The sequence below is a fragment of the Cyphomyrmex costatus genome, unplaced genomic scaffold (genome assembly GCF_001594065.2).
Source record: "Cyphomyrmex costatus isolate MS0001 unplaced genomic scaffold, Ccosl1.0 scaffold119, whole genome shotgun sequence".
In the NCBI taxonomy this organism is placed as follows: Eukaryota; Metazoa; Arthropoda; class Insecta; order Hymenoptera; family Formicidae; genus Cyphomyrmex; species Cyphomyrmex costatus.
Window position 1 is genome coordinate 375,103 of NW_017275163.1, and position 55,764 is coordinate 430,866.

The following is a 55,764-nucleotide window of genomic DNA, read 5'->3' on the forward strand; positions in this document are numbered from 1 at the left end:
CTATTTATTTTTATTGAGATCAAATATATTTTGCATTATAATTATTTTTTTAATCTGATATCTATTATCTGTTTAAAAAAAGGGAACTTAAATTTGATGTTCTTTGGGTTTAAAAAAATTAATTACTTTTAATATATTAAAAATGATAAATATTATTAATATGTTAAATAATATGAATAAATGCTGAATAAAGTATGAAAACGTATGAAGTTCTTATTTTTATCTTTTAAATATTTTTCTTATATTCAATAAACATTAATAAGCTCTATCTTATACTTTGCATGTGTGTTATTTGCGAGAGTGCAGCCTTCAGCACAATAATACATAGAATTAACGGATAATAAAAAGAGTCCAAGAAGAGGGATTAAATATCTATCACAATCCATTATAGTCCATCCATTGCTAGGCAATGAATCTATAAGATATTATAATTATTCATGATATACATTAACATATTTAATACTTTATTCGTGATTACACACATAACGGTAAAGATAGATAGTATATTTAAATATTAAAGAAGTTATAGATAGAAGAGAAGATAGTATTCCAGCCTTTGGAGGTATAATGGATCCTCTTAAAATTTTTGCTATTATATGTAGATAGCGAATTCTATAACAATAATTAATTATGAAATCGTTTGTTTAGTAACCCGCTATTACACAATAGCATTAAATATGTCAATACACAACAGCCAGTATTTATCATAACACACTTTCGAGCATTTCGAAACATTTTGAAGATATATATATTGTTGCATTAATTATACAACACTTCCGTATTCTTTTTAAACTTGAGCTTTTAGTTTATTATCCTATAAATATATGTATACTTGAGCATTTTATTTGTTTTTTAATATTTTATTTTATTTTATTCATTTCGAGTTATGCAAAGTTAAACAATGGCATTTTGCTGTAGCCTTCTAAAACATAACTACATATTCTTATTCATAAATTCATTACCTCACAAATAAAATAGAAGGTAATTAATTACTCACCGGTACGATGCGCAACAGCGGAGCAATATAATACATACAATGTTGATCTGTAACAAATACAAGTATATGTGTATTAAAATGAATACAAATTTAAATTTGTCTAAAATAAATTTATTGTCTAAAATAAATATCTGTTACAACTGGGGGAAGGTTTTGGTCTTCCTGTCAATAATTTTAATTGTGAACATACGTTTATTGAGTTCTTAAAGCATATTGAATGTAATATTGATGGTCGACCCAATAATATTGCTAATTTTGTGAGAAAGAATTCTTTACCAATACTTGAAAAACTCCATAATATAAAAAATGACTCGAATTGTAAACTTTTGTCTCATTGGATTGCCTCGACTAATAAATTCATTAAGATGCATCCAGAAGTGTTCTTTTCTAAGGCTGACAAGGGAAATGTGACTGTAGCTCTTCATAAATCAGATTATGTTAAAAAAATGGAATTGATGCTCTCGGATAGGAACACGTATGAGGTTATTAAAAAAGATTCTACGAAGAAACTCTCTAATGATTTACGGGATATTTTAGTTCGCTGGAAAAATAATAAGTATATCGATGAATACACGTATAGAAACTTATTGATTACTGATGGCAACACTCCTAGAGCTTATGGTTTGACTAAAATTCACAAAATTGACTTTCCTCTTAGAATTATAGTATCTTCCATTAACAGTCCGTTATATAATTTATCTCTATATTTACACCGAATTATTAGTAAATCCATTGGTGAATCTCCAAGTTTTATTAAAAATAGTGTTGATTTAATTAAAAAGTTAAAAGATGTTATAATTGACTCCGAATCTCTATTGGTTTCTTTGGATGTAGTCTCCCTTTTCACTAACATTCCTATAGATTTGGCATCTGATAGTGTTGTTAGGAGATGGGATGCTATATCTAAGACAACCAAAATTCCATTAGATGAATTTATGATTGCCTTTCGCTTTGTTCTTAATTCGACGGTTTTTATTTTTAACAATAAATTTTATAAACAAATTTTTGGAACCCCCATGGGATCACCATTATCTCCAGTTGTCGCTGACATTGTTATGCAAGATTTTGAGGAAGTTGCTATTCATTCATTATCTGTTAAGCCAATCTTTTACTATCGTTACGTAGATGATATTATTCTTGCGGCTTCTTCCGAGAGTATTAATGACATTTTGGAACGTTTTAATTCTTTACATACAAGAATTCAATTTACCATAGAAGTTGGTTATGATAACAAGATAAGTTTTTTAGACACTTTAATTTCAGTTGAAGACAATAGGTTGATTTTTGATAACTATCGTAAAGCCACATTTTCGGGTAGATACCTCAATTTTCATTCCCAACATCCTTTGTGTCATAAGAGGGGAGTAGTGTATGGGGTGGTTGATAAGATAATTCTTTATTGTCATCCTAGATTTCAAAAGAACAATTTGTTTGACGCGATCAATAATTTTTTAAAAAACGGATACCCCTTGGATTTTATTTTTTCGACTGTCAATAATAGACTTAAATTTCATTTGAATAACACAAATTCTGTTAATAATAATGTTGGTCTCAAGAAGTTTTTTACTGTTCCTTTTGTAAGATCAATGTCAGACAAATTTACACCGATTGCGAATTCTGTCAACTGCAAACTCGCGTACACTATTCCTAATACACTTAAAAGTTATATTGGGAGAGGTAAAGACAGACTGGAACATACGCAGAACCGTAATGTTGTATATAAAATTTCGTGTAGTGATTGTGATGCTAGTTATGTTGGGCAGACTAAGAGGCAATTAAAAACTAGACTTAATGAACACATCTTGGATATTAATAAATCAAAGTCTCCATCGGTTGTTACTAGTCATCGAATTGAGAATAATCATAATTTTAATTGGAAGAATGTGGAAGTATTAGATGTGGAACCTTCCTACAAAAAGAGGTTGATATCCGAGATGGTTTTTATTAAAAAACAGACACATGGCATTAATAAACAGAACGACACGGAGTCATTGCCCGATATGTACACAAACATGATACAGTCCTTCTCTACCTCTTAGACTGTTTTCAGTTGGTTTTTGCCTCTCATAAAGTACTTATTTCCTCATTGCGTTTCTTGACATTAATATAATAATTATAAAATGCTGTAAATTGGATTATATCTGAAGTTTTATAATATTCTATCTTTGATGACATTACAATTTCACATTATGGATTTGTACATTTTTGACATTATTTATTACACAATTTTTAGAAGGTAACTATTTAACACTTGTTTAACATGTCTATTTAAGAATTTTATGACAAATTATATAAATTTTATTAGATTTAATTTTTTGGATTAACTTTTACACGATGGACTACGATTTCAATAAGCGAACAATAGCCTGACATTATGATTAGCGATACAGAAATTTATAATTTATTGTTACACTGAAGAAGACCCGATATGGGTTGAAACGTTAACGTTTGTATTAATTTTTAAACTTTATATTATACTTTGTTTTTATATATTTGTTCTTGCGTTTTGTATCTGGCTCATTGCCCTTATTATTATTAATATTGTAAAATAAATTTGTCGATGAATAATTATTGTACACAAAAATATTTCTTAATCATAACTTTAACAAGTATTTTATAGAAGAATTACATATTCTTTAAGTAAAATACCTTTTTAGATAATTAACTTTATAAAATTTGAAAAAGTTTAATTCGTTATTATATAATCCGATAATTTAAACAATTGTAAATTTTAAACTCCGAAATATTTTATATGCATTTATTAATATTGTATTACATATATATTATATTATTTATTGTATTAATATTATATAAATATTAATTATGTCAAAAAAATAAAAAATATGTGAAATGTAATATAATATTTATAATAATATAATATTTATAAAAATCTTATACTCTAAAATATTTTATACTACTACATAATAAATTATGTGCAGTATATTATTATATCACAGAGTTTAAAAAATGCACCACCGCGTAAACGAACAATTAAGTACTTCTATCAACGAATAATGGAATAGATTAGGAAAATCTTACCTAGCAGTTGTTCCGCTGTCACTCGATGCCTTCCTGGGTCTTCTCCTCTCTCATTTCCCCATTGTTGCTTCTTCATAGCACTCACACAACATCTGTGTTCGCGAAAATACGTTAATTACGATTAAGTATGCATTAATCATTACAATACAACGAGCTCAGCACTCTGTGCGAGACTCTCGATATTAATCATACACGATGGGCACTTAATCACATTGCAACAGCAGAAAAATAGAATCGCACGAAATTACGAAACGTTCGATACTCGCGACATTTCGCTAATGAAGCACAAACTAACGTATCTAAGATGACGATTGGATCGCGATCCGTAAATTGCACAGTTAACTTCACGCGGTCAACTTCGTGCGAGAGAGACTATTGCCACGATAATGCGACTTGTTGCTTCTAGTTGACCTTCTATGCATCTTTTGAATTTAGAATAACAAATAATATAAGCTCGTGTTTTATAGCTGATGATTGTATTGTATCACAATACGGATAAATAAATATTTAAATTCAATTGTAAAATAACATTTGAAAATATGACAGTTTCTTTACTTGAGCGAGAAATTTCGATAAAATATAAATTTTAGCAAACTCCCAACATACACAATCTATCTGTGCGCAATGATATTGCATAATATTGAAATACGATTAAAAACGGGATTAATAACGACTGTATTATATTTACTGATCACGTTATGCCTTCGTTCGAATTGAAATCAATCCATTTCTGTATACTCGTGATGCTACATTCATGAGAAAAAATGTAGCAACAATTTCATTTGGTTGACAAATTTTATTCTTACTAGTCGTTAATTTAACATGCGCGATGTCAGCATGTCAACTTATAATGATTAATAAGAACACAATTTATCAACCAAAAATACGCAACCGAATTATCATATACTATATACATTCAGAATTTCACATACATATTATTATTATCATAAATATCATATCAATGTCGGTCGATTTATCATAGCTTGTTAGCTAAATCACTCTGATTCTGTTCATGCATTACTTTCGCGCTTTCGATTGAGAGATAGCAGGTAAATTGCATTTAAATCACTGGAAAATTCAATGTTCGATGAGAAATGAGCTCAAATCCACGCAGCGTTAAACATATGATTATCCATCCACAACTATTGCAATAAGGTATTAATATATTATATAGATAATTCATATTTGACATAATCGCTTAAGATAAAAATAAACTATGAAATTTATATATAAACAACCTATAATGACAAACTGCTTCATTTTAAGAAGAATAAATTTTATTTTCGTTTTTTATGATTAAAAAATGAGGATTTAATAAAAATCTTTCAGTTATTTTTCTCTTTCAAATTTTACTGCATAAATAAGATAAAATCATGTTGACAAAAAAAGAATGAGCAGCAAAATTTTCTAGTATTTAAAATTTCTTTATTTATTATAATTACATAATTTTGTTTTTTAAGCAAAAATTTGACTTGAAATAGTAATAATTTTATAATAATTATATAAATAAATTTTACATTAAATAATTGATAGATTGTATTCTCTTAAAACAACTAAAAATCTGTAATACCTATTCAAATAGCATATAATCCAGTCAAATTAATTAAGAATGTATAAAAGAAAACATAAATAATTTTATTGTATAAAGCGTTAAATATTTCGTAGTATCAACATATTGACTGGCATATGGTTTTGGACATACCTATAGCAAAAAAATCAAGAGACACGGGTATCTCGCGCCAAGTATATGCGCGTACTGAGTATGATAACGTGACGAAAAGCAAATCGCGATAAAATCGATTAACTGTTATAAAAATAAATGTTTTGTTTTAGATAGAATGATGGTCGTGAGAGCAAACATTTAAAAATTATATATAGAAAACTTTTATGCTACTTTTTTTATACGTAAAACAGTCTCGATCAAGCGTTTAACGTTTGACGCATAAAATGATCTGTTAATTCTTTTTCTTGCAAATGACACTGTTGCAATGTCTCTAGGTCTTCGCAAGATGCGTATAAATTAAGAGACGAATCGAAGCTTATCGTTTTCTCGAACATTTCATTCTGTCGGAACGGCAATGTTACGTCTGTGGCGATTCTTTTCCTCGGGCACATGACAGGACATTTCAAGAGACTCTCCTGTGTAACGTTATTCGTCTCAAGGATCCTCGAGCTTTCACAGTTCTACGATAAACGAGACGATGTTACCCATCAGCTATGACCTTCGAATTGCTATTGCTCTTCTACGGTCCATTCGCTCTATTACAGAGATACGCGAATAATTGCGCAACGTCCTCCGGTAGAAAGTCAGCCGAAGTACCAGAGGGCGAAGTCGCAAAAGAGCTCAATTTACCTTTGATGCTGCGGCGTCCCAATCCTTCAAAGGAGGCAAGAAACATTTTTGAGCGATGGCGCGTCTCGACTGTGAACACAAAAAGAATAAGTGCTTGGAGGATGAGTGGGCGAATCGCTTTGATCGGATAAATAGGAAGAAAAGACGGAAGAATCAAATGATATTCACGGTCTGTGATTTTACATTTTGTTCCGCGTCGTCGTCGAACCTTGTGAGTCTTTTCCAGTGAGAACGTTGCAACTTAAACATATTTTATTTTAAAAAGAATATGAATCGATACCACACGAAAAATACAATGCTGAAAAACATTGAATAATAAAATAGAAAATAAAATAAATAATACGAGGGCAAGTCAATAAGTTCTTAGAAAATCTGTCAGAAGGCACTCGCAGTGTCATGTCACATTTTTGACAAGTAGCATCTTTCAGCTGATTACTGTCAAGTTTTGAGCGGAATTCATCGAGAGGTTTCATTTCTGTAGACGATTAAAGCGAACAACTTTGTATTTTTTGCAAAATGGAAAAAAAACGAGTTTCGTGCAGTGATCAAACATCTACATATGAAAGGTTTAACGCCGAAAGAAATCAAAATCGAGTTGGATAATGTTCATAGCACATCTGCACCAGCGTTTGCGACTGTATACAATTGGATGAATGAATTTAAACGTGGTCGTACATCCACATGTGATGCAGCTCGTTCGGGACGTCCAATTGAGGTTGCTACGCCAGAAATCATCGATAAAGTTCACGATATTGTTTTGACTGATCGATGAAAGTGCGCGAGCTTGTTGAGGCCACAGGCATATCACATGGCCCAGTGATTTTAATTTTACACGAATAATTGGGTATGAAAAAGCTATCGGCAAGATGGGTGCCGCGTTTGCTCACTGGACCATAAGCGCGACCGTGTGACGATTTCAAAACAATGTTTGGAGATGTTTCAACGTAATAATCCAGATAAATTTTTGCGTCGATTCATTACTGTGGACGAAACATGGATCCATTATTTCACACCCGGACGAAGGAACAGTCAAAACAATGGATTTCACCGGGTGAACCGGCTCCGAAGAAAGCGAAGACCGTAAAGTCGGCCGGAAAGGTGATGGCCACAGTTTTTTGGGATGCACGCGGTATAATTCATATCGATTATCTTCCGTCGAAGCAAACGATCAATGGCGATTACTACAGCCTTATTGGATCATTTCAACATTTTAAAGAAAAAACGTCTCCATTTAACAAAGAAGAAAGTGCTCTTCCATTAAAATGCACGGGTTCACATGTGCCCGACACTAATGGCCAAATTCAACCAATTCCGCTATGAATTGCTTCCCCATCCAGTATATTCGCCAGATTTAGCCCCCTGCGACTATTTCTTGTTTTCAAACCTGAAGAAATGGTTCGGAAGGAAAAGATTTACCACCAGAGAGCAGCTCATCGCCGAAACAGAGTCTTATTTTTAAGGGTTGGACAAATCATGTTATTCTAATGGCTTGAAAAAGTTGGAGAGTCGTTGGATCAAATGTATCGAAAGTATGATCAAATGTATGAAAGGAGACTACGTTGAAAAATAAAAATAAATCGATAAAAAAAAATGTGTTTTACTATATTTTTTTAAAAAACTTATTGATTTGCCCTCGTATACAAAGTGTCTCAGACCATCCGTCCATATCCTTTTTATCTCCGCAGAATAAGATTCAATCAAAAATATGTTCAGATCAAAGTGGGGTTTAAAGATATTTATTTATTGATCATATCAGTTTGACCTTGGGTGGCTTTGCCAAGGTCAGATCAAGATTACATCGATTTTTTAAATGAAACGTCTTACTTTTTATTCTAGAATCTAATAGCCGATATCCAGAGCTTTCCAAAACCCTACAATAAAGTATCTTTTGATTTAATAAATCTCAAATTATGAAGATTAAGCTTGAAGCTTTGCCTATAAAATCGTTTTTAAAAATGTTTCTACAATTTTTTGTTCTTGAATTATTCGCAATTTAAGTAAAGAACATTTTGATTTTGATTGCTCATAACTTCGTTAAAAATCATCATACCGCAATTTAAAAAAAAACAAATTCTTAAAGCTGAAACTTTGCTCAATCAAATGATACAATTGCAATGAAAATTTCGAAATAAATAGTAGATTGGAGAAAAATCCTTTTACATACAATATATGTAACGGGACTTTTTCCCCAATCCAATAAATATCAGATACGTTAGAGTACATTAACTTTATTCTTGTCTGAAACCAAATAGAATAAAAGAAGATGAAGCATTGTAAATTAAATTGTAAATAAAATCAATAATAATTAATTTTTTTAAATAAATATTAAAAAGGCAAGGCATAACAAAATTGAGCTGCATTCAAAATCAATAATTTATTTTTTTCAAGAATTAAAAAAGACAAATCATAAATTAAATTTCGACAATTAACATCGATGGTTTATTTTAAATTTTTTTCAAAATTAAAATTAAAATGTTAAAATAAAAATTAAACTACAATTAACATCAAAATAGTAGTTTATCTTCTTGAAAATAAAAATTTAAAAAGAAACAAGTCAAAGTATAAATAAAACTGCCGATAAAACAACCGATTGAAATCAATAGAAATTTATTTATTCCAAAATTAAAAGTAAATTAAACTGTAAATTAAATTGAGTAGATTCTAAATACAGCTGCATCTCACGGAAAGATCGGCGTCAACCAAATGAGAGATGCGTACCATGTGTATCATGTACTCGTGTACAGGAAACAGACTACAAATGAAATTTCTGCCGTAGTATGCGAGTCACGAGGCTACTTCTCCTTGTGAGAGACATAGCATAGGTTCATCCGCGTGTGTATAAGAACCGCGTTCTATCCCCCCTTCTTCCGTTCGCTACTCATACCCTCAATTTCTGCCTACACTCATGGTCGTTGTGGTTTGCAGTAGTAGCTTTGTACGTATAATTGAATTTACGTGCGGATAACGGTACTTTAGGCCACTTCTACACGGACTGCTCGTCTGTTAGCTCGACAGCGATCCCGTCTTACATTCCGTATGCGAACCTAATCGTCAGAACACCGGAGATTCGGCGGTGAACGTAGATAGTAGAGAAAATGCAATACATATAATTATCTACAGGCAATAAAATATAATGTATACATTTTTAAATCGTGAAAATCGTATTATAATATAATGTGCTAGATAGCCACGGTAAAATTGTGGAAAAATTTTATATTCAGAAATTTTATATGTAGAAATTTCATATGCTGCAAGTGCTGAATTATTTTTCACCAACACCCTCGCTGATTTATGCTACAATTTTTACTACATTCTGTATAATAATTTGTTGATGTTTACATTTTATGTAAATCGTATGTAAATCGTAAGCTTTTGCCGTAAAGCTGAAAATATAATCTCGAACAATTCAAAATATGTTTTGGAATTGGAATCGGATTAAATTAAATTTTTCGTCTTTTTCGTTAAATATTGTTTTATATTGTTTCTAATTTAGCGCTCGATTCATTAAAACACGAGAAACATTCTCGCCAACAAACGTTGCAGCGTACGTTCGTTAAGGGAGTTTCCAAATGTTAAAACAATATTACGAATTATTTCCGCAACGTTGATCAAGATTCGGTATTTGCATGGGGAAATTGTAGAATTCGTAGTACATAGCACTTACGTCGGCTTCTGTGAATCAATGTACCGTATAATTAGCATTATTTTTATAATATACAAATCTCGAGAATATAGATACCTTAATGTAACAAGCAACGTGATTGCACTGTGTCGTCTATTTGTGAATTAATGCGACGTAAAATTTCTATTGCTTTTATAATTTGCAAAGTTTAAGCATAAATCGACCCTTAATGTAACCGGCGGCATAATACTACATTGCCGTAGTGTACATACAGTAGATTCTTCCTGGCACTGGGTCGGCCAAGTAGAAACAGACGTAACGGCAACGGCAGCACGGCGCGGCGCGGCGCGGCGCGGCGGCGTTCCGCGCGAATAATCGTTAAGCTCGAACCTTTGTAATCTCGCGAGATCAGGTCGTGAGCGCATTCCCGGTTGAAATGGAATAATTGAATACAAGTTGCCAAAGTGCAATTGACTTAGCCGCGGCCGATACGAAACTAAGTTATTCTCTGGAATTGTATCCCGGGAGTGGAGCGTGAATGGAGGGATCTCCCGACCCGGCAGAATTTCATTCTACCGTTATGAATATTTTGTCCCGACGAGACTCTCCGCGGCGCGTTCCCGATATCTTTCATCTTGCGAAATCGCAACGCGTCTTCTAACGTTCCACCCTCGATGCATAATAAATTTCATACATAAGAGTACTGGAATTGGCGCGCGCCGGCGCCGTTGCTGTATGAATTGAAAATATCGAACTATAATATAGATAAAGCTGGCTGACTGGGGGAGGAAAAAATTCTATAAATAAATAAAAATATTGTCAAATATTGATATCTACTTTCCATACTACATTCGAGATCTAATTTGGCTCTTAGACGTTTTATATTTCGAACAAAGCGCATATCTAATTTAATGCGCGAGATCAATAGCGTTGATTAGTATAAATTAAGGTGAAAGGCAAAATTTAATGTGTATTTTTAATCTGTCAATATTATACTATCATTTATTTATCTTGATCCAACTCTGACCTCGCGAATAAATAAAATAATAGTTGTCAATATTTGATCGTTAGAAAACTGTTGCAAAATTAAACGAGAAATTGATGTGACACTGAAAGCAAATGGATAATGACGGGTAGAACAAGATACGCTACCGTAGAAAGACAGAATGAGCAACAAGATAGAAGATAAAAGGGAAAAGAGAAAAAGAGAGAAAGAGAGATCAAGAGAAAAAAAACGCGATCTCGGCATTGTTAACGCGGAGGCGGTACGTACGTAATTAATTTCGTTTATAAATCTTGCGGCCGGTCATTACGAGGCTTGACTTTCACGAGTGCGCCGGGTAAAACGAGCTAGCACCCGTCAGCAATGCCTCTTTTGCGTCCTCTAATTGGCAATTAAATATCGACCGTAACGGGACCGAATGCCATCGATGCTAATTTATCAAGCACGAGTCGCGGCTCGCCCATTATTTTTTTACAGCATTATATTCCAGCGAACCGCCCCAGCAACTCGATCGTGATTAGCGATCCACCGCAACAGAAAACAGACGACACACAGAACCGGGGAAATATAATTACGACTTCTCAGTTATGCACAATGTGTGCCCGGACGATGGCCACTTTCCGGAATTTCGTTCCCAATAATGCTCAGATCCTTCGAGCGGAAATAGAAATACTGCACGATTGGATGTAGGATGCCTTTGCTAATCGGATGTCACACGACTGCGATCGAAGATCTATCCGACATTTTATACGTGAAAGTCTAGTAGGATGTGCTCATTATATAGCTATGTAAAGTCCACTACGCTATTTCCGATATCATCGTTTAGCCTTCTTGAAACTTGCGGACCATTATATTAAATCGATAGTACAATTCAATAATGTAATTTAAAGATGTATGGATCTCATTTCGAAACATTACCAAAAATATAAAGATTTCATAGATTGTTTCATTATTACATCTAACTATTTTTGTAAAATTTAATCACAATTCTGTTATTAATTTAAAAGTCATTTGATTCTTTCTTTGTTTCGATTCTTATGTAAAATCGCATTTTGTAATACTTGTTCTAATACTTATTTGCAAATATGATAAGAAAGTAATATTAAAAATTAAATCAATGTTTATACATATACTATAATCAAATAGTAATAAATATTTAAATACAAAAGTTTATTTGGTAATTATGAGTTTTAAGGGATACCGCTCTGATGACCTTGACATACATTCATGATTCTGATTGTAACTTTATCTTAACTAGGTGTCGGTCCCTTATAATTTCTAAAATTTTAGACTTAAAATCTAATTTGTGTAATAAATCTTTCTATTAGTCTCCGCCCTTTGGCATGGGGGAAAGATATCGTGGGACTCAATTCACATGAAAAATTGTGTGCCCTTTGACAGGAGAGAGGTGGAGTGACTCCCTTCTCTCTTATTTTCTAATAGAAAGATTTATTACACAAATTAAACTTTTAAATCTAAATATCTCAAAAACTATAAGAGACCAACACCTAGTTATAAGGCAAAGTTACTCGGAATAATGACCTTGACAACATATGTGAAAGGTCAAAGTCATCGGCATGGTGTCCCTTAAAACTCATAACTCTCTCTCTCTCTCTCTCTCTCTCTCTCTCTCTCTGCTGTTTATTTGGATTCACTTATTTGTTTAAACATTGTTGATCTAAAACTGCAAGAAAATGTAGTCATATTGCGCATAAAGCCATTAAAAACCAAACTTGGTTTTTTACAATTGGTTTATACATATTCATGAGCTAATAAAATTAAAAATTGCTGAAATAGTGTATTGATATTAGCTTATTTTAGCTGCTTGTTTGACTGATACTTTTAGGTATTTTAGATATTGCATGGCTAAAACATTTTTAATATCCATGAATATTAAATAAATTTTCCCCTAGCTATAGAAAGAGCACAGAAAATAACGTTTTCTTAAAATTGACTTTAATGCACGCATTGCCAAAGGATCTGTATTTCTTTTCGTACAATCATCGTGTGTAATTTATACAATATAGAATTATAGGAGGATGATTTTGAGGGTCCAAACCTTAGAAATTTTTTATTCAGTTTCTTTTTGTTTTCAATTATAAAAAAGTACAACTTTATTTATTATTTTAAATAAATTTTTATCGCAATTTTTCTTCCCATTATTACTATGTAAGTAATTTTTGGAAATTCTGTTAGAGCTCAGAGTGTTCGATACATAAAGAAGATTTTTTAATCAAATTTTTGCAAAATTTTTGAATCAAAAAATACAAAATATTAATACTTGCTGAAATATTAATTACTTCAATTACAATTACATATTTTGGTTTATCTATACATTTTTAGGAAAAAATAAAAGTTTAAATAATTTACAAACTCTAATATTTTTTTCTATTTAAAAATCAAAAGAAGGCACCTTAAGCTCCAAAATATCCAAAAAAGCTATTTCTAAAATTAATTTCTGTTTATGTGATGACATAATTGTTGATGATAAAATCTCCTAGATAAAATCTTTTGGATATACTCAAAGATAAATAAAGATATGAATATGAAAATAGAAAGAAATATCTAAAACAGAAATTCAAAGTATATAAAAATCTTAAAAATTTGTTATTGTCTTTACGTTAAAAAAAGACATAATAATTCACGATCAACCGAGTAAACGTGACATAGATAACGATGTAGTTTGGTGTAGCAACAGCATAACCGTCGAAGCTATCAATTTATCCTCTTATGCCTAAGATAAACCGCGATCGGTAATCCATCCAAACGCTCGGATCGCATCATCGTACCTTGAATCTTCTCGTACGCTGCAATATCTGCTCACGATTGCGCGCGCTAACCGAGTCCCCATACGATCTCCGGCGCATCAGCCATTCTCTCTGCAACAACAAACAACCCCTGAAGCTACTGCTGCTGCTGCTACTACTACTACTACTACTACTACTACTACTACTACTACTAACACAGTTACTACATCTGTACTATTACTAACATCACCAGCCCGGTCTGGTGAAACTTTCAAGCTAAACACGCCGGCGCTACATCTGACTAAAGGCTTTATTTACTTTTTGCGAGAGTTCAACGACAAGAAGGGTAACCCCTTCGACTTGCGCGCATACCTCTGTACTTGTATGCACTCGTGAGTATACCGGCGCCCGCAAATTTGCGGATAGATGTGGTTGTGTAGATTACTGTTTGCCATGAAGAGGCATACGCCGACAAAAGTGCGAGTAAACACAACGTACAGGTAACGTCTCTCGGCATACACATACAACGAAGTTGAGTGTCATACTCTGATATATGTATATTATTTATGCGTTTATATATAAACGTCTTTGCAACAGCTCACATAAGCAGTATATTTCCATTACTGGAAGTAATATATAAGTAATGTATTTATAATGCGAATGATTTACTAATAAATGTTTATAATTATTAATATTAATTAAGTACTATTTAAACTCAGCAAACTAAATGAATAATTAGGCAGACACTATCATGTTTTTAACCCGGAGGAATAATCTCCTGATTCTTTTTACGTAAACGGACACCTTGGATGTTTTTATTCTTGAATTAAAATCATGTGATTTTAATTAAATTAACAATATTGTATATTATTGATTGTTTTTTAATTTATTAGTATTTTAAAACATTATGAATATGAATTTAATTACAATTTTCTGAAAAAATAAGAATATAAACAAATATTAAATGGAATAAACACATTAAATATCTTATTATGACAATATTTTCTAAAAAATAAATCAATTTTAATTAATATGTTTTTTTGTGGAATTGTAGATTTTTAATGAAATTGAATACTTAAAGAATAATTTATAAATATTATAATATAATCGATAATTATTGATAAAATAGGAAAATTGATTAAACAATATCCACATATCACGTTATATATTTTATGACAATTGACACTTTTTTCGTTGGCGGGTAAAAATATTCCAGGTGACTGTTCCCGAGTTAATAAAATATGAGCACAACAAAATTAAAAAATAATAACTTAACAAATTGTATATTCAATACAATTTTACTATAATTTATATAAAATAAACACTAATTACTAAATATTATATCTTATTTTTATACATATATATGTATAGATAAGTGCACAAATATGAAATATTAGCGTACTCTATTAGCACTCGTCTAAGAAAAATTTGCCAAACAGAGGTACATTTAGAGTATCGAAATAATTTCTTTATCAGAAGTACTCCTATATGTATATAAATGTTACAAATTACAAAGATTTCGAAAACCGTAATATACGATATTTTGCTCGAGTAACACAGAAGAAGTATTAATGTGTAACTGAATTACTGAATTCGTTATTAATATCGATATAATATTTACAATTAATAAAAAATGTTTTAGATTTAATAAGTTATATTTAGTACTGAATGTAATATTTAAATGTAATATTTAAATGTTTCTCTTTGGTTACAAACTATTGCACTCAAACTCGGCCTTTGCAAGTACAATAAGATCAATTGATCGAGGTCATACCAAAAATCGCGGGCTACCAACTTGTCTCACTCGGATCTGATACAAAGTAGATTATGCAAATGCTCATCGGGATCAATGACAGAGAAACCTGCAGACAAGTTTGGATGGGACAACGGAAAGAAATATAGAACAGGATGGACCGAATGGTGAACGAGTGAAAAGATAAACGTGACGATCGAGAAGAACAGATAGAAGCGAAAGGGAAAACAAGAAGAAATTGCATCTGGCAGAGGGAATGGATCAGTTACGGCGGATCGAACGGCACCACGTTTAAAAAATGGATAAGTCAAACAAACAACTTTTCGTATTTCATAAAATATGCGATACCGGTACGTTGCATACCGATAAGTGACCACTGAATGATTGAAAAAATAAAATTGATAAAATTTATACTTTATCTGTGTGAGTGTGTTTATAAAAAACAGTATAATTTGAGTATCATCGTATAACGTAGAATAAGATAATACGTTATATACCTATTACTGTTTAGCTGTATATTAAATATGTCATAATAATAAAATTACCTTTTACATATACATATATAAGTTTTAATAATGTAATAACATAATCTGTTGTGTATATATAATTACTAATTAAAATGATTGCTTATTAAAATTAAAGGTCGTTTATAATCGTTTTAATATTCGGCGATATTCCTCGATTCCAGCGGTGACACCTCGATGTTAACGCCGAGGACAATTAATGCCGCGCACAATTACCGGGTGCGATATTAACGCAAAGCTTTCGGGAGTCGCTATAATTATGGACATGCCGGTCTCACGCCTTAGCCGCCGCTGTCATCCGCGGACACCTCGTCCGGCTTTACTCTCGCCGGCGTTTCATTTAAACTATCCTCGACGGCGATGTGGCGGCTTCGTCGGGAACAAATTTGCTCCCGTATATTGCTGTACTTATCTGCTCTCGTACCCGGGCGGGCCCGGTAATCCTGGATAATAGCCTGCGAGTGTACAACGAGCGCTCGCGCTTATAAGAAACACCTGGATAAAAGTCCCGCCTGGTTTTCTTTTTTTCTTTCTCTCTCTCTCTCTCTCTTTCTCTCTCCCTCCCTTTGTCTTCCTCTTTTTTTCCTCTCTTTCTCTTTCTTCACGGCGTTCGCCGTTAGAGCGGAAATTTCTGTTCGCCTGTACTTGGACGTTGTATCGGCGAAGTTCGATTGCGCAATTGAAGCTTTTTACGGCTTTACGTGTCGCGATTCTCTACAGCGTCTAATTGCGGACAACGTATTGGCGTGACGCCGCCCTTTTGTGATACCTTACATAGAGCGCATTCCGTTCTTTCGTCTGATAGGATTCTTTGATCAATTTAAAGTTAATTTTTAATCAGCGACGGTTTAATTGAACTCTCTATCCTTGGTTTTCAATCTTTTTAATTAAAGTACGAATTTAAATTTCATTGAATTAAAGTTTATTTAAGCTACTTCCACTTAATGTTACTCTAATGTTTATCTAACTTGATAAATTATTTATTGTAAATAAACTTGATTGAAATAAAACACTTTTATTTAATAGAATTATCTTGTCTTTTATAGAGTCTCCACTTTTACATTTTAATGTTTTTTTCCGACTAATATATCTTAAAATATATTATATTCGTTTATAATTTTTAAAAATAACTAACTTTTAAAAATACGTGATCAAAAGAGAGTAAAATACTGTTTCTAAATAATTCAGCAAGACATGTTTCTTGTATAATTGATAAAAAATAAAACATTACATATGGATTTTTATAAAGAGGTAACTCAAGATAATTTATATGACGCGTGACATCTTCGTTCCTTCTCGTCCGCAACGGGAAGGCGAAGCACTTCGAAACTTTTTACCGCAGGCTCAGCATCTCCGCTCGTGGCTTCGAAGCGATGCCAGGGAGTCCCTGTGACGCAATAATGAAGCACTTCCGTTTATCCCGAGGCGCGTTTAAAGAGAAAGGGTTTCCGACGTCTCGAGATGGGCGATGGAGCTGGCGCTACCGCGAGGTAGTTTCGTGAAATTTTAATTTCCAATCTGCTAAAATTGTTTCTGCGAAAACAGCACGACAGGGGGTGCACGACGAGCCACACTTGGAATTCCACTTTCTTCCAGATACAGGAGCGAATAAATATATCGATCCGCGTGCAGACGGCAACTGATGTGTGTAAGAAGAATCTTCCAGAGAGAATCAAGTGGAAGAATGGAGCGAATTCATTGTAAATGTGCCATTTTTAGATAATCTTTGATAATAAACGGGATATTTAACTTAACTTTAAACTTCAGATTCCGATTAGATTCCGATTAGTAAACCATGTTTAATACAACTATCAGCACTGAACATCGAAACTGAAATAGATTGGTGGTTCAGCAAAGCTATAACTTATTGCGCGAGTTCAACATCTATAACTAAGACGATTTAACGGTTCAACAAAGAAATTATGTCTGTAAGCAAATATGCTAATTCGGTTAATTTTTTGCTAGAAAGGAAATTGCTAATGTAATAAGGTTTTTTTTTATTACAGCAGCAAAAGTACGCGCCATCTTAGTATGTTTTGTTTGAAATTTTGATTTATATATTGAGTTGATTTCCACAGAAAGTTATCTCTGCTATATAAACAAATTTGTTATGCTATTGCAGGAGAGAGAAAGAGAGAGAGAGATTACAACAAATATAATTATCTATATAATTTCTAATTTTATTCAACTGTACAACTTTGCTACTTTAGCATAAAAAACTGGCTATCTGTATATTATGACTATGTAGATTTGTTAAATCAATGAAGATTAATTTTAGTTGTTTCAACAAATCTTTTTTTTTCCGCGTATATGTATATTTGCGGAAGTAACTTGAAAATGGCAGAACCAATCGGAGTAGAGAATACTATCCGCTCTCCACTCTCCCTTGATTCTCTCTAGAGTCTTTGCTGCAAGCTCGTTTTCCACGCGTCTCGCCGACCGCGTTGGAAGCGTCTTGAAAAATTTACAGAACGCCCGCCCTCCGCGCCAGTCAAGCCGAGCTGAGACGCTCAAAGACCGCGGGAATTTACTGCGCTCCCTCCAACTATGAGGGAGACAGCTATTTTCCTGCGTCGTGCTATGCACCTGCCGTCGCGCGGCGATCCACAACGAGAGGATTCGTGCGCGAAATTCCGCGACGTCGCGTCGCGACTGTCAGACCTAAAGAACGTCAGATGGAATGTCATTTTACGCATCTGCAGATGTCACTGATAAGCAGCATTCCCCGTTTATTTATTGCATATCTAATTTACGAATTTTACATTATCAACTAAGGAGATAGGAACGTAAGAGAAAGACATCCCTTTCTGTAAAATATTAATATCTATATCCGGATATAACTTCGTAGTGCGTAATACTTGCGGTTATTGACGACTTAGAACGGATCCTCTGAGGTCGTATAAAAAGCATATATTATAAAGTAGCGTGTAGGAAAGCTTTGAGTGAGGATAAGAAAGTTGGAAAACGAAAAGTGCACAAAGGCACTGAGGTACTAAGGCACAAATTACTTGTATTTAGAAACATCAGATTCTGTGAAGTTTCTATCTCTCGTATTCCGGCAAAAGGATACACGTGAGCCCAAGGAAAACTCACGTAAGGAATATTTTACAGATCTTGCGAGAAATAATTCAAAAAATTTCGCTACAACAGTTTACCCCAAACAATTCCCCTGCTATACGAGAGACGCGGATGTAACGTACTCTCGGCTTTTACGTCGCGGAGAAACGATTATAGCAATTAGCGGATTAAAGTACTTCGCGAATTGAATTTTTCGCTTCGGCGACAAACTGCGAGGCACTTCTTGCGCGTCCACGCGCGTCTTCCAGAGACGGATGAGGAAGACTCGTCGGCGTGACGCTCATCGTCACGCGCGATTGTCGGAGCTGCAATTTGTCGTACGCAGCCCCTAATTTGATATTGTGTATCTGCACTGAGAGGAAATAGGAAATAGGACGCACGAACGGAAATAGCGCGCTCGATCCCGGAAACTAGTTGCATGCTTATTAGATTGAAGCTACGAAGCGCCGTGTGCGTCACCGACGCAACTCCTTTAAGAAGGAGTGCTGGGTCTTCCAATGCGAAAGGGTTAACTGCACCGTCAGGTTCTCGCAGTACAACTCGGAGTTTCCTTTACTTCGCTTTTCCGGTAAGGGGAGCTTTTCTCGACTGCGGCAACTTATCGACAAGGCCAGCTCGACATGAAATAAAATCACACAGTAAAAATTCCCATTTTGCGAATCGAGCCTTCTCTACTTCGTGCCAAAAAGTTCTGCATGTCCATATTTCCGTATTATTTCGTCGGATCCGATACCGAATTTTCTCTCGCCGTACCGGTATTCGAAATGGTTACTTTATTCTATATTTTACCGTCGAAACTGTTTATTCATGCTGTACTGCGTACGACTGCAAAATGGTACGACTCAGATGACCTACTACGAGCTGCATCAGTTGGCGATAAGCATCGACGATGCTAAAGAATTAATCGAATTACCGCATTAATCGAATCCCAGCGTTACGTTCCTGCGCCGTAACTGTGTAACTTTGTCGGGCCAAGAGAACATTGTTTATTAACGTACGTACTCTCGGTGCGATCCAGTCCGTAACGTAATTACCTCACATCGAGGACACCAACGGAGAAGACGCAGCAATAAACATCTAGCGAGATAAAAGGATAAGGATAAAAGAAACGGGGCAAAGATAAATTCTTGCGATAAAAGCACAAGCGAACTCGGCACGCCAAGTTTTAATGACGTTCCTGAGTAATATAAAATACTTTTATACTCATTATCAAGAGAGAGCAATATAGAAAACGTGAATTTATCGAAGAAAGGAAACTTTCCTTGTCCCAGAAACTTTCATCGAACGTGAGAGCAACGGATAAGTTTTCGGAAATGAGAATTGCGTGCCGCACCTACGAATCTTGCTTCAACAAATTTGATCACAAAATAAACGCGTCGAAACCTATAACTATAAATATACAACAAAACATGCATAAAAATATATGCTTTTTCATTATATGTTCCGTATAGCAATCACAAAAAGCAATGTTTTAACAATACTCTTATATATCACTATAATTGTATTTTTCTATTAAATTATTGTACTTTTTTACTTTCTTCTTTTTCTATCGCTTAAACTAATAGTATCTAATCTCATGTCAGAAAGTGAAAAAAAGGAAAAGATCAGTTTTGCTGAAGTATTTAGATCTGAAATTAATTTCATTGAACTACCAAAATAATTTATATAGAACACCCGAGCATGATAAATAATGCTGCAAAAAGTTTTGATATTCTAGAAACCTGCTTGAGCATCTTAGACTGAATTGTTTCACCTTTCGATGAACTTTAACTCATTTATCTTTAACTCTCTTATTCTCTTATGTTCTTACTCTTTTACTCTTTTGTTCATTAGATAAATTATTACATAGTTTATTCAAAGATATGGAACAACCGGTCCCTTATCCATAATTATTTTAATGGTCCAATAAAATTATTTTCAAATTTGTAAATTTTCAAACTTGCCAAAAAAAAATCCTCTATTAAATTACAAAAAAATATCACAATTTCAAACAATTTGTCTAAAACTATTTCTAATATACGATTAGTGCAGGATTTTTTAGATAGGTATTTTTGTAAAACCATTTTTTGTGCAATCACTGAATAAAACTATACTAAATTTTAATAAATATTCATATAAATAGTACCACTAACATTTACTTACAGTAAATAAACATATTTATAATAAAAATAAATTAAATCAAATTAATAATTTATACCAAATGAATATATCTTTATATTTAGTAAATATTTAGTTGGCACTATTCAAACAAATTATTTATTCAAATTTAGTATATTTTTTCAGTGTGTACATTCAAAATGGCAACTGTTCATTGAACGCTAAATAAGCTCTTTCATTTAAAAAGTTGGTATATTTTATTAGATCCTAAAATATAGATCAATCAGATGAAAGAACTCACTGAGCAGTTATCGTTCTAAATACATCCAGTAATAACGTTAAATTATATTATTATCTATTTATCGCAAAAACGCACCTTTGCCTGCATCTCGTCTTTATCAGGACCCAAAGATCGATCAGGTCTCGGCACCGATAAGCTCCTATACTCTTCGATGGTATACGGACGATATGTCGGTTTCTTCAACTTGCTGTCCGACATGCTACATTCGCATTGCTTTTCCAACGAGACGGTACTTGAAATTATTCCTTGACGTAATATTTCGCAAGATCTTCTAGTACGCGTCACACGAGCGGCGTCTTGATCTTCGACAAAGCGACGATAGAAGCTAAACTCGCTGCTGTCGTCCCTCGAGGTGCCCGGAAGGGACGAGCAACCCTCATCCAGGCTGAGCTTCTCGAGCTGACTGTCGCCACAAATCGACAGGGTGGAACCCTCCGGGGACTGGATACGCGGGTACTTCGGGATGTCTGAGAACAAGGAAAAAAGGAATGTGGCAATCCTAACTTTCCGTTGGCGACGCAAAATTAGCCCTGACGACCGTGACGAAAGACAGAGCGAACAATTGTCGCTTGTCATCGCATAGAAACGGCCGCACGCACCAGATGTGTCTCAATTAGTTTAATCAACTACGACCTATTGGCAAAGTCAAGAGAACGAATTCCTTGCGGAAAGGAAAAGTGACGTGAAAAGTGGAGGACAGCGACGTGAAAAATGACACTGTCGACTTCTCGAGGCAGCGCTGGTTCCTCGTTGAAGAGAATGGCGCTTGAAAAGTTTCGCACGTCGTACTTCTATAAGATGACAGGATTTTTAGAAGTAAGGAGGCGAGATACTATCACATTTTTTACCTATTACCTGGAAAACTCTCCCTCTTTCTTTAAAAAATATGTATTAAATTGACCAATGAGAGTAAAATATTTATTAATATAAATACAAGTTATGTAAATATAAATATGATATATAATTACCATTTTAATTTTGGCTAAAAAAGTATTTAATTATTCTAATTTATTTTGTTTTGTTTGAAAAAGAATTTAGAATAATATAATTGTAATTTTATTATATTTTTCTGAATATGAGATAAAAAATCATAAATGTATCTTTTAGAGAGTAATAAAAGTTATTTAATAAAATAATAAAATATCGAAAAAATATTTTTTATAATTATGGATCCTGTCATCCTTCCTGTGTGCGTAAAATTAGTTTACTTTCACAATTAGGAGACAGACCTGTGCATCGCAGAAAAAAAAACGTAAAGCGGTTACAGTATTTCTGGCGAAAGTTTCAGATATTTTACAGGAAGCTTAATCCCCTTTCGCAAAAATATAACTTTTTTCATCGTGCAACTTTACTGCGCCGTAATATGTAGAAACTGTGGTAGCTATGCCTGCATCGCGCCGCGGTAAAGCTCCTTTCGCGGCGAGCATCTCGCAAAATAAAACTCCATGCCTTACAATAACGTGTTTGAATAAAACTCAAATGTATGACTTAGTGTTCCCAACCCTGCAATCGGACATAGTGTAATGACAGTGTATTAGCGAATAGTCGAGATTCTCATGTGCGCAACGGAGAAAAAATTTCTGACAAATTTACATGAGACCCCTGTGAATTACGCAAATAAAAGCTTCTTTTTCCAAAAGATCAAAAAAGAGATGCAGAGAGAGAGAGAGAGAGAGAGAGAGAGAGAGAGGCAAGCAGAAAAAAAACTCGCACATTCACATTTATAATTCAATGTCAATAGTTTTTCTGAGCGAGAAATTAATTCAGCTAAAAAGCTTACTTCAATTTAAAAGTTCAGAGAAGAGAAACAGACCATTTTTTGCATTGTATTTGAAATGATAATTTTAACTTTTGTATTCATGAAAATTGGACTCTTAAATTGGTACTACATTTGTCGCCATGCTTTCCTCTCATACCGGATCAAAACGGAAAACGTAGGTAACAAGGAGCCTACCATTTCGTTGGCCTCTTACTTTCGTATTTAAAAAATCTCTCTCCGTTTTAGGAAACGGAGCGACAACGTTAGGCTATGTGACAAGATTCGTCCGTCGGATTGGGGAATCTCATTGTTCCCTTCGCCCAATCTCTTTCGCGAACGCACCCGGCTTCTAATCACGAAAGAAAGTAAACGTCCTCGGGGGGAAATTGCATCGCTTTGCCACGCCTTTTTTATCAGGATCTGCCGTCGGCGACGCGAGAAGACGGCAACACGTTGTTCCGCGTATGTTACCGAAGGAGGATCTCGTTAGAGACTAACTGAATCTGCGACGGTAAAGCTCCAAATACGAGGTAGTCTTGGCCGGTTTCCGGATCCATGGTATGAGAATGTTGCCGAGTTTTTTGTCGGCTCTCATACCACCTTCGTTGTCGCGCAGACTGCATTTTGACGAAGAATTTTGCGCCCCCAGGGAACATCGCTCCGTCTCTGTCGTCGTCGTTGTCGCCGTCGTCGTCGTTGCCGTCGTCGTTGCCATCGTCGTCGGTCCTGACGTACGACGACGACGACGACGACGACTTTCGTCGCCTTCTCCTGTACACCGTTCCCCGACGTCGTTCCTCTTTCTTATGCAAAGCCACGGTTCTTCTTGAGTCGCACGGCATTCCTGTCGTCGGGCGAATCCTCTTCCGCTCGTAATTATCGAATTCCTGGCGCCGGTTGTGCCCGTGCACCTGTCTTTACGTACGGTGCAGTTGGCCTCCGTCGTATTGTCTAAAAGATTGTCGACAGAATGCGTGATTAGAATGCGCTCTTTTGCATGGGACAAAGCTGCGTATTTGCTTATAACAATTAAATAAACCCGTATCATCGCGGAACAAATGCTCTTTTCAACATTTTACAATTGACGTAACGCAATTTGTACGCGTCGTGTAATTTTTCCATTTATTAACATCCGCGTTTGCATGCATTGTATTAATATTCTGTTAACTTATACGGCGGCAGCATAAAACGCGCGTCTCTCCTTCTCCTAACACAACTCTTCTCTCTTCAATATTTTACCGTTTATCGTTTCCGATATATTTTCGCCCCAGAATATAATAAAATTCTATTATTCTCTCACCCCTCCCTGCATTTTTCCCGTTAGAATCAATAGCGGATTTCCTTGCCATTCACGTTACTCTCTCTCTCCCTCTCTCTCTCTCTCTCTCTCTCTCTCTCTCGCTCTCTCTAGCACGCGCGCGCTATACTTTATCCCACCTAACTTTGTCCGTCGCTTTAATTATCCCGCAGAGTTTTACATTACCGCGAACGACCAAGAGGGAGGAGGAGAATCAGCCACAGATATTACGTTTTATATTATATAATTGGTACTGTCGTTAACGAGGCGATCGATCGCCTTCGGTTTTGCGCTCGGTCCACGAGCTCTCAGACTGCCATCGAACTTTCAATCGACTTCCCGACGACCATCGCCACCATATTGACGGTACCTTGCGCTGATCATTAATTAATTAGCGGGCGTTATCTGTCCGTCCGTCAACAAAAGCTACGACTTTCCGGATTACGGCGAATCGAATCGCATTACGCGGATCGTCTCTCGTTGCTGCTGTCCTCGTCCTTTTTATTGTTTACGCGCCACGTATACACGTTCCCGCGCGCAATTATCTCCCGTTAACGAGGGAAAAACGAGAGCCGTTTCCAATGTAATACGATAATATAGGATTTTAATCCCGGAGCATTACCTTCGGCAGATCTTGAAGAGATATTCGATTAAATCTCACATTATTTTTGTTATAAGTTCGACATTATACATCATAAATTATTCTTTTGCCTTTTTAATAGTGACTTTCTTTTAATTTGATACATTAGGCAGAATTTAACTTATTGATCTTTTAAAAATATAATATTGATTTGTCCAGAAAAGAAAATATTTGTCAAAAATATTCTAGATATTTTTTTACATTGCAATTATCATTAAATCTTTTTTATAGAGAACTTTATTTTCTAAAATTAAATTTTAAAGTTAGTTCGTTTTTGATACCTTTAATTTGCGATAATGATGTTAATGTAGAATTCAATTGAAACGAAGCAATCTTGCTGGATCTGTTATCGGATTTGATTATTCTTAGGTTATCGTCATTATCACTACTGACCGAGATATGTTTCTTCAAGGAATCATTATCAATACTCTCTAAAGAATCCAAAGAATATTCCGACATTGCTGCGAAATCTTCACCTGGCGCAGAAGTTAATATACACGCCATAAAGCGTGCTTAGGCATCATGATATTCAATCTTGATGGATTTCCACTTTTCGTGCGGCAAACTTCGCGCGATTTTTTTCTATCTATATTAGTTGACCCTAAAAAAGTGCATGCAGTAAATTGTATACAAAATGTGTGTCAATTCCAAGAAAATTTTTACATGACTAGTGTGTTAAAGCCATAATCTTTTGTAAACTTTTTTGTTTTGCTTTGCGCTCGTAATAAACTATTCTCTTTGAAAAAATTTCGAAGAATATACTCATTTAACCCAGGTATTTCAATATTGTACATAAACGAATATAAAATGTGCGGGTTGAATTTAAAACTAAATATGTACAAAAATTTATCTTAAAATTTTATCTACAATATTTACTGCTATCATATTTTTCAACGTTATTAAAAAATTATTCCTATGAAGTTGCGTGTATATATATTCCAATATACATAATTATAGCCTACTTTCTATGATTTATTAAAGATAATTAGAACTTTACTTCATATTTTATTACATAATAATTATAACAATTTTTAAGACATACGAAAGAATAAAAATCAATTACGATTTTTATTATAAAAAATTAATAATTTAATAATATAATTGAATTATAGACTCTTATATGTTTCAAAAACAATACAAAAAATTTAAGCAAATACAAAGGCTATTAAGAGTCAACGCTGTTAGCAGTGCGCAAAAACACAATCTTAAAATCTATAACATAGATACCATGTCGAACGTTTCGATCCTTCGTTTCGGATCATCATCAGCGACAATACAATATAAATTTAAAAATTACTCAGAGTTGCAAACAATGATGTTGTCCCGCAGTATGTAATATACAACCAATCTGAGGCAAGACTATCACTTCTTCACGTGAAAGTATGTACATTAGTACGAATAATTGAGTATGTCTGTGAATTATATAATCAAGAATTATAAATTACATTAAAAATTTTTTTTAAAAAAATATTTTTATTCTTTCGTATGTCTTAATAATTGTTATAAAATTAACCGAATGAGAACTTTAGGGCTGAGCACAGAATTGCCGTAACACATTATTAAGACAGACTTAAGTTGTAGTCGTAACAAGTATTGGCGTATGACGTTGGAATTAATGGGCATTGCTATATCTCTTGATAGCGTGCTACCACGTGCTATATAAGTAATCTAATCGTTTGTAAGCAAGTCAAAAATAATCTTGTTAATCGTCCTGAAAGTCTTAATGTAATTACGGCAATCCTGTGCTCAGACCCTTAAGCTTATGGCTCATCAGATGATAGCATATTTTAAACAACACACTTGATGACATCTCTAGGCTTTATACAGAAGCAAATTATCACTTGATGATAAAGCAGACATTTCGCTTACTTGTTATCATCCTGTCGTTCATAACGAATCTAATTAACTATTCTACATTATTTTGAAAAATAATATCAATATCTGAGCACTAATTGCTAACTGATTTTAATTATTTTTTAATCAATTTTATTTAATTTTTACTTATTAAAGACATATATAATATGGATTTCTATAAATTTTTTGAATAATTTGATATGAAATGATAGTAATAATAAATATATAAAATTTCAAAATTAAGAAATTATATACTTTTGTATTATACCTTTGTTCATATGCAATATAATTTTATAAAAATATTTTACTAAAAAATATTTTGTATTAAGATAACAGTAGGTAGTGCTGTCTTTGCTTTTTTAAATCCAAATTAAGAAACAATTTATATTTTTGTATATATGCAATGTACTTTTATAAAAATATACATTATTTCTTATTTAAAAATAAATCTCGCATTTTAATATCAGAACGAGAATAGAACGTTATATTTGTCTTTCTAGCGTTATGTGCAAAAAAATGCTTATTTAAATAAACAATATGATAACTTGAATGAAAAATACAAACAAGAATAACATTTCGATGCAATATTTCAATAAATTCAACTCTTACTGGAAATATTTAAAAAAGATGTCTTTATAAGCAATTATTTTTTATAGCATTATCTATCACACGTTAATATGTATTTAGTTTTTGTTTAAGTATGAAATAAGGTCTATCCTTAGAACAAAAAATTACATTTTATTTAGATTGATAGCTGATAGTTCCATTAAACTTTGGCCTTGTTCTATTATAGATATACCAGCACTAAAAAAAGTCATAGTTTATATTACGTATATACCATATCTTTTCAGTACTAACAGTGTATCACATATCGAACCATTATCCATTCACAATTCGCGATAGTCTGCATCATGCGATCAATAAAACGCAAACGCACGCATTTATTCTCTGCAAAAGTCTATTACATAATTAAAGATTTCAACATTTTATAGTTATCAGGTCTATAATAGCATGTACCGAGGAATTACAGTAAGACGATTCAAAATAGAACGAGAGATATGTAGTTTTCGTCGTGCTGCTGTAGGAGTATCAAATGCAACTGAACTTTATCGTTCCTAGAGTGAGACATCAAACGTAGCAGGTACCTATTATAAGCTAATGTATTATATGTACTAACGCTCCGTATGTAGGTATGTATGTACAATTGTACAGTAGAAACACACATTAAATGCGTTTCAAGGCGATGTCATCTCACAACAGTACACAGCTTGATCTCGTCACCGTCGGAATTCTTCACTACGTTTAGCATGGGTGAATCTAGTACTTATCATATATCGATCCATAGTGTGTCCGATAAATATATTTTGACAGATATAACAAGTTAAGACGCGTGGTAACATTAAAGAAAGACGGATTTTCGCAATTAAAAGAAAAAATCAAATTAAAAGTTGACTACGTCATTGTAGCTTATCTGTATATTTTATCTTGATGTAATAAAACGATTAACTGTAATATAAGATAAACAATCAAACAGAATATTTATAATAAAATCATCGCTTATGTATATAATTTTCGACATTAACAAAAGAAATACTTAACTTCGCGGACTTTATTCTGAAATTGTTAAGTAATACAATTAATGTATTTATTATGCAGTTTTGCTCATCTCTTTCGTTGAAGTGAAAAAGTGTAAAAATGCTCATTGGAAATTTTTAATGCTATAGTGTGATAAAATGACGATATAACTCACGTTGGTATTTGTAAATTTTTTATCTCGCTTCTTATTGACGAATCGATGTACCCAAAACTCAATTAATTCGGGTTATCAATTTTTTACACAGTTGAAACGAACAGGCTTTATGACTATACCGTTCAAATAAATCCGTTTAATTATGATACGTTTGTTCCGATAATTATAATTGATAATCTAAATTGCAATAAGTAACAAAATGATACGTGTATATGTATATGTTTATATATGTATATATCTATAAAGTCTTAGCAGGCTTCGATTTGTCTCTCCAGTTGGACAACGTGATAACATCAGACACACTGGTAAATATTTTTTTATATTGTAAACATATTTGCTCTAGAGGGGGAAGAAATATACTTAAATCCATATAATCATAATGCGCACATAGTAGTAAAGATCAAGTTTCTTAATATATAACGACATAAGCTGTTCGAATCTTTTCATAATATTATGTTATCGATAAAATTAAAATTTTTTACTTTATTTATCAATCCTTGAAAATTCATTCTCTTCGAAAAAATCATTTTACGTTGATAAATAACACCGGAAATATACCAGATAACATTTATATTGCATAAGATATCTAAAAAGCATCTTTTAGATGTCTTATGCCTAAAACATAAAAGATGTCTTTTAGATATCTTATGCAACATGCATGTTATTTAGAATATAGTATACAAAAAATTCGTAGGCGTTGTAATGAAAATACTTATCACGAAACATTTACTAATTATTTGTAATTAAAAATAAATAGCAATAAATACAAGATATTTTAAAAGTAATTATAACAATATTATAAACAAAATATTATTTAGAAATAATTATCACACTAAATAAGCAGCATGATTTTGCTGAGTTGTCTGTTGCAATTTAACTTTGCCTAGATTTATCGAAGATTAAGGCAAAAGTGTTCAATCGAAATTTTAAACAATTATTAAATGTTTCATATAAGCATTTTCATTCTAACGGTTTTTTATATGCATATTTTTGGTTATATTTATCAATGTATATATAATAATTCTATACTTCTTAGTTATATATACCCACACATTCTGCTTATTTATTAAAAATTATTACATTTGTAAAATTGAAAAAAATTAATTAGTATGAATTTAATCCTTCTAATATAATAAGAAATTTTTTGTCCAAAATCTAACACTTTGTTACTAGATTTTGAAATTTGTAACTACATTTTGCTGTAAATCGATTATAAAAAACAAGATCTACGAGTCGATAGATACAATTACAGATTTTTTTAACAAGGACATATTAAAAATAATTATATAAACAGAGCTGCGAAACAAATACATTTAATAATAATTTTTTAATTTTAAATAAAACAAATGTGTCTACCTCACACGAGGTCATTTTAAATGTTGTTATAACATCGGAGAAAACTAAAATTATAACGCATACTAAAGAAAGAGGTTATTTGTAATTTGATGTATATGTAGTTAATTCTTGTGATATTTCTTCGAGAACAGCAACATAGTATCACGTTCCTCTATTGATGATTGTAGCGCAGTAATCGGTAGAGTGCGGTCAGTATTGTTACATTTTGCTAATTTAAAATTATATACTAGAAGGTTTGCGGGTTATCGCCGTATCTTTCTTCATTATTAATGCCATTTGGTATTAATAATATTGGCATTAATAATGAAGAAAGACACGGCGATAACCTGCAGCAAACCTTCTGGTATAATTGAAGAAAATATCCGTGAAAGCCTCAAAAACGTAATTAAAATTATATTTTTTATATTTAAGGAAATGTATAACCAAAAACTCTTAGCATTATCTAATGTAAATTAAATTATATAATATCTATACACTTTTCAGATTTATATAGTAACAAATCTCTAGCACTCTGTTAATAATTTATTAAATTTTTGATTTTGTAACACAGTAACTTTCAAAGAAATCTATATACATATAACAATCTAAAAGTTTTTAGTTCTTATCCAACATAAATTATATACAATTTTTTTGAATGTATATTGCTAATATTTTGTTATCGAATTTTTAATCTTATTTTTCGTTGATTTAGAACTATCACATGTATAGCAATTCAAAAAGCTATATAAACTCATATATGACAATCCAAAAATTCTTAACATTATCTAAATTATTAGATATTATATATCATAAATTATATATATACACTTTTTGAATTTATATTGTTACATCATTAATTATCAGCTATTTTACATCATATTCTAAATCTAAATGATGCTTACGTTTTATGTACTTTATCATGTATTATCAATAGCGTCAATAACTAACACTTATCCAACATAAATGCTCTAAACGAATCAAGAGTGTTTATCATTCACCCGTCGAGTGAATACCCTATGAAGAATTACGACTAAAGATAAACACTCCATTATTGAATCATGTATGTATGTGTGTGTGTGTGTGTGTGTGTGTGTGTTTGTAGCTTCGGAAAGATACCATTTCCTCTGTATTTCAGATCAATAAATAGTAACAGATAGTAAAAAAATATCACAGATCTTGATATAATAACGAAACACTTGTCGCATTTTGTTTCCGCAACTTTATTAGCCAAAAATATAAAGTACTCCCACAAATTAATATAAATGTTTTATAACTAAAAAAATAAAACAGTTTTATTGAAAAATAAAATAATTTTAATATTTTGTGAACTTTTATTTGCATTTTATTACAGCCCTTTCCATGAAAATGCAATAAATTTAAATTTATATTTATAACCAAGACTGTATTATTTATTTTCATCTTACGCTATATTCTTTACATAAGTAATACATATGAGAAGTAGACTTTTAAAAAGCATTTTATCCAAAATTTATAACTTTCAGAAAATGAGAAAAAATACCACAAAGAAACTACGTCTTATAGAAAGTAACAATTTGCCAATCAATAAGATATAAAATGTTGAACATAATTAATATACTATTTCTAATATACTATTTGTATTATAATAATGTTATAAACAAATGCATTTTATTTGTCTCTAGTTAAAAAACATAATACACTTTAAATGTCTAGATTTTTTTCAGCATAAATTGACGATAAAAATTTTAAAAATAATTCCAAAACATCATAGAGTAGTCAATAAATAAAAGAATAAGCCCTTAGTGAGTCAACTACGTTTAATTATGTATGAATTTAATAATTATAATATACAAATATATATACATATAGCTATCTTAATTATAATTTAAACAATATAAACGTTTCGAATTTTTGAATTCTCTTCAGTATAAAATATTCCGATCTTAAAATTTAATTATATTCAAACTAGAGTTAATATGATCATCCAGATTTTATAAATTCAAAAACTAAATAGAGATGGGTGGTGAATTTTTTGGATATTACCATTATCAAGGATAATAACAATATTATTTTTATTTGTGATACGAGAAACCTACATTTTTAAGAAAGTTTCTCAATTATTATTATTTTAGCTACCCAAAAAAAAACAGAAAATGGATATCATTATTGATAGAGTGTTGCTTCTTTCACACCCTAAATTTCATCAGAACTTTAATAAAATTATAAAGTGGTACTTAATAATGGTTATCTTCTAAAATTAATTTTTGCTACCATAAAAAAAAGATTACATAAAAAATTTGACTTATGGAAACAACAAATAAAGAATAAAGAATGGAACAAACGATGGATTCAAACCTACAGAATAAACAGATTTTTTTCACAATTCCATTTTTGGCCAAAAATATCAGATAAAATAAAAAATTTTTTTAATCAAACAATTAAAATAAACAAATTAATTAAAATAGCTTATAAAGGTATTAATAAACTCAGTAGATTCGTTAGAGTACAAAAAGATAAGCTTTTCCTTTACTGGTTAAAAGTAATATAATTAACTATATATATAAATTAATTGTAAAGATTGATAAGTTCATACGTAGGTCAAACTAGTAGATGTTTAAATACAAGAATTAAAGAACATAAGAACCATATTAATTGGAATACTGATCAACATCAGTGATTACAGAACATAGGTTGAAACATAACCACGAGTTTGATTGGGATAATATAAGAATATTGAATGAAGAAAGAGCAAAGAGATTAATTTCTAAGATGATTCATATTAAAAATAAAAAATCCAGTTTGAATTCAGAATGATATCGCGTTATTAGATCTTATATACAAGCTTTATGTTTATATACAAGTTTTTAAAAAGCCTTAACATTTTCTCTCTCTTATTATATTTATTTCTTTATACCTGTATGTTGACACATTATATAACAATTCATACAGAATTGTCCGGACGACATTATCGTTATAATATTTTAATGTAATTTTGTTTTTGTGTTATTTTATGTGAAGTATGAATAATAGTCATTTTTAATAATTCTTAACATTTATTTAATTGATATTTAATACATAATAATATAGTTCAATTTATATTATAGTAACCCAAGTAACACATAAAGCTTTAAAACGTGATAACGTTGTCTCAGCTTAAATCGCAGCATTTTTGTCTATGACAGTCACTGCTATAACGTCATTATGATATTAGATCCGTTCTTTTTGACTGAACATTTGCACTAGGACTTTCTTTTCTCTCCAGGAGAAGAAAAAAGGGAAAAAGATGAACTGGTGCAAAAGTTTAGCCAAAAAGAACAGGCCTATTGTGACAAAGTTGTATCAGCAAAAATCGAACAACATTTTTAGACTTTGGAAACGATGTTGCGGCCATTCAACTGCACAACCATTTTGTTGTAAAAAGGTTGTCATAGCTATATATATTATAGTAATAATCTGAATAAAATAAATTAATAAGCAGAATGTTTTTCATATATAAATATCCAATGAAAGTTTAATTTTTAATTTTTAAATTACGTAAAAATATTTAATATACAATAAAAACATTTTTTTTCAGCTAAAATTGAACTTGAAACAACCCGAATATCTTTGTCTCACTAGAATTAGATCAAATTTAAGGATTAATTAATTATTACAACATATTACAATTTATAACGTACATATAATTATACTAACGCGGACGCAAATTTATAAATACGCTAATTACAGAACTACACAGATCCTTAAGTAATAATTTTAGAACCACTTAAATGAACGCATGTGTCCGTATAAGTGACATCGCTGATACATATTTTTAACCTAAACTGATAGTTATTTTTGCTGTGACATACAAATTACAGCTATTTTGACTGTAAAATTATCATATATGTTAATATTTGGCTTTTACAGTCAAAATAGCTGTAGCTGCATCTTGACTTTTCTACTAGCGGTCACAGCGACTGTACAGCTATCAACATAGTCAAAATAGCTGTGGCTGTATTTTTACTTTTTTATTAGCTGTCATACTTGCATAGCTATTAATATAGCTAAAATAACTGTGGCTGCTAAATAGTTGTAATTAAAGCTGATAAAACATTATACTAGTTACATTTTTGCTGTTGCAGCGAATGTTATAGATCACGTTACTTGAGAAATTAGTCAACTTAATATAACACTGAAGCCAGGAAATTCAGTCATTAACTTGTTTAAATTCATGTAAATGTTAGAAAAATTATTAGTTTTATTTACATTTTATTAATAGTAAATTGGAACTCAATGAATTTATAATATCTGGATGACCATATTAATTCAATTTTAGAGATAATTAAATTTTAAAATTAGAATATTTTATACTGAAGAAGATATAAAAATTAGAATCGAAACGTTTATATTGTTCAAATTATAGTTTAAGATAGCTATATATATGTATATTATAATTGTTAAATACATACACAATTATAATGTAGTTGGCTCACTCTTTTATTGATTAATTCATAAGAGCTTATTAAGTTAGTATGTATATTATATTCATAGAATAGCTTAAAATATGAGTCTTTCAACATTAAACACTATGCCATTTCTTACTTAAAAAATAAAATTTTGTACAAAAAATGTATTTTGGAAATCTACTTTTCATATTATATAGATCAAAATTAAGACCAAAATTACTTTTTTCTATTTTACTTATATCAATTACATATAATTACAATAACTATTTGCTTCTCAATTTCTTTTGTTATTATTAGACGTTCTATTTCGTTTTTTTTCAGGCATTTATAAATATTGCACGGGGAAAATGGTGTACATTAACGTCGCCGTTTGTCTGTCAGTTCTTCTGTTTGTGATCGGATTATCCGTGGGTCTGAGCATGAACACCTTCAAAGGACGAAATGCTCTCGACTTGGCGCCTCTTATTGATGGGTAATTTAATCGTATAATCAGAGAAGCGTGCCGATGAGAAAACAAATTACTTTGACATATATATATTCGATCGATACCAGCACGGTGACGTTACAGATAATTTTGGGTAATTCCGAAACATTACGAGCTGCGTCATGTAGAAGATACATCAACAATTGAATTAAAATTTATTGTCTTATTCTTTAATTAGCTGTTAATTAAAATATTTATTTTTTTGTGCCTTATATATAATATTTTCCTACGTATTTTATCTTCTGTACTTCTTTGTTTCACAATTTGACGTAATATTTACATAAATACTAATGTAATAAAGATTGATCATAAATCATTTAATATTCATGGACTAGAAAATTTAGTGTATTTTGCAATAGCATAATAATATACATATATTATACATATAAACTTTTTTTTTAAATTGAAAAAGCATTACGAGTATACACGCGTAATTAAAAAAAAATCTATTGCACCAAATAAAAAGTAAAACGTAAATGTACAGTCTTTACTAATTTATATTCTATAATAAAACCTAAGTAATCTGACACGTTTCTTTTGTATTTTCATTGAAGATCTTCCTGTTCCAATTCAAAAGTAATAATTTAACTCTCTTTCAAAAATTATTATATCACAAAATTTACTTAACTCAAGTGATATGCGCCACACTAAATTAAAAAGTAAAATCCAAATGATACTGTTTTTAATAATTTATATATAATAAAAACTAATAATACGTATCGAAAAAACATTGTGCCAAACTAAAAATTAAACTTAAGAATAGTACTATATTTATTAAGTTATATATATATAAATATACTCGTGTATATTAACTATATCGTTAAGCATCAATAAGGAACATTTCAACGGAAACATTTATAAAATCATAATTTAAGAAACATATTTTTTACACATTTGTAGATAAATATAAAGTTTAATTTTTTTATTTAAAATTTTATTGTATACATATACATGGGGCATTATTTGTATCTATAAATTAAGTAATCTATCCAAATTTTGAAAGTTAAATCGTTGCGTCCAATTTCAAACGTGTCAATAAATTTCATAATAAATGACTCCGATTTAAAAAAATAAGAAGTGTTCTTACTAGGCAGTATTTAATCCTATAAAATTAATTTTTAAAAAAATTTAAATGAACTGTATTTATAATTTTTGAAGTCAAACTCCGCCACATCCGTTTAGTGATGATACCGCAAACACTTGCGAGTGATGAAAAGTACCAAAATAATGGAAAGATATCTTTTTTATATTATCTTTTCGATAATATGAAAAGATATCTTTTTGTCGATTTTTTGCCGAAAAGATAATCATATAAAGATGATGAAAAAGTTCTTTTTTTAAATATATTGAATCACTCGTGTTATGTGAAAACAATTAAATGTGAACTAAAGCCAGTGATTGCGAGCATTATAAGTTAAATTCTAATAAATAAAATTAAATAATAATTAATGACTAAAATTAAATACAATATGTTTCGGAACTACCGGTTTTTCTTTAGTTAACATAATTAAAAATTCATAAAAACTGTAAAGCTTATTTTATAATACATAAATTTTTAAAACGTTATCAATCATGAGTCGGTTAAACATTGATAAATTAATGAAAGTATAGAGACAAATAATTATCATAGTATAAAAAGATCATTTCCAAATTTTATAGACATCTTCTCGCTTTGTCGAAAAGACAACTTAAAAGAGACGTATATTTTTTTAGTATTCTTTTTTAACATTTTTTTTTAGTATTTTGTGCTATCTATAGGACTCTCCTTTTACATCAAGCACTTGATACGCGTATTAACTAGTAATTTTCTTTATTAAATTATTTTAATTTTAGCAATATGTGTATTTAAAGAATAATGTACTAAATTTGTACAATATACATCAAAATGATTAATTAAATATACATATCTCGTATATGTTTCATGTATCGCCGAAATTAAGAAAGGTAATTCAATAGAAAGTTACTACCCATATCAAGTGTATACGATGTAAACTAGGAATATAATATTTCTATGCTTACATCGATATACTACTATGTCTTCAGATATTTTTAAAATATTTTTAATAAAATATTTTGAAACAATTTGTAAATTAATATTATGCGTATAATATTGCATCTGCATCCTACGCTTCTCCTTCCTTTTCCTCTAATTAGATAAATTTATCTGCAATCGCCGTTGTATTTGTAGCCACAACGATTTACCGGACAATCTCTATAACAAGTTACACAACGATTTACGGACTTTCCGGTTTGAAGATGATTTAAGCAACGACGATGTTTGGGGAAGAACCGCCTGTCCTACGTGTTTCACCGATTTACCTCGTCTAAGTAAGGGAAAAGTAGGTGGACAGGTGAGTCATGGGCTTTTGTATGAGAAGCTATACAAGATTAATTATTTAAGATTCACGCAACCTATTTGCTCCACAATTAGCAGATTAGTCATTTTATCTCAAGTGTTTCCTTTCTGATAAGTTCTCCTTTCATTATCTTCTCTTTCTCGTGTTTTTGTCCGCTACTTCATTTTTTGCTGCATGTCTACAAGAAGTTCAATTAAAAACCAATCAAAATAATGTAACGTCAATTTCAACAATGTAACAGTTATGTATAACACACGTGTTATTTTATTTTACATTTGTATTATTGAGTATGAAATTGTATAACATGATGTTTTGTTTACTTTCAATTGGTGTTTATTGAGAGGTCAATATCTCAATCTTCGTGAAGAAGCCTTTATCTCGGGATTTCCCACTAAAGAGATAATCCTATTTGCTGTTCGCGCAATAACGTGCGAATCACGCGATTTTTTAGTTCTGGGTGGCGTACGCACCGTGTGAATCGCAATACAAGGATGCCATACAACTAACGTTACGGCAGATCGACGTGATTCGACGACTTATTCAGCGATATCCGAACAATTTGCAATTAGTCACCGCCGCGGGGGACATCGAAACCACATGGAGGAGCGGCAAAATAGCGTCCATGATAGGCGTCGAGGGCGGCCACTCCCTCGACTCGAGCCTAGCAGTTCTGAGGCTCTACTATGACCTCGGAGTTCGTTATGTTACCCTGACTCACGGCTGCAACACACCGTGGTACGTCATACGGATGCGACTTGTATGGATAAAATCCACCTCTATAGCACGAAATATTATAGCAACATTATAGCAATATTTTAATAGTGCGCAATATTACAAAAATTGCAGCAATACAATATTGAAATTTAAATATTATATTGGAAATATTGCATCAATATTATGAAATACTGTAATTTTAGTGTTTTGTAAAACAATGTTGTAATTTACATTCCTGGAACATTACAATTCAAGAGAACCACGAGTTGGTGAAGAAGATTCTCCCGAAGATTCCTAATCTTTTTTGAGTTTTCTAAGCAATCGAATTTTTTAATTAATCAAACTGGATTAATTACTGAAATATTGCTACAATATTGCAGCAATGTTTTATGAAATATTACGATCTTTCGTGCTGTAGGAGCACTATCCTAATCCTGCTTCTACATGCTTAGATACGTTAATACTTCATGCTATTTAAACGCAACATTCTTGAAAATATAAATTATAATACAAAAATAATCACATCCTACACATGAAATTTACGGATTTTTTCCCCCTCCTTAATAATAACCGATAATATCTTTATATAATCTACATATTGCTGTAGATTTTTTATATAATCTACAAGTGCAATTGGCGTCTTTATGTCGGAAACGGAGAGCTTCATCTTTCAGTCTTCATCCTAAATCAATTTTATCTTAAATAAAATTCGATCTTTTTATGGACTTTACCTTTATTTTGACAGGGCTGATGCATCGCCCGTGAATGAGGGAAATGTTTACAATCTGACAGAATTCGGACAGGTATGTATATTAAAATTTTTGAAATTATCGTTGTTATTTATAAGCTTGATGTAACGCTTTGACTCTCATTTTGTATCATCACATGATGAAAATATTACGAGTACGCGGCGTATCTCGATAATTAATGAGATGGACATTGATGTTAATTATTGATATAAACAGCGCCTTCGATAATCGGAAAGCATGAACACATTGCTCAAATCGATGAGATACATTTAAGTTTGATTAGACAAAAACGTCAATCATTGATTAAATAAAAATAAAATGAACATGCGATTGTCTGTAATATTATATAGCTACAGCCTTCGAGATCTAAAGAATTTGTATCTTTTATTAATTGCATATTGTATTAAATGAAATAGTCTAATTATTAAAAATTTCAGTGATCACCAATAATAATGGTATTTTATAAATTATAGACTATTATTTATGAAATGAACCGAATTGGAATGCTGGTTGATCTGTCTCACACCTCTCACAATGTCATGCGGGAAGTGCTTGCAATAACAAAAGCTCCTGTCATGTTCTCGCATTCGTCTGCTTTTAGCATATGCAATAACTACAGGAACGTTCCAGATGATATTCTGCAGTTAGTCGTAAGTGCCACCAACGTTTTACAAAAATTGTTTCACACTCGGAAAAACCGCAAGAATAAAAAATTTTTTACGTGAAGGAACCGGATAAATTACACAAAAGCACATTCTTTCTTTCAGAAAAAGAACAACGGTATTGTTATGGTGAACTTTTACAACAACTTCGTGAACTGCAACGATTCGAAGAACGCGACGATGGAGGATGTCATAAGTATACTATATCTTTAATTACACCCAGTATATGTATATGAATTATTTTAGACAGCATACATATACAGGGATGAGCACGTATTTAAAATACTTTTATTTGAAAACGGTATTTGTGTGTGTGAGACAATTGCATTGTATATTTTATATTTCAGCGGAGTACATGAAAATATTTTGCATTCTATATTTTATGGAAGTATATAAAAGTACTTTATATTTTGTATTTCAGTATTAAAATGAAAGATTGAAAGTATTTTGTATTTTGTATTTTAAATACTAAGATTGACAATTAATGTTATTATTTAAATTACAAAATACATAAAGCCTTCTCAACCTTTTCAATTTTATATATAAACGCGTAATACTTTCATGTACAGATGTTGAAATATAAAAGATAAAATCTACTTTTATTGCAAAAAATTGTGTTTTAAATAAAAGTATTTCAAATACATATCTAGCCTGTATACATACATGTCTAAAATCAGAACATGTTCTAAAGACATCTCATGTTTTGATTTTAATATGCGTGCTGTTTAAGATACAATAAAATTAAAAAAATAAAAATTAATCTAATAAATTTCCCGCTATAATGATTTTTCAAAGTTAAAGATGTAATGACTAAAAAGCGCATGTTTTATGAAATAATATACAAGTAATATATTCTTTTATTCTATTGCAATCCTTATGAATTGTTGTATACAATTTTATAATTGACTCTTATTTGTCTTTATCTTTCTTTGATTTTAAATACTAAGAGTCCTGTATATTTTTCTTTATTCTTTTATTCTATTGCAATCCTTAAATGTTTATTATTTCATTGATCAATCAATTCTACATACGACTAACACACACATTTCAATTTTTTATTCAATCTCTATTATATTTTAATTAATTACATATTGATATATTTTCAGAACATATAAATCACATTCGAAATCTTATCGGACCAGACCATGTCGGTATCGGCGCAGATTATGATGGTATATCTATGTAAGTAATTACATTAATTCTACAACAACACATAACACAAAACAATAAATAAATGCGAATGAAATATACTTGATGAAATTAATCAGAATGCCAGTGGGATTGGAAGATGTTTCCAAGTATCCCGATCTATTCGACCGTTTATATGAGAGTCAAAAGGGAGAGCCAACGTGGACCAAGGAGGATTTGGAAAAATTGGCTGGCAGGAATTTCATTCGAGTTTTGCAAGCTGCAGAAGCGGTAGGTGCAAACATTATAAAAACAATTGCAAATGAATAGCATTATATATTTTCGTTTTATTACGTTTTTACAAAAGGTGCGGGACTCATTATCGTCCGAATCGCCTCGGGAAGATATTATAACGGCAAACGAATTATATGTTGCGCAAAAGAATGAAGGACTTACTCCAGGCTCATGTCAAACCGCACTTGAGTATGTATTATGTTGTATAAATATTTTGTTAATTTAATTTATCGTTGGAAAAATATGGTAGTTTTTTTTTATAATATTCGATATTTAAAGTTCTTTTACCATTTTAGATGGGACCAGTTAAAAACAACAGATGAAGTATCTAACTTAAGTACCACTATGGAAACAATTACTAAACCAGAGGCTTCGTGAAAAAATTTACAAAACGATATGTGATAACTTTATTAACATATAATTAATATTAAAAAGTAAAGTATAAAAGTGTTGAATATTGTTATAACGTTGTTTAGATATTATTCAATTCTCTCCATACTCTCACACACTTAACAATTTTCGAACCAAATTAAGATAATCATGATATTATAAACAATATTATATAAAATTATTTTTCTATAATACAATATACATTTGTTATGCAAATGAAAGATATAAATTATTATTACTCTTTATTATATAATACTTAAAGATATCTCTCCTAGGATTATTTTAAATATGAAGTACTTGTTATCTGATAGTTTTCCATCTCGAGATATGAATAAGATATAATCATTCGATTTGGGAACTTATTAGCAAAGACTAATAAAAGATATTTGTAAACAAATAAGAAGATGCGGATAATCATGAGTTATATAGCTTAAAATTTAAGTAATAAATAGCGTTTTTCTTTAACATTTCATTTTTTATCAAATATTTTATATTTCTTAAAAATAATTTAAAAGTAGTAAACATTACATCATTTGACGTCACGATTATAATTATATACATAAAAAGACGAAGATTGCATAGCTCAACATGCCTAACTTTTGCAAGGTCGCTGGTACGAGTCTCGGTAAATGATATATAATTAAACAAGAATCTGACTTTCATATTACAAATGTAGAATCGTAAAGAATAATTAAACATTTACAATATTAGCCGTTACTATAATTGCATCCATAATTATTATTAAGTATATTTACATCTATATGATGAAAGCGATTAAATAGATATTGAGATAAGTAATAATTATTAAAAAATCAAAGTTAATCGATAAAAAACTTAAATATCTGTTTAAGTTTTATATTAAATTTAATATACTAAGTTTTATATTAACTGTTAATTTATTTGTCAGCGGTTTTCAATGTAATGCTCTCTTTCCACTGACTTGGACCACTCTGTAAATTCCATAGATCTTTGCATCAGTTTGATTTCCGTCATTAAATTGTCCCTGAAAAAATTAATGTTTTATTCAGTCATTAAGTAAAATTAAAGATTAAACAGTGCGGGTGTTGCTTTAGAATAGTTTACAGAGACCTTTAAATATCTTGTTTAAGTAATCTTTATATTAAAAAATGTAAACTAAATAAGATTATGCACGTGTGTAAAAAAGATTTAATAAATTAGTACTAACCACTGAGTCTTCCTAATAAACGGTATGACTTTTGGAATTGGAAATCCATTGAATGTGGTGGACAGACATAAACTGTAAGCACCTGTGTTTTCCCAAACTAACCAATCGCCGATGTGAAGTTCTGGCAATAATATATCTTTAGCAATTATATCAAACGAATCGCAAGTCGGTCCCCATAAAGTCGAAAGAAATTTCTCATCACTCGCCGGCTATATAAATTAATAATAAATTACTTTACATCAACAAACAGATTTATATTGTAATATTTAGTGATAATATTCAATAAATCATATAACATTCATGATTATATATGTACTTTAAAAAGAATTTGTAGAATTTTAGGATTCGGGCAAATTAGTTCATCCAGAAACGAATTATACGTTCCAATATTTACGTAATACATTCTCATAAATTTGCCGTTTTTATGAACGATTCTTTTAGAATGTAAGAACGAGGCTACAATAAATGCTGATTCAACATAGTATCTTCCAGGTTCGCTGATAACTCTTATGCTAGGATCAAGATCTCGAATTGCGTCGTTCACAATATTGGCAAACTGAAGAAATTTAAAAATATAAATTAAAAAATTATTTTGACTGCCAAATAAAAAGAAACTATGGCCCAGTTTCACAACTTACGATTAACTCTTAATCAAGGTTCAACTTATCTCTTTCTAGAATTGGAAAAAATGCGAAATACATATATTGAATCTCGGTTAGGAGTTAACTATGAGTTGTGAAACTGAACCTAAGACGTGCAAGCAAAGCGTGTATACCTTGTCGATATTCGTTCCAATTTGACCGGGAAAACCACCACCGATATCGATCAGCTGTACGTTTTGGCAGCCCATCGATTTGGCGATCGCGATTAATCGTTTGCATATACCGATGCCTCTGCTATATGCATTTAACTCCCCACACGGACTACCGACATGAAAACTAAAGCCGTGCAAAGTGAGACCGAGATCTATCGTAAGTTGTATCAGCCGCACAGCATCCTCGTCCGGTTCGCAGCCAAACTTCAATCCAAGATTGCATTCCGAGTTTTTCGCGTCGCATCGTATGCGTATTACTATTCTATTAAATCACGAAATTATATATAACGATCAGAAGGATGATAGGTAAGAAAGAAAAGCAACCGGATGTTGATTGTAGCTACGATGGCGAATGATAAGCACAACGATTTCACACACTCACTTGGCCTCGGGATAAAGATCCTTTATTTTCAAAAGCTCCAATTCACTGTCGGCGGTTATCTGTTCGACATTCATTTTCTTGGCGTACTTAATGTGAGATGGGCATTTGTATGGATTCGCGAATATGATCCGGTCAGCTTGCACGCCGTATTGCATCACTTGCCTAATTTCTTGCTATTTCGACACATATATTACGTGTTAAAATTAAACCTATTCTGCCCCACGACTTGACAAGCAAAGAAAGATATCATGTAAAAAAATCACAAGAATTTATTTATGATTTTTGGATTTAATTTAAAGAAAATTGATTTAAAAAGAAAAGAATCTGATGCGAAAAGTAACAATGAAGTTATATTTTATTTTAAGGCATTTTTAACGCAAAAATTTTATCATTAAATCAGTATAATTAATATATGTATTAAGAAATAAAAATTTTTAATCTGAATTCACAGTATTTACATTTCATCTTTACCAATAATTGCGCTCATTTAGTATATACTGCAAAACTTTAGAAATAAATACGCGCATTTATCGATAAAAAAAAAGATATAAATACAGGCGTTAACGTTTACGATATTGAAGAATATTATCGTGGCAAAAAGTAAGAAAATTTACCTCGGACGCGCAATCAAAGCCAGTATTTAAAGCTGCCAATATCTTGATTACATTCGGATCGGGATTACATTTAACCGCTGAAATCAATTTAAAAGAAGGTCAAAAACCGGAATTTTTCGGTACAAATTTAAATGACGTTAGGCCCATTCTACAATTGCGTAAATGCAGTTGTAAGTAATTGCTGTAAGAATTCACCACAATCACAGTTAAATATTCTCCTCATATTCAATTGTAATTAGTGAATTTTTTAAATTACATTTACGCTAATACAATTATAGAATAGGCTTAATGCCTGTTCTACAATAGCCGTAAGTGTAGTTGTTAAAGGTAATATATATATAGTTGTAAAAATTCACCAATCACAGTCAAATATTCTCCTCATAGTCAACATATAATTGATCAATTCTTAAAACTACATCTACTTTCAAACTACTTACGCAATTGTAGAATAAACTTTATAGAGAAAGGGTAAAACTGACATACCGTAGTGTGGGGTAACCCTCGGAATTTTGGTAATCCATTCGCGATGTTTGTCAATGATATTACCAATATCCACAATGTAGAAACCGTCTTCCTGATTTCTTCTATCTATTATAGTCTTAATAACGTTCATATTATCCACTACGTCGTCAAAGACATTAATTTCGTTGAAATTGTCAGGAGACATGGTCCGCAATCTTGGATTTCAAGTATTGGAACGAACCGGGAGTAACAAAGTGATGGGAAGTGTCTGTCCAGAGAAGTGTCACCGCTTGATTACTTATAAGCAGCCCGAGATATTATGATAAGCCGCATTGCTTGAATATACGATTACAATCCAACTCTCATTTGTTCAATGATAAGATTTGTTGAAAATAAATGTACGTCCCTCTCTGTTGGTGGGATTCCTCTTTACAATGACGCAAATAATAATAAAAAGAATATGTATTCTGATGCTTGTCAAATAGGTAAACATCCGGCAAAGAATGACTTGACAATATAACAACTAAATTTTAATAGCTAAATTGAACTTAAGAGCATATCGCCTTATGTAGTGTCATTGTTAAGTTTTGGCTATTACAGATAAAAACGATCGCATTGTAGCATGAAACTTTATTAGCTGACAAATATTAGAATCCTCATTACGACCGTACAATTATAAATTAACAAGAATAAGGAAACCGCAATAACTAACGGTCTACTAAGCCATCTACGGTCAAAGCTAGATCACTATGCTTATTATAATGTGTGAATTTTATATACCGCGTATGTAGTTCCCAATCACGTGCTGAAAATTTTTTCAGACTTACAACGCAACACTAAACAACTACCGCAGTAATATCACTTTTTAGTTAAATTGCTAAAGCACATCTAACAATTATTTGATGCTTCTATATAGCATCTTATTAGATCTTTAATAATATGTTGAAAGACATATATTAAAATTTAACAATGTAAATGTTAAAGTAATGATGAATCTAAAATCTGTGAAAAATAAGATTGCGAAGAATATTGAAGATATAATTTGTATGTCGCGGCAGATCGAGAACAATAGACCGATGAAAAAAGCAAATGAACATAGGAAACGTATCTTATAATACCATCTGACGGATAACTTAGCATACTATTTGATACCATCTGTAAAGTGTAACACACATACAATTGTCTCGATCTGCCGCGACATACAAATTATATCTTCATTCTCCCATTTCGAGGCAGTTAACATATGATTAATTAATTATTAAACCAATACTTGCATTACAAAAATTGGTTTTGTCTCGAGTCACGGCTTTAGTTAGTGAGTCTGCTACCATTTTCACAGTAGAAATATACTCTAGTCTAACAGTTTTATTTGAAATTAATTCCTTTACGAATTTATATTTTATATCTATATGTTTTGATCTTACGTGAAAATTATTTGAATGAATTAACTTTATCGCGCTTTGATTGTCCGAATAAAGAATTATTGGTTGATTCACACTTGTACTGTCTATTTCTGACATAAGTCCTTTTAACCACAAAAGTTCTTGACTGGCTAATGCCACTGCAATATATTCGGATTCCGTTGTTGACAAAGAGACCGTCTGCTGCCTTTTTGAAGTCCACGATATAGCACTATTTCCCAAAAGGAATACATATCCGCTGGTTGACCTTCTGCTGTCTACATCTCCTGCCCAATTCGCATCTGTATATCTTACTAGCTTCGTGTTTTCTGAGCCGCCTAGTTTTAATTGTAGATTCATGGTTCCTTTTAAATATCGTAGCGTACGTTTCAGAGCATTCCAATGTATCTTTCCTGGATTCTCAGCAAAGAAACTTAAAATTGTGATTGCACTGCCCAGGTCCGCTCGAGTTACTTGATATGCATACATCAAACTTCCTAAGACTTCTCGATACGGGATATTTCTTATTTCTTCCTTTTCTTGATGTGTTTTTGGTGACATGTCCTTGCTGAGCACTTGATTAATATCCATTGGTGTAGAAACTGGATTACAATCTTCCATGTTGAATCGTTGAAGAATTCTTTTAATATAATCCTTTTGATTAAGAAAAATTTCTTTTCTCTCTCGATTCCGCTGTATATCAATTCCGAGTACTGTTGAAGCAGAACCTAAGTTTCTCATTTAAATGTCTGTTCCAAGCCTTTAATTATGTATTTCTTCGATTTGTCATTATTTGAAAATAACAAGAGATCGTCTACATATACCGCCAAAAATATGATGTCTGTAGAGCTCTCTTTTCTAATATATAAGCTTGAATCTATTTGAGATTGTTTAAACTTTAAATCTCTAAGCGTTTTATCTAATCTTTTATTCCAGGCTCTTGCTCCTTGCTTAAGACCGTACAGAGCTTTCTTTAATTTACAAACTTTTTCTTCTTTTCCCTTTTTGATAAAGTTCTCCGGTTGCTGCACGTATATGTCCTCTTCTAATTCTCCGTTTAAGAAAGCTGTTACTACATCAAGATGATCTATATCGTAATCATCCTTAGCTGCTATAGTGATTAAACATCTAAGTGTGTTAAACCTTATTACAGGACTATATACTTCATTATAATCGATACCTTGTAATTGTTTATAACCTTTTACCATTAACCTGGCCTTATAGCGTGGTGTATCTCCTTCCTTGTCTTTTATTTTGAAGATCCATTTCGTTCTTAGTATTTTATGATTCTTAGGAGGTGTGCACAGTTCCCAGATGTGGTTTTGAATTAGGGCTTCATATTCTTCTTGCATTGCTTTTTGCCATTTTTCTTTATCGCTTCCTTCTAGTGCATCATGAACAGTCATGGGTTCAGTCCCTGGAGATTCCATTTGTACATTATAACTAAAATAATCTTTCCAACTTTTAGGTTCGGTGTTCGTGCACTTCGTCGAAGATTTTGCTCTTCATTGTTTAACAATTCTTGATCTTCTTTATCCTCTTCTGATTTTTCTGATTCTTTGCTTTCTTCGCTGCTGTCATTTTCTTCTACACTTCTTCGATCTCCTTTAAGATCTTCAGTAGAGACTCCCACTGAATCATTGCTTTCTGGTTCATTAGATTCATTTGTATTATTAATTGGTACGATACCGTATTTATTTTTATCTATATCTTTGGAACGCTTCATTTCTCCTTTCTCTGATTTCCTTTCTTCAAAGAATTCTACGTCTCTCGCCTTGAAAATTCTCTTAGTATTTTCATCATAAAGACGATAGCCTTTTGTATGCTCCAGGTATCCTAAAAATAAACAAGATTTTGACTTTTCATCCCACTTACGTCTCTGTTCCTTGGGAATATAAGCCAGTGCTTTGCAACCAAAAATCCTTAAGTGAGCTAAGTTTGGTTTTCTTTTCGTCCATACTTCATGTGGTGTCTTGAAATCCAAGCCTTTGGAGGGGGAACGATTAAGTAAATAAACAGCTGTTGAGCAGGCTTCGGCCCAAAATATCTTCGGTAGATTAGCTTCATATAATAAACATCGTCCTTTTTCGACCACCAACCGATTGCTTCTTTCAGCAAGTCCATTTGGGCTGTAGGGAATTGTCAATTCATGCTTTATGCCTTCTTTTCTGAGGAAAGTTTTGAACTCATCGTTTACATATTCTCGTCCGTTATCCGTTCTGATTGCTAGAATTGGTTGACCTATTTGCTTCTCAACATATGCTTTGTATGTTTTAGAAGCATTTAAGGCTTCATTTTTATTCTTTAGGAAATATATACTTAACCGTCTAGAGTAATCATCAACAAATAGTATGAAATACCTCGCTCCGCCAAGTGATTCGTTTTCCATAGGACCACAAATGTCACTATGAATGAGCAGCAAAAGTTTGGAGGCTTTCTTTTCCTTGTCTACTCTTGAAAACGGTTTCCTGGTTTGCTTTTATACAAATTCCTTTTATACAGTTCCCTTTTATACAAATCTCACAGGGCTCTTCATCTGGATTATCAAAACTTTAACCAAGTGCATGTTTATCTCGCAATATTTTCATGCTATATCTATTTAAATGGCCTAATCGTTTATGCCATGTTGTCGAAGTAACTAACTTAACATTGTATGCGATCTCTTTCGGTTGTACTAATTCGTAAATATTATTCTTTGGTTTTGCAACCGCGACTAAATTTCCATCATTATTTATTATTTTACACAGGGAATGGAAATTTACTTTTTAAAAATAACTAGTTACAGTTACTCGTTACCGAGTAAAAAATGTAACTAGTTACAGTTACAGTTATCGCTTTTTAAAAGTAACTCGTTACAGTTACCGTTACTTGAAAAATAACTTTTCGTTACTTTTTTAAAATCAATTTAAAAATGTATTTTTGCATTTTTTTTTTATATGTAATACTGACAAATATATAGTTTTATTAAAAAAAAAAAAAAACAATGTAGAATGGCTCAAATAATAAATTAAATAAAAGTAAAATGAGAAGGGTTACGAGCCAAAAATGAAACAGTTTATTTCCGATAAGAACGACGATGACAATGTAATTAAATGTATAAATATATATTAGAACAATACATAGATAAAACAAGATAAAAACAAACGACGTTTCGACACTTATTGTCATCGTCTTTTAAACTGTTTCGCTTTTGGGTTCATAGCCCTTCTCATTTTACTATTATTTAATTTATTTTTTAATTTTTTTTAAACACAATTTTGTAATTCTAAAACCTGTAAAATATGCAGCAAATTGAAATATTTGTATGTCCTATGTATTACATAGAAGATAGAAGTGTAAAATAATTACTGAATCATAACGGCCGAATGTCTAAGGGCTTTCAAGTCTTATTGATAAGCGCTATAAATAGCATGTATCCAATCGAACCGTATTCAATCGTGTGCAAAGTAACGACAAAAGTAACTGTAAATTTCGTTACCGTTACCCAAAAAATGTAACTCGTTACCGTTACAGTTACCAAAAAAAGAAAGTAACGCAGTTACCAGTAAAGTTACCAAAAAAGTAACTTGTAACTGTAACTTCGTTACAAGTAACGAGTTACTTCCATTCCCTGATTTTACACATATCTTTATTAAAATTGACTTCAAATCCTTTTTCAGTTATTTTTCTAACCGATAACAAGTTTACACTTAAATCCGGGACGTAAAGCATATCTTGTATGATAATGGCACTTGTTTTACCATTTGCGAATATAGGAATTTCTACTACACCCTTTCCTTTAACTTTCAACTTTACATTGTCTGCGACAATTACACTTGAATCATCAAGTGCCTTAAAAAACACTAAAAATACCTTTATTAGGCGATAGTTGACTCCGCTGCATGTGCGCGGATGCAGCGGAGTCAACTATCCAGACTTCCTTTTTAGATTCCAGATTTGTATCAGCAAGAAAAGCTACCTTGGTTTCATCTTTCTCTCCCTTTTTCTTTTCTTTATTCGTTAATTGCTTGTAATCCTTGTTTTCCTTCTTCTTCTCATAGCATTCATTGGCTATATGCCCTGGTTTATCTCAATTCCAGCATCTAATAAATTTGGACTTGTACTTTGGCTTCGCTGTTTGAGTAAATTAATTAAAAGCTAACAAGAGTTATGGGCCCAGGGCAACGCCAAGAATAACGCTCAATAGTATACTCGAAGGCATTAATTATAAACAAGAAATATAATAAAAGGCTCCTCGTTTAAGATTAACGTTTTAGATTAACGTTTAAGTTTCATTCCCATTGCTAAGTTGAAAGGCAGGGAGAATTATATCACGTGGAAAATAGCAATCGAAAATTTGCTAAGACTGGATGGCTTATGGAAAGCAGTATTAGGCACAGAAGCAAACGAAGAAAAGAACGTTAAGGCTAAAGCAAAGATTATCTTAAGTGTCGACGAGATGTTATACGTGCACGTGGCGGAAGCGATCACAGCTAAGGATGCATGGACAAATTTAAGACTGGCATTCGAGGACAACGGTCTCACCAGGAAGGTAGCTCTTTTATGTAAAATCACAACCACAAGGTTAGAAAACTGCGAATCAATGGAAAAGTACGTAAATGATATTATGTCCTCTGCACACCAACTCACGGGAATTGGTTTTGAAATAAATCAGGAATGGCTAGGAACAGTTTTACTAGCTGGTCTTCCTGAACATTATCAGCCCATGATAATGGCGTTAGAAAGCTCCGAAATACCAATTACGGGTGATTCTATTAAAACAAAACTTCTGCAGGAATCAACAACTTTTAATAAACAAACGACGAAGAATGGTATAAATGCTACTGAATAAATTAATTAAAAGCTAACAAATATAAATTATATACGCGGTATATAAAATTCACACATTATAATAACCATAGTGATCTAGCTTTGACCATAGATGGCTTAGTAGACCGTTAGTTATTGCGGTTTCCTTATTCTTGTTAATTTATTAGTTGAAATAAAAAACATTATTAGTACAAGCAACTACAAAGATGTTACACGTAAAGTAAATGATAATAATAATGAACCAATTGCTGGACAAAATGATAAAAAACATTGCAAATATTAAGCTTTTAATAATTGTATACGATTCTAAATAAATCCGTTATTAAATTTTTATAAACAGCTTAGAGTTGTACATATTAAAAGCTTAATATTTGAAATGTTTTATCACTTTGTCCAACAATTGGTTCACGTTCACTAATTTACCTTAAGGAGATCCTTAAGCCTCCTATATTACCGACTAAATCGTATAATTTTTGTATTGTAAATACTTTTTTTATCATTCACAGATTCGAAAATCCTTTTACAGAATTAAAGTATACGCATTAATACGTGCCTGTGAGGTAGAATCTATGCTGAAAACGGTAAAAAATTTCAAAATTGAGTTCTTCTTTACCATTTTTTAGTCCAATATGGCGCTCCAGAGCTGTCACGTGTCACGTCGTTGCACGTCGTAACAACATTTGTTTTATATAAAAGCTGCGCAATCTGTACTTAAGAAATAGTAGTCCACAGGCACGTAGTTTACATGAAGAAACAGCGTGGAGTTCTTAAAATTAGATTTAGATGTCTAATTAAAACATAATTATGATCAAAAATCTACGTATATGTGTGGCGTACGTGAGTAAAATATTGATGTAGTGATGTGTCAATGACACGTAATCGTCTATGTGTAAGATCCGTTAAGGATCCCCTTAAGGTAAATGTCCCAGTTTGTGACCATGACCCTGTTTATAACCACTCTAAGACTTTTATGTAATTAATCAGAAATTTCAAGTAATTTATCTCTGAAAACAATATTTATTACGTTTATCAATTAATAATCCATCGTTTTGATATGTGATGTAGTGATATTTGGTTAACAGATAACTCATGAAAATGTGAACTAAGGTGCCTGTATCGTCATTAGGCCTGTTCTTTTTACCGAACTGGTACACAGAGTGCAATAAGTTGAAGTGAAACAGATATACGTTTGTTTCATTTCAACTTATTGCACTGTATGTACCAGTTCAGACAATGCAGGCAAAAAGAACAGGCCTATAAAGTGCAGATCGAGCACGTTGTTGTCGCCACGTTGGTAGAGATGGCGTTTGTCACGGCAAAGTCATAGCTGTGTCATATTGTCGTAGACAAACGTTCATAAACAGTTTTTGTGATAAAGTTTTAGTGAACAAATCAATAAATATTGTGCTATATGTGAATTCTGAAAAAGATTGGTAATTTTGAGTATATAAGTGAATATGATAAATCGGTTCAATAAAATACGCATGTTTCTATCTGTGATTGTCTCAAGAGAACTAGCTATAACATTAAATTTCGCTGCTTTTTTCAAAAAGATAACAATTAATACTCATCTCCATATGTTTCTAAACACGTATGAGTTACATTTTGGACGAATAAACGGAAATATTCGATGTATGCTCGAAGGAAAATTTTGGTGACAATGCTATCACTTTTGGCTAGGTCACTTCGTAGGACATCGTGTGTATTGCATCATGTGCGTCGGTCACTAAGTGATACATGGTGATACATTCGATCCAATGCATCAGTCACTAACCGTGGAACACGGTGTAAGAATAATAGGTGTATTCACTCACCTACATTTCCCCTAAAATGCTGTGACTAAAGTGAGGCAGTTCAAACACATAACACTAGATGGCATAATGATCTAATACCTAACCTAATAATCTACTGTCTGAGAAATTCTGTCTGAGAAATTCTGAGAATTACTGCTTTTCTGATTTTTAGTTTGTATCATGCCATATAACTATTGTGTTATTCCTAATTGCGTTCAAAGATATAAGTGCAGTAAGAAATCAGTATTTCGAGTGTCAAGTAACATCAAACAACGCTAAGAATGGATTGCATTAATTCAGCATGTATATCCTGATATAAGAATACCTAAAATTTTCCTCGTTTGTGAGGATCATTTTAAGGAAAATGACATTATAACGACAAAAGTGATTAAGAATTCGGATGGAAAAGTAATATTTGAGGTAATGTATATCACAATGTATTATCACAATGCGAATGCGCCAGTACGCCAAACAAATAAATAATGATTTAATGAAAACGAGTTGTCAAAAAAAGAAACAAGCTCGTTTATATAATACATAAAAATGTAGAAAATGTACAAGATTCAATTTTTTAACTCATGTTACGAATGTTATTTTTAAGTTTATCAACAAAATTTAATAAAAGATGTTTGTGCAATTATTACAACAATTTCTTTAATTATTATAGTTTCTTTTATTATTATATGTTTCTTTTATTAAGATCTTATTAGCAGGTGATCTATTCACATATCTTTTAAAATACTTTGTGGGGTTAGGTGTTATACATATACGCCACCTTCTGGTTAACTGCGGAATGTCCTCAGGAAAATCACAGTGATTTTACATGAGTAGAATCACCTATTATTCTTACACCGTACCGTGGAGTCACAAATAGGGCAAAATTAAAATCAAGCGGTCACTAATGTCTACATTTACATAGTTTGCTATTTATTCTTTTATATATATTAGATTATGTTTACAACCTCAATAAAGCATGTTTTTCGATACAAAAATGATTAATCTTGAATTCGGTATAATTGATTTCTGATTTTAATCACTCTAGACTATTTTTCATTCGTATTAACTCATGCGATTATCTTATAAGGTCACAAATTGGGACATTTACCTTACCTAAATTCCTTACTCATGCACATACATTACGGAAAATGCTTCATCATATGTTTCTAGCTGCAAATATTTGTTGCTACAATACTATAAGTGTAAATAGCTAATAAATTTGTGTATGGCTTGGACACTAACAGCATTAGCTACTCTTATTTTAAAGATATATTTTAGCTGCCACTGTATTTACTCCTATTGCTAATCCTTTTTTTCCGTGATGCAGTCTTATCTGTGAAAAATTATTTACATGTGCTTGTATGTTGCAAATGTGGAAATTTTATTAAGTAAGGAAAGCTTTTATTTCTATTTATGAAAACGAAAGATATGCTATTCTGGGAGAAGAACAGAGGAATCCCCCAATGGTGCGTTGACTTTACATGGAAACTTGAGAATCAATGGGCAAAAAGACGGCAAAGCGGCTAGGTACGCTTGCCGAGCGATTGAATATGATTGGTTGGATCTATAAGTAATAACCAATTATGTTCATTTGCTCGGCAAACAGACTACCCGCGAAAAAAAAATGGTAATTATTTAGATTAGGGGACACCTCACCGATGACCTTGACCTTGACATATGTTGTCAAGGTCATGATTCTGAGTAACTTTGCCTTAACAACTAGGAGGCGGACTTTTATCATTTTTGAGATATTAAGTGTTGAAGTTATTTTTAACAGTAGTGAAACCGGTAAATCTTTAGATCAGGGGACTCTCCACAATTACCTTGATCTTGACATATGTTCTCAAGGATACGACCCTGAGTAACCTCCAACAGGTTTTAGCCGTCGCTCGTCCTTCGTTAAAAAGTTATTAACAATCATAGTTTTAAAATTAACATATGATATACATATAGGGGAAAGTGGGCGAATTGTGCGCAGCGGGTAATTGTGCGCATCCTGGTTTGGTTCTTTGCCGATAAATAGAGACATCGCCGTGATGAAATTTTTACGCAGAATGTCGTCCTCTTAAGTTATAACCACAAAAAATATGACGTAAATACTTTGATAAACAGTGAGAGACGAAAAAGTGAAAACATACATTTTCTTGTTATTTCAGCATTCAGAAAATAAGGTGGTAAGTCCGTATTTTTAATTTGTTGGTTTAAAGTTGCATACGTTATTAAAGTACGTTATTATGTGCGCCTTTCGACCCGTTATTTATTAAGTTTGGTTATCTAGTATTGAAGTAATCGTATTTCATATAGAGTCAGATCGTGACGGGCAACTGTGCGCAGGCGGGTTTTTGCTAAAGTCTATATGCATTAGTATTATTAGAGGTTAATTTTTTATTTTTACTGAAGTTTATATGCATTAGTATTACTTAGCAGAGGTTAATTTTGTATTTTTGTTAAAGTCTATGTGCATTAATATTATTAGAGGTTAGTTTTATATTTTTGCTAAATATATATAATATACGTAATATATATTTGTATTACAATGTTATAAATGTATTTTATGATTTTCTCTTTGTCAACATTACATAATTTATTCACTTCCTGCAATTTTTGCTTTGCGCACAATTTCCTAACCCATGCGCACAATTACCCGATGCGTGACAAACTTTTTCACTTTTCCGTTTTTTCCTTTTTGCCAAATACAATCTTATTGAATGAAAATCTGTTCAATATAAAAATACGTAATAGTAGGAGAATGTTTATAGTTTCTATTTCTCTATTTATATCGCTTTGAACTTAGAAAACCATCCCAGAAAAACAAATATCCCTTAGGTGCGCACAATTCGCCCACTTTCCCCTAATACATGTATGATATTAAGTACTATTTTACACCTTTCCCTGTTTAGAAACGTTAAACTTTCCACGCGAAGTAACTTTAACCCCCCCCCCCCCCCCTCCACCC

At 31.9% G+C, this 55,764-nt stretch overlaps 3 protein-coding genes across 4 annotated transcripts; 1 reads left to right on the forward strand and 2 right to left on the reverse strand.

The window, feature by feature from the left end:
* Positions 1–5,956: 5,956 nt before the first annotated feature.
* LOC108778380 (uncharacterized) lies at positions 5,957–21,712 on the reverse strand. The gene is made up of 4 exons (XM_018545555.1): positions 21,590–21,712; positions 13,804–13,893; positions 6,390–6,458; positions 5,957–6,220 (listed from the first exon to the last, which is right to left on the reverse strand). Exons 1-4 carry the CDS (start codon positions 21,710–21,712, stop codon positions 5,957–5,959), a joined length of 546 nt encoding a protein of 181 aa, XP_018401057.1.
* Positions 21,713–28,093: 6,381 nt separating this feature from the next.
* Positions 28,094–41,482, forward strand: LOC108778439 (dipeptidase 1). Of its 2 annotated transcripts, XM_018545620.1 has the most exons (12): positions 28,346–28,375; positions 29,090–29,119; positions 34,895–35,045; positions 37,246–37,408; positions 37,866–38,149; positions 38,874–38,931; positions 39,351–39,527; positions 39,645–39,735; positions 40,646–40,721; positions 40,808–40,958; positions 41,035–41,150; positions 41,258–41,482. In XM_018545620.1, exons 1-12 carry the CDS (start codon positions 28,372–28,374, stop codon positions 41,337–41,339), a joined length of 1,383 nt encoding a protein of 460 aa, XP_018401122.1. In that variant the 5' UTR covers positions 28,346–28,371; the 3' UTR covers positions 41,340–41,482. The 2 variants fall into 2 exon arrangements, with proteins under 2 accessions (XP_018401129.1, XP_018401122.1); XM_018545627.1 differs by lacking the exons at positions 28,346–28,375; positions 29,090–29,119 and adding an exon at positions 28,094–28,205.
* A 772-nt stretch (positions 41,483–42,254) lies between these two features.
* LOC108778462 (ornithine decarboxylase 2) lies at positions 42,255–45,014 on the reverse strand. The gene is made up of 7 exons (XM_018545651.1): positions 44,831–45,014; positions 44,348–44,424; positions 43,734–43,906; positions 43,313–43,613; positions 42,854–43,093; positions 42,538–42,746; positions 42,255–42,354 (listed from the first exon to the last, which is right to left on the reverse strand). Exons 1-7 carry the CDS (start codon positions 45,012–45,014, stop codon positions 42,255–42,257), a joined length of 1,284 nt encoding a protein of 427 aa, XP_018401153.1.
* Positions 45,015–55,764: the final 10,750 nt, after the last annotated feature.

Excerpts from the sequence above, each read along its gene's own strand:
- LOC108778462 (XM_018545651.1), bottom strand. The coding sequence starts at position 45,014 with ATGTCTCCTGACAATTTCAACGAAATTAATGTCTTTGACGACGTAGTG. Across the intron at positions 43,614-43,733 it reads GATCTTTATCCCGAGGCCAA|AATAGTAATACGCATACGAT; the intron begins GTGAGTGTGTGA and ends GTGATTTAATAG. Across the intron at positions 42,747-42,853 it reads TTCTACAAATTCTTTTTAAA|CCGGCGAGTGATGAGAAATT; the intron begins GTACATATATAA and ends TAATTTATATAG.
- LOC108778380 (XM_018545555.1), bottom strand. The coding sequence starts at position 21,712 with ATGTCGGACAGCAAGTTGAAGAAACCGACATATCGTCCGTATACCATC. Across the intron at positions 13,894-21,589 it reads AAGACGAGATGCAGGCAAAG|AGAGAATGGCTGATGCGCCG; the intron begins GTGCGTTTTTGC and ends TTGTTGTTGCAG. Across the intron at positions 6,221-6,389 it reads GGGACGCCGCAGCATCAAAG|AACTGTGAAAGCTCGAGGAT; the intron begins GTAAATTGAGCT and ends CGTTTATCGTAG.
- LOC108778439 (XM_018545620.1), top strand. Across the intron at positions 39,736-40,645 it reads GACGATGGAGGATGTCATAA|AACATATAAATCACATTCGA; the intron begins GTATACTATATC and ends ATATATTTTCAG. Across the intron at positions 40,722-40,807 it reads GATTATGATGGTATATCTAT|AATGCCAGTGGGATTGGAAG; the intron begins GTAAGTAATTAC and ends GAAATTAATCAG.